General features: G+C 35.2%; 1 pseudogene; it reads left to right on the top strand.

Moving 5' to 3' along the window:
• Positions 1–22460: 22460 nt before the first annotated feature.
• Positions 22461–69959, top strand: LOC124510379 (transmembrane protein 179B-like; annotated as a pseudogene).
• Positions 69960–72089: the final 2130 nt, after the last annotated feature.

Here is a 72089-nt window from a genome sequence, read left to right as displayed (position 1 = left end):
TACCTAAGCTTTTCTTCTAGGCTATGTTCATATCTTCATGATAGAGCCACTTTAATAAGAGTAAGCCCTTTCCCTCTCGGTGAACAAACCCAAGTTCGTGTGCTCCAAGAAAGAAGGGATAGCCACTCATAAGGGAATTTGTTTTCTAGGATATATGCTTGTTGATATGGCTATCACGAAATTTTGTGGCTGATGGAATTTAAAAAAAATATTGGATGGGGCGCCTGGGTGGCGCAGTCGGTTGGGCGTCCGACTTCAGCCAGGTCACGATCTCGCGGTCCGTGATGTTCGAGCCCCGCGTCAGGCTCTGGGCTGATGGCTCAGAGCCTGGAGCCTGTTTCCGATTCTGTGTCTCCCTCTTTCTCTGCCCCTCCCCCGTTCATGCTCTGTCTCTCTCCGTCCCAAAAATAAATAAACGTTGAAAAAAAAAATTAAAAAAAAATAAATAAAAAATAAAAAAAATATTGGCAATCCCAATGTATGGGTTGTGTGATCACTTTGGGGGAAAGAAACAACAACAATTCACATAAATTTAGTATTAATAAATCTCTCATACATAACTACAATATAAATGTGGTTAGTAATGCTTCATTTTTCTCTTGTTATGACTCAGCTGAATAATGAAGGAGTATACACTCTCTTTGTTAAAGACCATTGAACATACATTCCTGATAATTCACAAATTATCCAAGATTTTACTCATTTTGTTGGAAAGGGAAGGGCAATGTCATACCAGATTAAGGAGCAGGATTCTATGTTTGGAATGATAAATCATAAAGGAAATTAAAATCTATATTGCATGGTATCGTCTATCTCTGGCTTACATGTGGCAAAAAATGGTGGTAAAATGCTATCTAGACCACACTACTAATGAAAGGCAAAAGTATTTACTGATAGAAATATTATATGTATTAGGAAATAAGGTGGAAATAACCAAGAGAATGTTTCTACTCAAAACATTCAGTTGTGAGGCAAATTCATTTAAAGGAAACACTGGAATATGGATATAGAATTAAAAAAATGTCAGACCCAAATGTCCTTACTCATTCTTGGTTAAAAGGAAAAGAAACCACAGGTCACAAATTTCTTTTGCATGTGATGGCAAAGTTGGGAGGAAAAAATGTTTACATAATACTGTGAACATAAAAAGTGTCAGAGTAATTATTATGCTTGGTTGCACAAGTAAGAGAGAAGGTTAAAAGGATGATTACATAAGGATAACTTCAAGTGAGATTAATTTTTGGAATTGAATCTATATATGTTCTGTAGTAATGGCCATGAAATTGCCTTTAAGCCATTTATTCCAATAAAAAATAATAATAATAAAGCTTTCATGTTATATTCTGCAGTTAGGTACAAAAAAAATGTGTGGAAAGATTCCATGGAAAGCAGCCATTACCTGTAAGGGTAAAATTAACTTCACTGTTTAATTCCAAATTTCCTGTAGTCACAGTGTTTGCAACGATGCCTGTTAGAGGGAATTTAGTTGAATCAAACATAGAACATCTCTGCTGTTGATTGATGACTTACTAAACATAAACTTACATTGATTACATTGATAACAATTATACATTTTCTTATTCTAAACGCAAAACATTTAGTCACTGGCTTAAGTGTATCTTTAAAATTAAAAGAAAATAAATTGATGCTGACTAGATACACACAGCATCATAGTGAGGAATTTCTCTTCTATAGTTTGCTAAATAACTTATGAGTAGATGATAAATTTTTATTATTAGCATTTTTTGCTTCAACTAAGAGAAGCATATGTTTTATCTCCTTTAATCTGTCAAAATGTTTGTTTTTATATGGAATCCCCCTTTCATGATAAACTTTCCTTGATATTGATGGTCATGTATTCAATGCATTGTTTGTATATTTGACCTAATATTGAAAAGAAAGATATAGAAGGGATTATGTTCATAATTGAGATTGGCCTATGCCTTTCCTTTGCAGTGGTGTTTTGTTCAGTTTGGTAAAAACATCACTTGGGTCTCATATAAGTTGGGTAGACTTCCTACTCTAGACTCTTGGTGAGAAATAAGAAAATATATGTTTCATGAAAGATTGTTAGAACTTGCCTATAAAATTGTTGGATTTAGTGCAATTTGGGTGGATTTTTCCCTCAGGGCATGTGCTGTGGGTTGAATAGTGTGCCCCCAAATTCATGTCCAACCACGACCTCAGAAGGTGTCCTTGTTTGGAAATAGGGTCTTTTACAGATGTAATTTTACAGATGTAATTAATTAAGATGAGGTCATATTGGATAAGTATCGGTCCTAAATCCAATGTCATTGATGTCCTTATAATGAAAAAAACTTCGCAAACATTAGTTTTATAAGCTTCTTAGATAACCCACTGTATCCCAATTTGTTTTCACAAATGCTAAAATGAAATTGTATAGTATTCATAAAAATAAGGTCATTCACATAAATTTAAAATGTGTCTTTTCCTTAAAATGTTATCTTCATATAAGAACACTGATTCTTTATGTTAACATTTGAGACACATGGCTTAGACAAATTTTAAAGCAAACCAAAAACATTGTATTGATAAATTTTATGTGTTTGGTAGACAAGACCTTATAATATGTGGAAGCTATGGGAGAAAATGTTAAAAGTGATTAGTAGTGGAAAAGTTGTGAAACTGGTCAAGAAAGTAAGCTATTCCTAAGTATATTTTTTCATAATTTCTCCCAAAGATTATCATATCAGTACTTTAAATTTTGATGTCTCCTATCCAGTTTCCTGAAACCATGGACTGCACAATTATACCACTACTAAGAACATTAAGAAAATAAAATACAATGGATTAAATTCAGATTTCTCTTGTGTTGAATGACATCTTTACTAGTGGCTTAAATTATTGCAACCCTAAAATGAGTCAAAAAACTTTAAACATATTGGAGACAGACACAATTTCATTAATAGGTTTAATTATTAATTAACTTCATTAACAGGTTTTGATTTATAAAGTTTAGAGCTAAAACAATAAAAGTTACCAAGTAAAAACCAATAATTTTCTTCTAGTCTTTTCAAACATTTTCTAAGAAGTTTTTATAATCTTCTCAGTGGAAAACATCATGTGAAGTCTTTATTATATAAAGTTTTCTTTAACTCAAATTTTAGACTTATCTTGGAATATAGATGAATTTCTGTTAAAAGTTAGATTGGGAAAATCAATCAATTTCGTATATGCTACCAAGCAGTCATTAAATTGAAACCCATCTATCTTCCATTTTATTCTGGTATCTTAAAGTGACATTTCTTTGAACAATTTCTTTTCTTCTAGCAATTTTAGTTAATATTTCCCCCTTGACTACTTTTAGTTTCCGTCTTTGAAACTTTATTATTGTTAGTTTGCAATTCTTCATTCTGTGTTTATTTCAACTAACTTTTAGAATCGTTTTGGACTAATATTCCAAATAATACTTGGAGAAAAAAAAAGAACATAACGCTACAATACAACAAAACAAAAACATATCTCAGTAAAGGTTTCTATGTCCTAGCAATACTATTCATCTTTTCAAAACAACACTCTATTGAGAACTCATTCTCTTGAGGGAGCACTTGTAAAGAATTTTTGCAACTCACAAGCTAAGTTCCAATATTTTACTTTATAGCAAGAAATAAGGTTACGAAAAGTCCAAGTCAACTTGTATCAGCGAGTAAACTACTGTGATGTGTAAAACATGGCAAGCCAGACTTCCTCATCTAAAACTTTTTGTGTAATAAGAAAGTAAAACCAGATCTAAGTATCTGAGTATTTTTATCTAAGCACAGAACCAATTATAGCATTTTGAGGTTATGAGAATCTTTTGCCTCTTTATTTATTTTTTAAAAGAAAAATATTATTTTTAGAGGAAAGCTCAACATTCTTTGTTTTGTACTTTTTAAAATCATTTTAAATTTGATATTTTTCTTCCAAAGGTAGTATTTTTAGTTACATATGGATACATGTAGAGATGTATTATTATAGTGTGAAGGGATCATAGAGATCATAGAATTCACATCAGGCATACATTACATGTGAATGTGAAGCACATTAATCAAGAAAAATATAGTTGTCTAAAGTGTCTCAGGTATCTCTGCCGGTATGTACGTTACTGTCTCTCTGTTCCTCTGCTCATTCAGTATCAAACTCGTGCCCTCTCAACCTTTTATCCAATACATATTATAATACCCAATACATATTATAATAAATTTGCTAGGAGTTCATAATTAAACAAGACAGTCTTACATCATCATGGAGCATCCAACCTAATGAAAAGAAAACATATTAATGTTAAAAAATAAGTAAAATGTAGTATAATGATAAGTAAAATTTTAAAAAAAATTAATAAAACATGGTGATGATTAGGGAGGGGGGTGTGGAGAGATTTAAAGAGATGTTCAGGAAGGATTTTCTGAGAGCTGAAACATGAATGATGACAGGGAACAACCATGCAAAATGTGGGTTAAAGAGAATGAGTAGAGACAGGAAACACAGGTGAGAACTGGTTTACCTTAGGGGTCACGTAGAAGCTAACGTGTTGTATTCAGAATGAGGAAAACAGATGGTGTTAAAGGCAGATTTTGCACTGTAGTGGGGGTTTCTGGGTGGTCTGAGGCAGAAAGGATGAGTCGGTATCAACTTTTTTGCGTTATGTAAAAATGGATCCTATCAGGTCAAATATGTTATCAAGGGGCAGTTCACACACATATTCATGATGAGGTAGCCTTTGACTGGAGTGACAGTTGTGGACATCAAGGGAAGTGATCCAATATAGGCTAGATTTTGGAAGTAGGAAAGAAAGAACTTTCTGTAAGTTTAAATACATCAAGTTAGGAAATAAAGAGCCACAAATTCAACCCCCTTCCTAGATACCTGGGTAGCTTCACCTCCGTCAGGTTGTATAAAGCGCTATGAAGATAGAGGTGCTGATACACAACGTTACTAAGTAGGTGGCTGATCTAATGTTTAGCTCTTGAGCAGTTGGCACCCAAGCTCAGAATGTCCCCATCATATATGGCAGGTCATTAGAATGCTAGCAAAATTCACCATAGTCACATATCTGTTATGAAAAATGTAGAATATCAATGCGACAGGAAGGTTTTATGGGAGAACAGTCCGACTGTGCCCATGTGGTAAGAACCTTCTTTGTGCTTCTGTCCTATTATTCCACTGGAGACCAGATAAAGGAATGAAATGAAAATGTTTCCTGCCTTGATACTGTCCAACTGTCCAAGTGGGTTGATGAACTGAGATGGGGACACTAGGGGGATCGTGATCTTTGTAGGAAGGATTCTATCATTAAGTTTACTTTTTAAAAATTATTTTAAAGCTTGAAATAACTCTACAGATTATCTAGTCACCTCACTCGTGATGAAAGTAAGAAATATGACTCAGAAACATGAAATGACAACTTGTCCAAGGTTGTGTGACAAGTTACGACTGCAGCGGAGACTAGGATGCAGAATAGCCATCCATTCAGCTTCCTTCCACTGACAGCACAATGCATTTCAGTTTACCGCTTATCTGCCAAGAAAATATATTAGTTAATAAGTGCTTAGAATCCAACTTCCTGGAAAACATCATGGTATGCCTTTCTTGTGTACACTTATGTTTAATTCAAATCGCAAAATGCCCTTGGAATGTAAATGAGTGTGTGCTTCTCAGGTTAAGTGGTAACATTGTGACAAAGAATAATTTAAAATGTAAGCAGTTTTATTAGTTATTATGCACAGTGTAGAACAGAGATACCATCTTGTGGGTATAAACGTTTTATCTTTTCTCTAAGTGGAAAAATGCCTTGGCATTCTAGGGACCAGCACAATGAAACATACCTAGAGTTTGGAGACAATTAATTATACCTTGGCTCAGCCTATGAAAACCCACACAATGCCTTCCACTTCACTGAGCCTCAGTTTCCTTTTTGTGAGTTACGAATAGGATAAAAGAGTGTTATTATAAAAATTAAACAAGATAGCTCCTAAGAGAATGTCTAGAGCATAATATGCATTCATTAAATGTTAGATTTAACCAATATTAGAATATAAGGTGGCTTATCACTGTTTTCATTCAAAAACAGTTGCTCCTTGAAGGAATCTTAAAATGCTACCTGTATCTTCCCAGGCATAACTACTCATATGGTCTCTCTTACAGATATCATTGCATGCCTTTTCAGAAATGTGATTATTCACATTTGAATCACTGGGAGGAACTATTAAAAAATGTAAGAGATGCTAGGGAATACTTTTAATGATTGTTCAGCAGAAGTTTTCCTTGGGGAAAGTGTAATCATTAAAACTCCCAGGTATTTTATTATCATCTCATGCAATTCCCTGAATAACCATATCCCTTGTTAATCCACTAATTTATTCTGAGGCTTGTACTACTGACTAATGTCCCCAGATGTCTTTTGACTGAGGAGAAATACTGTCAATTATGGAGTTTCTTTTGACCTTTGACCTTTCTATTTTCTACCTAGTGTTGATTATTAATATTGGGATGATATTTATTATGCAGAAGGTATTTTTATTGGAGTGAACCACTAGATAAAAATTAGTGTGGAAGAAATACTTTCCTACACTCAGTATGTGGTTTCATGAAGGAGTAGTAGTTCTGGACAAATCTAGAATATTATTTTATTAACCTGGAGATGTAACTACAAACACAGAGCTTCCGACTTTATGTCCCCAAGATTCCTATAGAGTTGGCATGGGTAGTGCTCAGGACTAAATATTATTGAGAAATAGGAATTTCTGACAGAAGTTTTATTTTCCAAAATGCAAAGCCACTTCACACTGCATACAAATGTAATGAAAATGCATATGTCTGAATAACATGTAGCAGTAAAACCTTGGATTGTGAGTAACTTGTTCTGTGAGTGTTCCTCAAGAGGAGCAAACGTGTAATAAATTTTAACCTGATAAACGAGTGATGTCTTGCAATACAAGTAGTACGTGATGCTGAATGTCACATGATCACAACTAAGCCAATGCTGCTTCTCTCTCTCTCCCTGTGGGATTGTGGGTGATCATCTCCCATGCTCGGATGCTCAGTCTCAGGCTGCAGTATTTAGCAGAAATCAGTGATTTTCAGAACGTTGGAAGGTGCCCACAACTGGCATCCAACTGTTGCATCATGAGCGACAGCAAGAGGTTATGGAAGAGATCTCATCTGCAGAGGAGGAAGAGAAAAAGGTGCGGAATCCCTCACTTCAAATGATATTATGGAGATGTGTAAAATGTTGGAAACAGCACAAAATTTTGCAGAAAAACACCACCCAGCTAAGGCTGTAGCAGTGCGAGCAATGAATCTGTTTAACCACAATGCAATGTCACATCTCCATGAAATCCTCAAAAGGAGGCAAAAGCAAGTGTGATTGGATAAGTTCCTTGTTAATGTTGCATGAAAAGAAAGAGATTCCATTGATTAATAGAAAGCAGTGATTCTGTTAGTGATCGTGAAAGTTGTCCTGCACAGTAACCCTCCTCTCTCTTGTCTCCCTCACACCAGTCATGAAGTGTTTCAAAGTCAAGTGTAAGTTAGTTTGTTTTTCTTTATAGTTTGTATTTTCTTTATTATTTTGTATTATATTACAAAGTTCTAATCATTTTTACATAATATTTTCAGGTTGTGGAACAAATTATTTGAGTTTCCATTTCTTATGGGGAAATTTGCTTTGATATACAAGTGCTTTGGATTACAAGCATATTTCCAGAAGGAATTATGCTTGCAAACTAACCAAGGTTTTACTGTCTATGTGAATTATAAGAAATTTAGTGACTACATGTACCTTATTTTATTTATCTGTCTCTTCATTTAATATATTTTACAAATATTTATGGACACTTTTCACCTTTCAGGTTATTTCTAGATACTGGGAATAGAATGAAAGAAAAAAGAAAAGACAGTTGCTGATAAAACATAGCATAAGATCTAGTAAGGAATGTATATTAATTAATCAAAGAATCACACAAATAAATAGAAAATTAAAAGTCATTTATAAAGTGCTAAATAGAAAGGCCCTTGGTGTTATGAACTGCATTATGAAGCAAATTATAGTTAGGTCAGCAAAAGATCACCTAATGAAATAATGGAGGTAAGATTTAAGACAGAAGGGGTGCCTGGGTAGCTCAGTTGGCTAAGTGTCCAACTCTTGATTTTGGCTCAGGTCATGATCTCATGGTTCTTGAGCCCACATCAGGCTCTGGGCTGACAGTGTGCAACCTTCTTGGGATTCTCTCTTTCTTTCTCTGCCCCTCCCCCACTCGTGGATTTATTCTCTCTCAAAATAAATAGTTTAAACAATAAAATAAAATTGAAGACAAAACAGAAGTAACATGGCAAATGGAGGAATGAATGAGAAATTGCTAGTCTGAGAGACGAGTGTTTTGGAAAAGCCCTGTGCTAGAATGAACATGAAGTATACAAGGTAATAATAAAATCAATGTAGTATATCTGGGGCACCAAGGTCAAGATGGGAATATTTTTGCATGAAGTTAGGTAGGGAGGATTAGAATACCTAATCTTGTTTTCTATTTTGATACATTTTGCTTTTTATCTAAGGACAAAAGATACTAAGATATTTTAAGCAGAGGGCAGTGTGATCAGATCTGAATTTTGATGAGTGGATTCTATTTGACAGAGGAAATAGCTTAGTTAGGGCCAACCTTGTATATACTGGGATAGACTGATTTATCCCACTACATAGGCACAATATTTCATACCAAGATTTATGGTAGCTGGAAATTGCCAGATAGGAGAGGAAGAAAAGCTAATAGATTCAATGGATATAAATGACCAAGAAATGTTGATAGCTTGAATAAAAATGGAAGAGACAGGGAAATGTTGAATTTGGTTCCTGGGTTCTCAAGTTTAAATATTTATGATGATGCCATGTCTCAAGATAGGGGACCCCCACAAGAGTACAAAAACATGGAAAGAGGAGTTCAAGAGTTTTATTTCAAACTTGTTAGTTTTAAGGTGAATTGAGACTTCAAAGGAAGGTGCCATAGAAAAATAGAGATACAGAGGTATAAAGCTCAGATGACAGAGTTTGCTAGAAGCATTAAAGTAAAATAAATCTGATAAAAGTGATAATTGAATTCACTGACATACTGTTGTTTATTGTGGAAAAAAATGACATAAGGAGATTCATGTTCTACACACAAGATTTGATGGAACCCAAAAAGGATAAGAAAAAAAGAGGGCACTAGAGAGAGGTAGTCAGTGACGTAAGAAAAGAGAGTGAACTCAAAGAATCCAAGAAAGGTGAAGGTTTCAAGAACAGAGTGGCCAGGAGTACAAACCGCTATAGGATTCACTGTCACATAAGTCACCATTGATCTGAGCAAAGTATATTTTGGGGGAGTAGGAGGAGGCAGTCCCAATTATAGTGAAGTAATTAGTGAGTGATAAAAAATAGATACAACTTTCATCAAGGGTTTGAAGAACGTGGCTACATAGTTGAATATAGGGACATATGATTGCTGCCTAAGATGGAAGTTTAAATTATGTTTGCTTGGGTTTTTTCCCCCCTGTGGAAAAAGAAAAATAAATCTTGAGCATCTACTAAAATATAAAAAGAGAAAAAGAAATACATTAATTTGGTTTGAGAAATAGAGGTAGGAAAAAAAACAACCAAAGTGCAGCCTTGCAATAAAAATAGAAGATGTTAATGTTACATGAAAAACAAAATGTCCAGCAAGAAAGAGTCCTAGTAAATGCAGGTAAACCGGGAGAGCTGTTGCAGTAAAATAATGAGTGTGGAAATGATTAGATTACAATAAGAAAATGATAAGAAATAGACATGGGATTTTTTTTCTTTACTATATTTCCTTATTTTCTTTACTATATTTCAGCAAGTTTACAAATTAGAGAGTTACATATTCAGCCTGAAAAAGGGGAAGGGAGACTACTTTGAAGTCCATGCCGCATAGCCAGATTACTTTGTATTTTTCCTTATGTCAGCAAGTTAACCACCTCCAGGTCCTCTTCCCCATAAATACCTGAAGACAATTCAATTGACTTACTCCTCTTTCAAGCCCAATTCTCTCCTCCTGGAGGAGAAAAGGTTTTACTCATCTTATGGTAGTATTTTTAATTGTAATAAACAAGTCTCCCTTATGAAAGAAACACAATTTTAACCTTTAAAATTGTAAAAAAAAAACAAACCAAAACAACAACAACAACAACAAACCTTTCAGATTCTCTGGAAGGTAAAGGTTCAGAAATTATGAATCTATTACTTCTTTACTTGATACAGAAAAGAACTTTCAAAGCATCACAATGTAATTTCATTCCACAAAGTAACTATTTTTTTCTTTAATTTTCTTTTCTTCTTATTCCGCATATTTTTTGCGTTTTTAATTTTCCTAATCTCATTTCCTCTCTGCTCTAACCTGCTTTCTCAAATCATCTTTTAATTTATATAATACTGGTAAACTTTTAGGAACTACTTTTATGAGTTACTGATTATTATAAAAAATAATCATGGGGAGCCTGGGTGGCTTAGTTGGTTAAGCATTGGAGTTTTGATTTCGCCTCAGGTCTGATCTTACGGTTTGTGGGTTCAAGCCCTGCATTGGGCTCTGCGCTGACAGTGCGGAGCCTGCTTGGGATCCTCTCTACCTGCCTTTCTCTCTGCCCCTCACCTACTCATGCTCTCTCACTCTCACTTTCTCAAAATAAATAAGTAAACTTAAAAAGATGTCCTCTTGCTATTAAAAAAACCCTAATTACTATTTTTAAAGTCATGCATGATTAGATGAGTTAAAATCAGGTACTACACAAGATATGAATTGAATATTAAAAAGACTACTTTTCTTCTGTTATGAGATGTAACAAGGTGCTCATTTTACTACTCATGTTCTAGAAAAGTACAATTTACACGTACAAATATATTTATATGTACATTCACATACATATTTTTATATATAAATATATAAGTAGTTTTTACATAAAGTGTTCAATTTACGGGCTTACAATTCACAAACAGTACTGCAGCGGATATTTTATTGAATGCTTTACTGAAGGATTACAGGTATTCTATTATATTTTATTCCTGATAACATTCTTGAAGTGTGCTCTGCCTGAAAGTAGCATAGGCACTGCTACTTCTTTTGATTATCATGAGTAGGGCATACTTTCTTCATGTATTTACTTTTAACCTTTATGTGTTTTTATATTTAAGGTAGGTTCCTTGTAGAAATACATAGAATTGGGTCATGTTTTCTGATTTCATTTTGACAGTCTCTTTTAATTGATATATTAAGACATTGACGCTAAAAGTGAGTATTGATGTGAGTATTGATGGGTTTAATATCAACCACATTTGTTAGGGTTTAATATCAACCACATTTGTTAGGGTTTAATATCAACCATATTTGTTACTGTTTTCTATTTGTTGCCATTATTCTTTCTTCCTAGTTTTTTATTTCACCTTTTTTCTATTTATTGTGCTTTAGAATGAGTGTTTTTATATGATGCTATATTCTTTGCTTTTTCACGATATCAGTTATATATTTTTAAACTTTTCTTTAATGGCTCCCCTAGAATTTTCAACATACATTTACAGCTAATCCAAGTGCACTTTTAAATTGCACTCTATTACTTCACACGGAGTGTACCTTATAATAACAAAACGTTCTAATTCCTTCCTCCCATCACTTTCATTACTTTTGTGATTCATTTCACTTATAAATAAGCATGTGTTTGTATATGTATGTATATATATGTACATACAAATATTTTGTTGGTATTATTTTTAACAATTTAAAATACATGCTGGAAAATATGCAATATATATCTCCAACCCAGATTTCTCTTTTGAGGGCCAAATGTTGCTATATTTTGAACAAACTGCTATTAGATCAATTCAGATAAAGAATATGAAAAGTTTTTATTTTACCTCTACTTAAATTTTTTGATGCTCTTCCTTTCTTCATGTAGATCTTAGTTCCAAACTATTATTTTCCTTCTCTCTAAAGAACTTCTAACATTTTTTGTAAGGCAGGTCCACTGACAAGATTTCCTTCAATTTTTGTTTGTCTAATAGTCTTTTTCTTTACTTTAGATGGATAATTTTACACACTGCAGAATTCTGGGTTGGAGTTCTTTTTCTTTCAGCACATTAAATATTTCACTTCACTCTCTTCTTGCTTTCATGGTTTTGGGGAGAAATAGATACAACTCTTTTTCCTCTGTAAGTAAGGTGCTTTTTACCCCCCTCTAGTTTTCCTTCAGGATTTTTTTTTATCTTTGATATTTTGAAATTTGAAAATGATGCTCCTATGTGTAGTTTTTTTTTTTTCTTTGTTTGTTTTGAATTTATCCTGTTTGGTATTCTCTGAGCTTGGTGGATCTGTGGTTTGGTGTGTGACATTAGTTTGGAGATATTCTCAGTCACTGTTTTTTCCAAAATACTTCTTGTCTTCCTTTTCTCTCTTTCTTCTGTTTTTGGTCTCCCCACTGTACAAATGCTACATTTGTTGTTGCCACACAATCCTTGGATACTGTGTTCAGTTTTTATTTTTCATTATGTTCTCTTTACTTTTTGGTACTTAAGGATTCTATTGATATATTCTCCAGGTCAGAGATTCTTTCCAGAGCTGTGTTCAATCTAGTGAAGAAAAAACAAAAAAACAAAAAACCAAAAAAACCTATCGAAGGCATTCTTTATTTCTGTTATACTGTTTTTGATCTCTAGCATATCTTTGTGCCTTTTTTTTTATTTTTAGCATTTCCATCACTCTGCTTACATTGTCCATCTGTTCTTTCAGTGCTGTCCCTTTTAGAGCCCTTAGCACATAAATCATAGCTGCTTTAAGTAGCCTGTCCGATAACCTAACATCCTGCCATGTTGGTTCTGATGCTCGCTCTGTGTCTTCAAGTCGAATTTTTTGCCTTTTAGTAATATTTGTATTTTTTTCTTGATAACCAGATCTGATGCACCATGTAAAGGGAACTGCTTTAAGTAAGCCTTTGGGAATTTGCAGTGAGGCATGGTGGGAGGGGAAGCATTCTGTAGTCCTGTGATTAGGGCTCACTTTTTCAGTGAGCCTGTGCCTCTGGACTGTGAACTTCATAAGTGTTTTTTAATTTTTCTTCCACCTTAGGTTATACAGGATGGCTAGCATGGGCTGAAGTTAGGTGGTTCCCTTTTATGTGGAAGACCATAGGTGACTAGTGTCAATTATTTCCTTTCTCCAAGGTAAATTAGGCTCTGATAATACCCCAGTAGGTTAGAGTTCTGGTTAACTAGTTTCTCCTGAGAGCAGGCTTCTGTAAGAACAGAGTACTCTGACATACTTCAAAATCCTTAGTAATCAAGAGGCGACATTTCGCCAATATTTTCCCTGGGAATATGGTTGAGCCTTTGGAAATTCATCTCAGAAAAGTGTGTGACCACCTATGACTGGATCCTTCTGGAGTTCTTAACTCTCAGATTTGTCCACCCTGAATCTTTAGCAATTCATTAATTACAGTTAAGGTTTTCCTACTCTGGCACTGCTAAACATGAGTTTATACCACTGTCTGCAACTCTAAATCATCATCCACCAAATGGATCATTCTAGCATCTCTCCTTGCTTATCTGTAAATTCCCAGCATAACAGAGAGAAACTGAGCTCCTAATTATTCAGTTATCAGCATACATGTGTAGTAGTATCAGAAATATTAGCCCCTACTCCATGGGAAGCAACCAGAATGCCATATTGATGGGTAGTTTCTTTTGTCTTTAGTCCTCAAAACTCCATTCATTTCCAAAATTAGTTATATCAGCACCTTTTTCTTTTTCAGACATTTGTCATACAGGTAGATTCACTGGTCAAAGTCTATTTTTCCTCATATCTTTCAAGTTCCTAAATTATTTTTTTAGAAAATTCTTGTCCATTAAGTTTCATTCTTTATGCTGTGTTTGACGTATCCGTAATGCCATATAGGCACCATTAAATAATAATAATAGTTCACCACCATCAAAATCCCCTGTGCTTTCTGTTGAGACCTTCCTTTTTAACCCTCAAACCACTGGCAGCCACTGAACTTTTTACTCTGGCACTAATTTTCCTTTTCCAAATGACATTTAATTGGAAACATACAGTATGTAGCCTTTTAAAACTGGCTTATTTTACTTAGAAGATTTTCCAAGTCTTTCCATGAGTTGATAGCTCATTTCCTCTTACCATTAAAAATATCCAGCTGTATGGATATGCTGTATTTTTATTTATCCATGATATGTTGAAGGACATCTTAGTTGCTTTGAATGAATCTGCTAGAAACATTTATGTGCATTGTTTTTGTAGAAATAAATTTGCAATTCACTTGGGTAAATACCTAGAAGCATAATTGCCGATTGCATTGTAAGACTATTTTCATAAGCAACTGCCGAGTTGTCTTCCAAAATGGCTAAAGATTCTGCAGTTTTGCATTCTCACAGCAATGAGAGAGTGTTCATGCCATTTGATATCTTTGCCAGCATTTGGTGGTGTCAGATTTACTGAGTTTTCTTTTTAGTATTGCAGATATTCTAATAGATATACAACAACATCTCATTGTTTTATTTTGCAATTCCCTACTGATAAATTACTTTGAGTACTGTTTTGTTTGTATATGTTCTTTGTTCGGATCATTTGCCCATTTTTTTTTAATTAGACTTTTATTCTTTTCGCGGTGAGTTTAAAAGTCCTTACATGTTTTGGATACAAATCACTTACCAGATATCTTTTTTTCAAATTTTCTCCTATGTGTGGTTTGCTTTTCATTCTGTTGGTAGTGTTTTTCACAGAGTGAAAGATTTTAAATTACTAAAGTCCAGGGTTTTTTTTGTTTATTTTAAATAAATCATGATGTATCTAAAAACTCACTGGGAAACCTAAGAGCAATTAGGTTTTCTCCTATGTTTTGTTCCAGAAGTTTGGTCAATTTTGCATTTTGCATTTAGGTCTGTGATCCATTTTGAGTTAATCTTTGTGAGATTTGTGAATTCCTTGTCAAGATTAACTGTTTTGCATTTGCATGTCCAGTATTTTTCCTAACAGTTTGATGAATATACTGTTTTTTTTCCATTGAATTGTCTTTGTGCCTTGGCCAAAAACTGGTAGACTGTATCTGTATGAATTTATTTGTAGGTGCTCTAGAAAATGGTTATTTTCCATTCATATAGCTGGTGTTTTGTTTTGTTTTGTTTTTGCCAATACCACAGCATCTTTGTTATTGTTTTGCAGTAAATCTTGATATTAGATAGTGTCAGTCCTCCAAATTTGTTGTTGTTTTTGTCATTGTCATGGTGACTGTTCAGTGTCTTTTGCCTTTCCATACAAACTTTAGAATAAGTTTCTATCATGAACCTCAAAACACATTGAGACTCATTACCTGGTTCTAAATTACTTCAAAATTTTTAAGTATTTCTTACAGCAGCACCTAACTCTCATTACCAAGATCTTTATTAATATTCTAGGTCTGCCATTAACAAAACACCACAATCTGAGTGATGTTAAACAGAAATTTATTTATTCTTTCATAGTTTAGTAACCTAGAAGTCCAAAATAAAGTTGTTGGAAGGTCCCATTCTCTCTCTGAAGGTTGTTATTCTTCCATGCATTTTTCTAGCTTCTTATTGTTAGTAGAAACCATTGGCATTTTTTGGTTTGTAGATGCATCTCTCCAGTGTCTTCCTCCACTGTCACGTGGCATTATCTACAAGTGTGTCTGTGTTCAACTTTTCCTCTTCTTGTAAAGATACCAAGCGTTGGATTAGGATTGACCCACCATAATCTAGTATGACCTCAATTAACGCAATTATACCCACAAAGACCCTATTTACAAAGGAGGTCATACTCAAGTACCACAGTTAGAAATTCAACATATCTTTTTAGCTATACAATTCAACTTATAACATTGCATAATAGGAACAGATGTAAATAAGTCTTTCATGTGAGATTTTATGTCATAGGGTTAACATTGGGCAGTTTTTAAGACTTACTGTAGCATTAAATGGAAGAGGCCTCATGATTCTCAGGTGTTCTTGTTTTTTGTCTTCTCAGGTGTCTCTTGTTTTCCCTAAGCCCACCTTCCCCCGCCCCCTATTTAAAGAGTATTTATTTTTTTTAATTTTTTATTTAAATTCCAGTTTAGTTAACATACAGTAAACATTAGTTTCAGGTGTACTATATATACATGTGTGTGTGTGTGTGTGTGTGTGTGTGTGTGTGTGTGTGTGTGTGTATGTGTGTGTGTTGAGCTTTGTGGCTCTTTCGGCCACAATCCTCTGTTCGCATACTTGAGCCTTGGATGCAGGGGTAAAGAGTTGGAGAGAAAAATGATTTGGTTTCAGCATCTTAGTGAGGCTGTGTTTCCGGACTGCAACCTTTAAAAGTGTTTCCTTATTCTCTCTGTTCCCACAGGTTAAAAAGGAAGGCTAGAAGGAGCTGGAGTCAAGGAAATGCCCTTCCACCAAGTGAAATGTCTTTTTCACTGGAAGTAGGCATTTGCTAAGGAGAACACTCTCAGCATACTTCAGAATGGTTACTTTCCTCTCTTCCTGCCAGAGATACGAGGTGAGGTTTCTTTTTAATATACCTTTATTTTTGAGGAACTAGTGGGGTTCTTAGAGGTAAACCCCACAAAAATAATGGGGTTCTCCTAAGACCAAGAACTCTAGGAGATTCACACTCACTGTGTTTCACACACATTCTCCAGCAATTTGTCAAAATTATCTTTTATATGTTTCTACCAGCTTATGACCCCGGGAACTTCGACTCCAGGTAAGCTTTCTCTGTGATGTTGTGAATTTGCCAGTCTCTCCAGATTTCAAAGTGTCAGTTTGGTCTGTGATCTCTTTTCTCTGATGGATCCAAGAAAATTTATTGATTCTTAGTTTGGAAATCTTTCTTGTGGTAAGGATGGTATTGAAGACTTCCAAGCTTTTTCATGTCAGTGTTGAAACTAGAATCCCGTTGCTTTCAATGTTTGAAAGACAGTTTCATCATTTTTAAGATTCTTGTTTGGTTCTTTACTCACCGTGACCCTGCCTTTTGACCACCATTGTTTCCACTGAACAGTCAGATATCTGGGTTTCTTTTGTATGAGTAGCTTTACTGTGGCTCCTTTTAAAATTTGTTGTCTTTGGTTCTTCACCATCCTTACTATTAATGTATCTGGATGATATGTTGACTTAAGATTTTTCTGCTTCTATCACTGTTACATTGATTGAGTTTTAATATTGTTCTACATAGATATGTTTGGTATGAAAATAATTTGGCTTTGATTTATCTTTTTATATATTATTGGATTTGATTTTCATATATGTTTTACATGTGTGCATCTATGTTCAGGAAATAACATTCCCTTCTTGTATTGTCCTCATTAGGGTTTTGTACTGAGGTTGGTTACCCTGGCCTCGTGAAAGATCAGGAAATGTTTTCTCTATTCCTATTAAGAATTAATGTAAATTTGTTATTCATTAAATGTTTCACATGTTTTGCCAATGAAGCTATAAATTTGTGCAGGTTGTTTTGGGGTTGGGATGATCTTTAACAATAGATTAATTAGTGTGAATCAGACTAAATCTATAATCTTCAGTCTTTAGTTATGCTATTGAGGAATTTGTTTTTTATTTGATCCAATTTTATATGTATTAGGGTAAAGCTCTCCTTACATACCAAGTTATTTTTTAATGCATCTCTGTTCTCTAGAATATAGCATTTTATCCTGCTATGTGACTATATGATTTGTATTTTCTCACTTATTTCTTTATTAATCTTTCCCGGGATGTTATTAAAAAAACATTTTCCTTTGTTGATTTTCTCCATTGTAATGATACCAGTCCATTAATTTTGTGTTGCCTTTTATTATTTTGTTCCTAATACATTTTGTGTTAGTTTGATTTGGCTTTCCCATAAAGTCTCGATGTGAAGAATAAATCATATAACTTCTGACATCACTTTTCTTATATAGAGATTTAACTATCAACTTCCGTCTGAGCTTTTAGGTTCAGGTACATGTTTTGAAATCTATTATTGTCTTTTTTTCTTATTTTATGGATTTTCTTGACTCATGTATTATTAAGAATTCTATGTTTTAGTTACAAGTGGTGTGGAGCAGGTATTTTCAGACTTGGCTCTTTCTAAAATAATGGCCAAAACTCCACAGGTCACAGAACCAGTGTGAGTGTTTTCCCTGCTGCTATTTCTATCTCAATTATGCAGTTCAGTGTGGGAAATAACCATCAGCTGTATGTATGAAATCACCATGTGCTGCACTTGAGCTGTAGTTTCATGATTTCTCCTAGCCTAATTACAGCTAGATTCCATTCAGATGCCACTGCTCCCACATACATCCATGTTCCATGTTGTCCCTCATGAGAAAATATCAATAATTCGCTTATAGTCCAAAGGTTTTATCACTGTACATACTATCAACAATTGAGTCCTTATCGTCACTTTAAGAGAGAGAGAGGGAGAGAGAGAGAGAGAGAGAGAGAGAGAGAGAGAGAGAGAGAGAAGTCCTATTCTAAAATACCATTCTGAAGGTCTTTCTAGGGCCAACCTTGGTACCAGGTGCATTAGTTTTGATTTCTCCAACAACACAGAGCTTGACATAGAACTTGAGTGCATATATTTTTTTTTTAATTTTTAAAAAAAATTTTTTTTTAACGTTTATTTATTTCTGAGACAGAGAGAGACAGAACATGAACGGGGGAGGGTCACAGAGAGAGGGAGACACAGAATCCGAAACAGGCTCCAGGCTCTGAGCTGTCAGCACAGAGCCCGACGCGGGGCTCGAACCCACGGACCGTGAGATCATGACCTGAGCTGAAGTCGGATGCTTAACCGACCGAGCCACCCAGGCGCCCCAAGCGCATATATTTTAATGCAAAAAATTATCTGAGGAAGAAGACAAGTAAACTGGGGAAGAGTAAGAAAATAGAGAAATAAAATAAATAAAAAAGCTATTGACCTCATTTCTTCTTTAGTTAACTGGGGCATGATTCTGCTGAGATCATTTGGGGAGTTGTATGAGAATACCTAAAAAGTATTAACATTACAGATAGAGGGAAGCATATCTCTATTGGTTCATTTTTCTCATTGGTCAGGGGTCCTAGTATGGAGCACAATTTCCTTATAAAGTTGGATTTTTAAATGTTCAAGAACCCAGTGTGTTGCTATAAATTCAGATTCCACAGTGTTACAGAAGGTGTGGCATAGAAATGTAGAATCACATGATGGCATTGAAGCAAGGTTCTGCCAATGTCTATCTGCAAGATTAGTTACCATAGCATCGTTAAGATCAAATGTGGGCTAAGAGAATTTCAGGTGATACACAAGACAGGTCTCATACAATAGTGTATTCTAACTCTTAAAGTTGTAAGTACCCAAAGAATGTTTCAAAAATAGAAAAAAAGAAGTAAGTATGCCAAGTAGATAAATTCTCTTCTCTAGGTTATGTTTAATATTTATTACATTTTCTAGAAAGAAATACTAAAATGTAACAGTTTTGGTCACCTTTTGTGTCACTATAACTAAACTATAGTTTCCAGTTTTTCAATCAAACACAAATATGTGTTTGGTATTATAATGTGTTAAGGTAGTTTGTAGATGTGACTAAATCATATTAGCTGACTTTAAAGGAAACTTAATCCTTGATAATGTGGACCTGATTCAATCAGTTGAAAGGCCTTGTTAGCAGAGCTGAGACTTATCTGAAGAGGCATAACTTCTGCCTCTTGATAGCAGCTTTCGTTCAAACCTAAGAATTCTAGCTAGCCTTTCTATATGCCTTGCCCTAGGGACTTCATACTTGTATAGCTAGGACACATGATTGTGTTAACCAGGTATTTATAGGATTACCTTAATATATATCTTCCGCATATTCTCTTTCTCTGAACATTCTCTGATACTGACTTTGTTACCAAAAGTGGTTCTAGAGAAAAGAATTTTAAGAATGTGATTTTTGGATTGGTTCTGTGTCTTCTAAAATTTGTTCTTTAGTCAGATTACATACAAAGCCACTAAAGACTTTATTTTCAAGAGTGAAGAGAACACTGGTGTTTCACAAAATGATATGGCAATATCCATGAGAAAAATACATCATATATTATTTTTTTAATGTTTATCTATTTATTTATTCTGAGAGAGTGTGTGCTCTTGTGTGCATGAGTGAGGGAAAGGGGCAGAGAGAAAAAGGGAGAAAGAGAATCCCAGTAGTCTCCATACTGTCAGCACTAAGCCTGACATGGGGCTTGATCTCATGGTCAAGACATGGGTGCTTAACCAACTTAGTCACCCAGTATCCCTCATTGTATATTCTTTAAAAATATCCATATAGTTGTTGAGATTCTGTTCACTAAATATATACTTAGAACATTCAAACTAAAAGCTTATGGGATTGGCTAGTTACTCATAACTGAGCTGTAAAAAAAAAAATGAGGAAAGGATGGGACAATCTCACAGCTTCAGATTAGCAGTTTAAGTTCCACATAAATGATCTTAAGTCTTCTATATCTGCTCCCAAATAAAGTCTATGCCCTGGAGACTCAGGGCCAAACTTTCTGAAAGTCATTTTTTGTGAGTGCTTAAATTATAACTCAAATTGAGTTTCCAAATTAGTAAAATTTCTGTTAAAGCTATGACATGTATGGAGGGGGGTGTAAAAATGGCATCCTGAAAATTGGAATGGGAACATATAGATAAATGTTGATAAATCTAGGGACTTTGACACTTAGATTCTACCAACTCTTCTTTGCCTGTAAGCCTGTAGAAATAACTCTTCTAGGGGCATCTGGGTGGTCGGTCGGTCAAGGGTCCAACTTCAGCTCAGGTCACAATCTCACAGTTCGTGGGTTCCAGCACTGCGTGGGGCTCTGCACTGACCGCTCAGAGCCTGGAGTCTGCTTCAGATTCTGTGTCTTTCCCTTTCTCTGCTGTTCGCCCACTTGTGCTCTCTGTCTCTCAAAAATAAATAAACACTTAAAAGAAAAAATAGCTGACTATGAAGTTTAGCACTTCTTTGCCTAAATAAGTGGTCTCCACTGAATTAGTTGCCATGCATGGAACTGCTAATCCTCTTTAGGTCCTACCTCCATTACCTTCTTGTTTCTAGACCAATAACATGCCCCATATGGCCACAAAGGGTAAAAAACAAAGCTTGACCCACAGAGAATTCTTCATTACACCAACAGAATTACATATTTTTCCCTAATTTATCCTAAAAGAAATCTGAGGAATATGTTTGGAAAATGATCAAAAGGGTTTCGGATCATAGTAGAAGGAATATAAACTTGGGTCAAGATGAACTTATTGATTTGTGCCCACTAAACAGATTCCAGATTCAATGTTTTAGCTTGAAGATTTAGAAAAGGCTGTAAGCCGTTTGCGTGGTTTCCTGAAACATGGACCCAAAATAAGTATTGAAATACCAGAAATTTCCTAGCCTATAGAGAAAAATAGCAAAGCTTAGGGAGGTTGGATTATTAGAGTGTAATTACCTTACAAGAATTTTTCATCTACCCCAGTGAGATCCAGAGGACATACCTTTCACCACACTGTGAGGGAAGCCCCACCATACTTGAGGAGCTCTGGGGTTTCACTCTTCTTTGTAGGTCAGAAGTTACAGTAAGAATTGCTACCCTTGAACTAGAATCCCTAAATTCACTGGATGTAATTGGATCCTGGAGCAAAAGGACAAACTGGTGACATTTAATCACCAAAGACAAGGAAGGTGGGTTTACCATAATGGACAACTGAGGCAATGCATTGACTAGTTAATCATAATATCCCCAGAAGAGAAATAGGACAGTCTATCAAATATTTATTTGATCTGTGTAAGCAAAGGAGTTCAGGATTGAATGAGCAGAATTCTTATTTTAATTGCCTAAACAGAGTCATGGCTCTTACATTAGTTCTCAAACTGGAGGCAATTTACAAGATATAGAACCCTTTGAAGGAAAAAGAGTCTGGGTCCCCTTGAACAAGAACCCTGCTAAACTCTCAATTAGTACTGCTAATGTATCTCTGACTTTTCCGTAGGCACTATACAAAGTTAGTGTGACTGTGCAATAGGGAGAGAGAAATAATCATAATCCTCTGAGATTGCTAGACATTGGCTGTGAACTGGTAATAATTCCTAGAAATCAAAACATCTGTTGGAGCCCATGAGTCCCTGTAATGATTTTTGGAAGTTAGGTGATCAATGGAATTTTAACTTAAGTCTGTCTCACAGTGGGCCCAGTGGAACTCTGAACCCATTCTGTCTTTATTTTTCCAGTTCTAAAATGTATAATTGGGGAGAAAAACATATTCAGCAACTATCAAAATATCCACATTGGTACCCTGAACTGTGGAGTGAGGACTTTTATATTACAAAAGACCAAATAGGAGCCACTACAACACCTCAACTGACAGAAATATTAAACCAAAGGCAAGGTGACATTCCTGGAGTGATTGCATAAGTTAGAGGCACCACTGAGGACTTAGAAGATGCAGGGGTTGGGACTCCCTCCGTATGCCATTCAGTTGCCTGTTTGGCTTGTGAAGAAAGTAGATGTGGACAATGACCATACTCCTAAAATTAATTGGTTGGTGACTCCAATTGTAACTGCTATTTCAGATGAAGTTTTATCGCTTTATCACATCAGCAGATACCTTGGTACCTGGTATGCATCTATAATCAGTCAAATGTTTTTGTCAGTGTTACCATTGTTTGTTCATTTCTTTCACTTGGCACGGCCAGTAATCCTCCTTCACTGTACTACCTCACGAGTATATCAACTCCATGGCTTCATGGCATAATTTAGTCTTCAGAGAACTCGATCATCTTTCCCTTCCATAGGATATCATATTGATTCATTATATTGATGAACTTATGCTGATTATACCTCAGGTGCAAGAATAACAACTATACTAGACATACCGATAGGAAATTTGCATGTCAGAGGTTAGATAATCTAAAAACAGAAGAGCCTTATACCTCAGGGGAATTTCTAATGCTCCAGTGGTATGAATATACTTTCTAAGGTAAAATATAAATTGTCACATCTGTCTGCTTCTAGACAAAACAAGGTACAATGTCCAGTGGGATTATTTGAGTTTTAGAGGCAACATATTTCTCATTTTGGTGTTAATTTGGCCCAAGAAGCCCCCAAACTTCTATTTTTAAGTAGGACTCCAAACAAGAGAAGGCTTCACAACAGGTCTAGAATGTTGTGTAAGATACTTTCCCACTTGAGCCTCATGATCCCCCAGATCCAGTGCTATTTAAACTACCAATGAGAGATAGTCATACTGTTCAGAACCCTTGGAAGGTCCCTGTAGATGAATCACTGTGCTGACTCTTAGGAGCGCTAAGAGTGTTTCTCTTTTTGAGAAACAGCTTGGGCTTGCTACTCTACTAACCTATATGGGTAACTACTCTCCTTTTGAAAAACAGTTTGGGCTTGCTACCGGAACTTAGTAAGGGCTGAAGGCTTACCCATGGGCCATTACTCACCAAACTTTAGCTGCTCATTATCAACTGGGTGTCATTTGACTCAACCATAATGTTGAGTGTTCCCAGCAGCACTCCATTATCAAATAAAAGTGATATGAGATCAGCCTCTTGCTTTCATGGTCAGCTTAAGAATAAGATAGGGACACACATTTTTATGGCCCTCAGTCCTACATTACTTTCTCTCTCCTAATCTTTATCTGTGAACTCATGGGGATTCCATTATAACTAGTGGACTGAGAAAGGGAAAGCTTTAGCCTGGTTTATAAATGCTTCTGCAAAACATATAGGCACCACCCAAAGTAGACAACTGGAGCACCATGGCTCCTTTCTAGGATAGCTCTGAAGGACAGAGATAAAATCCTCTCAGTAAGCAAAACCTCAAATGGTAAACCTGGCTGTTCATTTAGCCTGGAAGGATAAGTAGTCGGAAGAAGTGGTCTGTATGGGTTGTGACCAGTGGTTTGGCTGGATGGCCAGGGACTGGGAAGACACATTCGTGGGAGATTGGTATCAAGAAGCTCTGGGGAGGGTGTATTTGGATAGTTCTTTATGAACAGAAATCAATGTGAAGATAAGTGTGTGCCATGTGAATTGTCACCAAAGTGTGACCCTAGCAAGGGAGGGTTTTAACAAGCAAGTGTGTAGGATGACTCATTCTGAACAAGTCCAACCTTGCTCTAGCCACTGCTGAATGACTAATCTACCAGCAGCAAAGAACAACACTAAGACTACAATGTGACCTTCATTCCCAGTATGACCCTCATTCCCAGCTGGTGGTCAACCAGCTACCTGGTGGTTGATTACTTACATTGGAATGTTTTTATCATAGCAGGGGTACCCCTTTGTAGTTCCTGGAATAGTTACTCTGGATATGTATTTTCCTTCTCTGAATGCAAAAACATACACTTGTAGATTTATACAGTGCCTAATCTGCCTTCATGGTATCCCACATAGCATTTCTCCTGATCAAATAAGTCATTTTGCAATAAATGAAGTATGACAGTGGGCTCATGCTCATGGAATTCATCTGTCTTATCATGTTTCCCATGATCCTGAAGCACTTGACTAGATAGAAGAATAGAATGGCCCTTTGAAGACAGTCACAGCAACAACTGGGTGGCAGTGCCTTGTAGGACTGGGAAGTGATTTCCAGGAAGCTGTCTATGCTCCACATCAGTCTCCAGGATATAGTGTTGTTATTCCCATTGCCAAGAATTGCAGGTCCAGGAATCAGTGTGTGGAAATGGAAGAAGCCCCACTTATGATCCACTGGCAAAATATTTACTTGTCATTCCTCCGTTAGGCTCTGTGGGTCTAGAAGTGTCAGAGGGAGAAATGCTTCTTACATGAGAGACAATAATGATTCCACTTAAGTTGAAATTTAACTATCACTCGGCCAATTGGATTTCTCATGCCTCTAACTCAACAGTCAATAAAAAATGTTATTGGGGCACCTGGGTGGCTCTGTTGGTTGCATGTCCGACCTCAGCCCAGGTTATGATCTCGCAGTTCATGAGTTCGAACCCTGCATAGGTCTCCCTGCTCTCAGCACAGAGGCCCCCTTGAGATCCTCTGTCCCTCTTTCTCTCAGCCCCTCCCCCTCCTACGCTCTCTCTGTCAAAAATAAATGAACATTAAAAAATAAGTTCAGACTTACAACCACACAGACCCAGCCTGTTCTTTAAAAAAAAAGGGGGGGGGTGGCGCCAGGGTGGCTCAGTCAGTTATGCGTCCAACTTTAGCTCAGGTCACGATCTCACAGTCCGTGAGTTCGAGCCCCGCGTCAGGCTCTGTGCTGACAGCTCAGAGCCTGGAGCCTGCTTTGGGTTCTGTGTCTCCCTCTCTCTGCCCCTCCCCTGCTCATGCTGTGTCTCTCTCTGTCTCAAAAATCAATAAAAAAATTCTTTTAAAAATTAAAAAAAAGTTATTGTACTAAATGGGATGATTTTTTTTTTCATTGATTATCGAAGGGAAATTGTGTCATTACCATAAAGTGGAGATGAAGAAAGTTATGCCTGGAATACAGAAGAGTCCTTAGGGATCTCTTACCATGTCCTGGGATTAAAGTCCATGACAAACTTCAGCAATCTAATTTATGCAGAACTGCTAAAGATCCATACTCTTCAGCTTAAGGTTTGGTTCACCACCACACCACCACCCCTCCCCACCACCAGTGCAGTGATCCATCAGCCAAAGACTTCGCATCCTTCTCTGAGGAAAGAGCATGTGTTTAGTTGTATGTGGGGTAGTTTGTATCCCATATGTTGTTGGTATGCTTGTTTAGATATTAATTATGGATCAAGGAGATGAGGTGCCAGTGTGAGAAGAGGTGGACTATGATGGTCAATTTCATGTGTCAACTTGGCAAGGCTGGACTCCCCAGTTCTTCAAACACTAATCTAAGTGGTGCTTGGGAAGGTATTTCATAAAGATGATGATGAAGTCGAGGTGAGTTGACTTTAAGTGATATTATTGTAGATAATTTGGATAGGCCTGATTTCACCTTTGAAAGGCCTTAAGAATTGAACAGAGGCTTCTCTGAAAAAGAGAAAAAAATGTGCCTGTTGACTGCAGCTTTACCTGATGCCAGGGACTCCCAGTTTACCATTCCTGACATTACCTACAATGTCAGACATCCATAGTCAGTTCTAACAATCACATAAGGCAATTTTTTCCTTTGCAATAAATCATAGTATATATCGCCTAATGGTTTTGTTCCCCTGGATGACACCCGAATTGATACAGTATCTGAGTAGTATGCAGAAGGAAAGTAATCCAGTTTATTGTTTTAGCACATAGGCTGATTAAAAACACAGACTGACAATTTTAGAGCAGGATTTCCCTTCACACACTGAAATTTAAAGCAACAGGTTAAGGGCTCCTGAGTGGCTCAGTTGGGTGAGAGGCTGACTTCGGCTCAGGTCATGATCTCGCTTGAGTTTGAGCCTCATGTCAGGCTCTGTGCTGACAGCTGGGAGCCTGGAGCCTGCTTCAGATTCTGTGTCTCCTTCTCTGCCCCTCCTCTGCTTGCGCTTTGTCTCACTGTCCCTCTGTCTTTCTGTCTCTCTCTCTCAAAAATAAATACACATTAAAAAAAAATTTTAAACAATGCATTATAGTAGCTTCCTTAAAGACATGACAGGGAACATAACCTACAATTTCTAATAAGCAAAAGGAACGGCAAATGAAATATATTTGATTCTTTTTAATATATTTACTGTCATTAAATGATTCAAGCTGATATTTCTGTTTTCAAAGCAGCTGTTCCCTTTGATGTTCAGGTATGTGTTTAATCCCTTAAATTACCAAAATCTTTATAATAATCAGTTTTCCCTGTATTTTCAAGTAGACTCCATTTTAAAGAAAGTCTTACCTGATTGCACATTAATATTTAAGTGATGTAAAATGTATGAAAGAAATTTAGAAGCAGGCTTTTAGCATGTTAGATATGTTGGAACTGATGGGAAATATTTATAATTAATACATTGTTATGCATTTATTCATGTCATTGTCTTAGTTATATTTAGTCATAGAACTGATAATGATAATGAACAGTAACCTCTGGTAGAAAAATGTTTAAATGTTCAGTTATATGCTATGCTGTTTAATACATCTTTACTTGGTGGGGGAGGAGATTATTTTAATATATGTAATACAGATGTAATCTCCTCCCCCCCCACCAAGTAAAGAAATAAATTTACCAATGTTCTTTTGTAAAGTAAATTCAATGATTAAATATTTAATACAAATATACCTATACCTATATTCACTGTGGCTTTACTTCTAAAAATGAGCTGTTTATCTCTTCTGCTAAAAGATGTTGGGAGATAGGCTTATGTCATTCATTACTAAGGAATATTGTAAAAGGGTATATATGAAAGATAGTTTATAACCTGTCTCTATCACCGTATTTAGATGACCAGTGACATTTTCTGTGTCCCATCTTTTTTTTTTTTTTAATGTTTATTTATTTTGGGGACAGAGAGAGACAGAGCATGAACGGGGGAGGGGCAGAGAGAGAGGGAGACACAGAATCGGAAGCAGGCTCCAGGCTCTGAGCCATCAGCCCAGAGCCTGACGCGGGGCTCGAACTCACGGACCGCGAGATCGTGTCCTGGCTGAAGTCGGACGCTTAACCGACTGCGCCACCCAGGCGCCCCATCATCTTTTAGTTCATATTGAGACTCATCTTTTCTGTAGTGTAATGTGAACCACTCATTCCTTTGATTCACAGAGTAATAAACAAATGATGAACATTTTCTTTTTCCTTTTCCTCTTCCTTTTCCTTTTCCTTTTCATATTGGTTTACAGATTCTTTTCGGTCTGCTCTTTTATACTGTGTTCTCAAATAAATCTTAATGCCAACTCCATTTTGATTCCATTAGTTTGGTCTCAAATTTGCCTAGTAAATATGCTTTTTTTTTTTTAAGACTGCATTTCATTAGAAAGTTGACACATTGACTTCCTAGAATGAAATTGCTCTTGACCATGGAGTTTAGAATCTTTAATATTCGATCAAGTGTCATCTTACCCAACTCAAACTTGTACACATGTTATAGAAGGATCCAGTGGCAAAGGTAAAACAACAGATTTTATCTGTTGATTGAACCTATTAAGTGAAACAAGTAGCTATTTAGTATGTATTGCGATTTCCTCAAGATACATACTCATATATAAAAATGTATATTAAATGCAATTAGCTTTCCTGGAGATTACTTTTAAAACTTTTTTTTTTACCTGACTGGGAATTTAAATTTATATTTTTATGTCAATATGGAGGAAAATTATCTTAATTTTTGAATTACATAATTTTAAGACACTTTCTAGTCAATATCAAAAGTAAAACCTTTTTTAGTTTTATGTATTAGTTCTCTCCTAATCCTCTGCAATATTTATAAAAGTTATACCAGGCTAACCTGACAAATAGAATGTGACAGATAATGGAGTTGAAGTTTAGAGAACATGTTTTACTTTCTTAAGGCCTCAAACCTAATTAATGGTAATAACATAATTTATATATATTTTTTTCTGACACCCTGGAACAAATTCTTATGTATTATTGGACTTTTTCTAAGTATAAACATAAAAAAAATAGTTTACAAACTGATATCTCAAACAACTATAAAAGGTAACTGATGACTGGGAATAAGTAAGGGAAGGAAGGAAGGAAAGAAAGGAAAGAGGGAATGGGTCCTGTTCTCTCTGGCTTCCCCATGTCAGTGGTGTTGGGAAAACTGAATATCCACATGAAAAATAATAGAGTTTGACCCTTACACCGCCCCCCCACACACAAAATCAAAGACTTAAGTATAAGATCTAAACTCTTAGAAGAAAACATATGGGAAAATTCTGATGCCATTGGACTTGACAGTGATTCCTTGAATATGACACCAAAAGCACAGGTAAGAAAAGAACAATAAATATATTGGATTATATGAAAATTAAAACTTTTGTGCCTCAAAGACACTATTAACAGAGTAAAAGGGGAACCCATTAAATGAGAGAGGTTTGCAAGTCTTATATCTGATGAGGGGTTAATATCTAGTACATGCAAAAATACCCCTATGCAACTTAGCAGCAAAAAGTAAAACCTAATTAGAAAAAATGTGCAAAAGACTTGAATAGACATTTTCCAAGGGTGATATGCAAATGGACAGTAGCATATAAAAAGATACTTAACATTAATTACTATACATGCAAATTTCTCCAAATGATAATGATCTGCCACCTCATACTCATTAGGGAAATTGAGGGGTGGGAGGGGGGATTGAATGAATAGTAAAATGGTATTTTCTATCTCCATAGTTTTTCCTTTTCCAGAACATCATTCAGTTGGAATCAGGCAGTATGTAGCCTTTTTAAACTGGGTTATTTTACTTAATAGCATGCATTTAAGATTCTCCCGTGTCTTTTCATGACTTGATTGTTCATTTCTTTTTAGCACTGAATAACATCTCATTGTCTGGATGTAAGACTGTTTATCCATTAACCTACTAAAGGGCATCTTGGTTTCTTCCAGGTTTGGGCAATTATGAATAAAAATGCTATAAATACCTGTGTTTAGGTTTTTTTGTGGACCTTAGTTTGCCGCACATTTTGGCAAATACCAAGGAGGACAATTGCTGGATTGGTATAGTAAGGGTGTGTCTAGTTTTGCAAGAAACTGATTTCTAAAGTGATTGTATCATTTTACATTCCCATTAATGAATGAGGGTTCCAGTTGCTATATATGAGCCATAACCAACATTCAGTTATCTCATTGTTTTATAGCATTGCCTTGAAGAATTGAGGTTATATGTAGAAGCATCAAATCGGTGGCCAAGCTTAGCTCATACTCCCTTCTTTGCATTTTCTAGGGGCAGTGAAAGGGAGTATCTTGTTCCTTCATCTTCTGTATTAATCCATGAAACACTTTCATTAAGAAATGCAAAAAACGGGAAGAATGTTAGGGTATTATTCAGATAAAAGTAAATGAATAGAAACATAAATAAATGTAAATAAAGCACTGAACGTTATAAGATCAGAGTAGTAGATGATCTATTTATCTCTCTCTCTTCTTAACATTAAAAATGGTGACATTATTATTAGTGCCTCTGCAAAGGGCTGTTGTAAGAATACCTGACCAGTGGCCCAATGACCATTTTTCTGTGGTATAAATGTCACAGTTATTATACTCTGTTTTTAAATATAAATTTAATTTTGCAAGATAGATATAGTTATTTCTGTTCATAGATAAAGAATCTGAGGCTTCAAAAGTCAGTGTTCTCCTGAGGTTTCATTACTAGAAAATACCAGAAATTTATTTTTTCCCTGGAGTAAGAAGAGGTATTAAATCATTTTGTGAATTTTCAGAAGTGTTAAAATTTAGGTCTTTATAATACTCTAATATAAAGCTATATTGTTAGATATTAATTATTAACATACTTGTCCTCTACCCCACTAAATTTTGAGCACCTACAGGTTTAAAACAAGACATACTTCAATTACTCTTTAAATCCTAGAGTCCTTAGCATGGAGCTCAATTTATAGTGTTCAATATATATGGGTCCTATTGATGGACTGATTGATTGTTTGAGTCCATGAAGGGGCTTATAAATTCCAATTATTATGGAATAGTAACAAAAGGTGATCTGTTAACTGAATATTATGCATCTAACTTGTTCCATTGGAGAATAGTGTCTGCTTCAGTATATATATTGTCATGATGAACTACATATGTAAATGAACATGTTTTATATGTATATGTATATCATATACCACACGTGTGTATATATAACATATATATGCACATTGTATATGTGATAAATACTTCAATATAAAATGTAGAATGAATATTGTTTTACAGAGACAAGAAAGAAATGTTTGTAGCAATTGTGTCTGTTATAGAGCTTATATCTCACAATCCTGCTGAGTCCCTAGTTCTAAAAGAATGTCTTTCCTGCTGAGAGCAGTGCTTGGTACATGCATGGCTGGGCTTTTTGAATAGTGTTGCATCCTGTAGCAGTGAGTCATGGAGGTGCTGAGAGGCCTCGATTCTCATTGATTTGAGTGGCCACCTGGGAAAATAGCTTCAATTTATTATTTTATCATTATTTATCCAGTCCCAGATTATTTTATGAGTTCATATCACTAAAAACAAATAAAATTTTCTATTATTTTGCTATTAAAAGTAAAAACATTTTACATATACTATAGCTGATAGTTTGTGATTATTCTTAAAAGAAAGAAGCTAACGATGCTTTTTCTTTTTTTTTTTTTTTTAGCCTTTTGCAGATTTTGAGAATCAAGGCAATTCTCATGTGCTTTTTGAGAATCAAGGCAATCCTCATATATTTTATTTTTCCTTGCAGAAATTTTTACGTTGAGATGCAGTAAGATAAATCCATTGCTTAGATTTTTTTTCTTGGAGAAAGAAAAATATGAAGGTGATGATAGATTGATGTTGGGTTTTAGAAGTATTTTTTTTTATGATTGATTTCTCTTTAAGAGAATTGTTACGAGTTTGTCATGCATTTATTGGTTCTTAATAGAGAAGATATTTTTTACTGACAAAAATTATGAACAGAATTTTCAGTTGATTTCTAGGAAAGGTCATTTAGAAATAAATATTGACTTATTTTTCTTTGTTAATATCAATAATTTTGGTAATAAGAATTTAATTATAGAAGGATGAATGGTATGATCATTTACCAAATGTAATTACATGTCTGTTTTTCCCAACTGCCACACTAAGAATTAGTGACTAATAAGATGTATCTGAAAGATTTAGTGGGCATTTGGAGTCTACTTAGTTCCTCCATAGTGAATGTCTTTAAATCTCCAGTGTGCTCTTTCCTTAACACTTGGTAACCTGGCGTCTGTTTTTAACTTATCCTACAGTATCACCTGTACTTAATTCCTCAGTTTTCATCCCCTTTAACTTCAATATTTGATGCTCAGTTTTTATCCCAGCTAATACTATGCCATCTTCTGTATTAATGTATTGTGTAGTTTTTCTAAATCTCACTGTCACACTCTGTGTTTCCTTTAGTTGTATCTTTATTTTGCATTTATTGATACATGAGACATTTCTCTCTTGCATCAAAGTGCTTATGTTTCTTGAATCTTCATTTTAAATTTGACTCCACATTTCTAGCTAATATAACTCATGCCTTCTTGGATACCACCCAACTATCTCAAATGCAATGTATATAAAATTAAATTATTTCACCCCTCCCATCTCTACAACAAGAATAGGTCCTTTTGTATATTTTACCTCTTCTGAAAATCCACAGAATAATTCTCTTTGCTCTGTTTTTCTAGAAGAAAAGGGACTGCGTTTGTGTGTTTTCCTTTCTTTGTGCCTTCTAAATGGGATATATATTAATTTACAGTGTATGAAATAATTTCACATATACTTTTTTCAGCTGATATTCCTACCAAAAGCAACCTGTATTTCATAGCAAGATTAAATGGCTTTACTAAAAAAGTCTGTATATGTATAAATAAGGATCTCATTACCTGTTTATTTAAATCATTACTTTGTGAAAAGACAAAGTACAATTGGATTTAGTTTGGATAAAAAAAATAGTTTGGATTACCAAATATTCCCCACCCATAGAGAAAGTTTAGATAAGTTAAATGATTATATTTTGTTTGAGCTAGAGAGATCAGGAAACTACAAAGCAGAGTTGAGGAGAAAGAAGAAGGGCAGAATGCCTATAAGCTTCAGTGCAGGCAAATAAAAGAGAGGATTGAAAGATAGTTCTCTTCCTTTTTGTCTTGCATTTAGGTAGAAGGGGGCCAGTGTTTCTTCCTTCATCTGGGGGAACTGATGTAAAGACCCCAACAAGTCCAGTAGAGTGCTCTCCTTGTGAGAACTCTTTCTTGGCAGTCTTTGGAAATGTATGTTTTTCTCTGAATCTTATAGTCTGAGGAAAATTGTTTAGGAACATGGGAAATGTAATTCTCTTATGATAATTAGATTTTTGACAATCAACAGAGATACTACTGATTCACAGGTATCTACCGATACCAAATCAAAATCAGGACCCTTGATCATTTCTGAGACTCAGAGCAAGACCAGACGGGAAAGAAGTGGTCATGGTCTAATCAATGAGTCCCGCTTGTAGTTGTCGCCATGTTATGAGTGTTTGTTTGTGGACCCAGCTATTGTACAAAGGTGAATCACTTTTCAAAGAAAATATGTATATTAATATGCCTATATACACGGTACACATTATACAAATCTTACGAGTGATGTTCCAAAGTATAACCTGTTTTGGGAGCAGTTGTGCTCTAACTTCAGCAGTTTACAAGGTAATTGGAAGGTCATGTTTATTTGAATACTACCCAATAACTTTTGCTGGCATTTCTCAGTGCATCAGTGCTCATTATGGGCTCATTATGGGCTGCAGTCCATTGAATATAATAATAAACTTAATATTTCTTATGCTTTAAGTAATGTGTAGTTATCTGTAATTATGAGTAACAAGTATCAAACATATTAGATATAGTTCAAGAATGATTCCTGGTTCTAGAATTTTATTGAATTCCAGAGAATTCTGTTTTCTCAATTCTGAATCCTGAAGATTAATATTTGTTGGTAAATGAGAAATATTCTGAGTAGGTTATAATGTTTGGAGTTCGACATGGAGATTGACTCTGTAAACATGGATTATATTTCTGTAGTTTAGAAAACCTCAACAAAATCTGGAATCAAGCACAGAAAGTTTAATAATTCCAGTCCTAATTCCAGAATTTCTATTTTTCTTTAATGTAGCTATATCATTCTACCCATTCTTCTTTTCAAGTGCTTTAGAATTTTTCCCTTTTACATCTGATGAAGACTTCATCATGCTACCACATAGTATCCTGCCTCACCTTTGCAAGTCTCTACTTTCTCTAGTCAGTGCTAGGCTGTCTTCCTAAATGAACGTTTTCTCTATATCCCCCCGCCTTTTAAATGATAATCTTAGTCTTCTGGTATTAAAAAAATGGAGAGAACCCCCATGGCCTTTGAAAAATGACTATTTCCCTTTTGTCTTTCAAATCTCATAAGATACCTCTTATGGCCCACGATAATTTGAAACAATGCAAAGAAGAGAATGCCAGGAAATGGAGTTCTGGCTTAATTAGGTTTATGCTATTCAAAAACTACCACAGTCAAACATTATCAACTTGGTATCTGTGCATACTGCTTTCAATCAGATTTAATATGTATTGCAAATAAATATATTCGCAAAATCATTCTTCTCCCTAACAAAATATCTGTTCATAGAGCTAAGAACACAGCAACCTTCTCTCCAAGTAGGATGGAGAGCACTTTTGTTTTTTACCCATCTTCAGTGAGTTCCGCCCCCCCCCCACCCCGCACTTCTAGTTGAGTAGAATTTCTTCTTCAATTAGAATTAGAATGTGACAGGAAAGGAGAGAATTAAGATTAATATATAGACAAATTATTTACTTCATAACAAGTAGGAAATACTCATGCCTATTACATTATTGAATTCTAAATTCAGTCACATAATTGTAGCTAGTTGTAAATCTCTATTGAGTGAGCTCATATTAATAAACTCAATGTGATCCAGTATGGGGAAGAATTCTCTGAGCTTACACCAATGGGTTAAGGCTTAGGGCTTAGGGCAGAAAGCCGCCACAGGGTGAAAAAGCCCAGCATAGAACAAAGCATAGAAGAGAAAGCTGCTTCCACAGGACAAAATTGTCCAAGAACAGGTACATGAACAGGTAGAGGCAGAAAGCTGCCACAGCACAGTGAAAGTGCCCACAGCTAATTAGTATTTTGAAAAGCAGTTATTTCAGAGGAAGTTGTCATATATTTTTTTCAGGCAAGGGAAGATTAATCTCATTGAGGGTATAATGAGATGTTTCCACAAGTGAAGGAGGATTAGAAAAATGTAGAATTTAAGTTCCTTGGTTTTATTGAAATTTATCTATAGATGCATTCTGATTTTCGAAGTCCTGTTCCTACAAAAAGTGACACTCGAAATTCTGGAATTTCTTTTGTCTTATAATTCAGTCATAAGCAGGATTAGATCTGGGGCTTTGTTTTCAGAATTCTTAACCTTGCAGCTAGGAGTTTCTTTTAGAGCATTTATAAGCAAGACCTCAGTAAAGTCATGAGCTCATCTTTTTACTCTGAGTTCTCTTGTATATTTGGAAGCAGTTGTCTAACTCAATTATATTCTTTATTTCCACTGTATTATTTATGGCAGCAAATAATTTATCACCTAATAATCTTCATAGACACTTGATTATAGGTATCTACAAGTGACACATCATTGTTTTGGCACTTTCCATGTTTTTTCATATATCGCGAACTAGTAGCACTGTCTTTATCACTGGAAATACTGTCAATGCCTTGAAATATAGTCCTATAAGAGAAATCATTGCAGATGAAGTGTACCAAATGATCTCTTTCTAAGGTTTTGTTCTACTGGAAACACTCCCTGTACAAAATTGTGTATCAGAAAGTTAGAGAAGAACTCACTAGAGAGAGAGTATGGATAAAAGCATTTATTATAGACAGCAGAGGGGATATTTAAAAAGATTGAGATGGCTGCTCCCATATCTGGAACTAGATTCTAAAGTTTGTAGGGCCTTCAGTAAGGAAAGATAAACAGGAAGTAGGAAAAGCAAGAAAAGGGGTAAACCAGGTGGGTATGCTCGTACACACAAGAAGACCTGGAACCGTCCTCAGTCTCTAAATACCTGGATGTCTTCACCTTCAATGACAGGGTTCCACAGGAGAGGATAATGCCATTTATCATGAAGCAAATCGTACATCTGATGATTGTCCAGGAGTTGGACACCTGTAAGGAAGAAATCTATCAGGAACTAGGGATGTTTTGGGTCTGCTTGCTGCCTCATATCAACAGCGAGTGCCCAATTATGCAATAAATAATTTCTGCACTAACTCTTTGACTATAAAAAGAATGAGTCTGCTGCTTCACGTCCATCTTCAATATCACAAAGAAAATATCTGCGTTTCACAATAACGGCATACTAAGCAGGAAAGAGAAATCTGGGAAATTTAGTCCCAACCTAGATGAGTTGTCCCAATAAAAATCCACAATACCACACAAAATATTTAAAACCAGTGTACTAGTGTTGGGTATTCACTGTAGATAAAAATCATAGTGTTGAAATAGTGTCCCAGATACTACCTGTTTTTATCTGGATTTGAGCCTTTAATTATGGGGAGTTTGGGGCCCTGAGGCATGGAAGAACACTCATGGGAGGGTTGGGACAGTGGCTATTAAATAACCTGTGAATGAGTATTTCAGATTTTAATCACTTTTAACTGTTGTAACAGTTCAACAAATACTTGAAGGATGAATGAACATTCATATGGTCTTGATGTTTAGTAGAAGTGTCCTTGTATCTTCCAACTTCCTTCCTCTTTTTAAACTCTTAGTTTAATGGACTGGTTCTAATAACACTTAACATTTATTTTAAATAAATTTACATCTGGTTATGGTGAATATATATTTCAAAGATTCTCCAGGTTACAGATTTAATGAGAATTATTTGAACATATTTTTAGTTTACTTAATATATTTCAAATACAGGCATAGATTTAACCTATCAGGAAGATGATCCAAGGATCTGAAAATATATAGTGTCTTAATTTTTGTGTGTGTGCATATGGAATAAGCTAATATGTTAAAATTTTTGTTTTTCATTTTATGCAAATTACTATTTGCATAGTTATTTTGTGAAAGCTTAAAAAAATCAGTATTCCTTGTTACATGTCAGAATAAATTCTACATTTGCAAATTTTATATGAAGATTAAAATTGTAATTTCATCACTTATATATGAATACTTTTACATTTATAATCTCACAAAATAATTATATAAACTCAATTATTTCCCTTATTCAAAAATATTCTAATCCAATGTTTCTTTTAATTTAATTTTTTATAATAGTAGCTTAAAAATAGTTTTTTTCTAAATTCTAAGTTTTATATTTACACTATATGAAATTGAAAGATATAAAACTTTCTCAAGAGGAAACTAAAGACTATTTGACCCTTAAATCTCATTTTCTTCCTAAAACTCTAGAGAACCCAGTTCATTATTTCTTCAATTCTAATACTAATAGTATTTTTCTGAGTGTATAAAATCTCCATTAATACGTAAACTTGATTTCCATTTTTATAATATATTTTGGCTTTAGCCCATCTGCTTTTAATATATGCAGTAAACCTAAATGACAGGAAAAAACTTTAAATGTGATCCATTACATTAGTTATAATTAGTATTCTCTGATCATTATAGTATATTTTAAATAATTCAATATTAAAAAATAAAATTGATTTATTTGTAAATACTTTTAGGCAATACAAAAAGGTGTGTGTGTGTTGGGTGAGGGCTGTGTATGGAAAGCCATCTAGGAACCCAATCACTCTGTCACTTGAAGTGAGAAAAATTGGGATTGATATGTTTGGTTTTTTTCCTAATACATGTTGCCTTTCCATGTTCACTGATAATGTTGATGTAACAGAAGTAATAGAGTACTTAATATTTCCCAATTTCTATGGATTTTGCATACTTGCATACTTATTAATTTTTATTGTAGGTCTTTTGTACTTTCATGACAGTATGTCATCTGTTCATTCATTGAATACTGGCTGCGTGGTGGTGAATAATCTTCCAGGCAAGATAGCTGTTATTTAGAGTTATTTATTCTTGAAAAGGGAGAAATTCTGCAGTTACGTGCCATCGGCATCCAGTACTTGCAACAGTTCTCGGACAGGTGCCTCAGCCTTGTCAAGGGATCTGGACATGACCACTCAGGCATTTACCCTTGGTGTTGTTGCTCATATTCATTTACTCTTCACATTAACTACTCCATTTGGGCAGAGCTTCACCCAGGTTATTTTAAGTCACCACTTGCAGAAGAAACTTATGAGAGATGAGTTAGGGAGACAATCTGGTATGCTCTGCCACAGTGGAATTTGGGATCAAAATTATATATTACTTCTGTATCATTCATTCAAGTTCACCCCACCTGCCCCCTCAGGTATATTTCTCTGGTTGAAGAGGCTTTCTTGGAGGGGTGATCCAGGACCTTCTCCTGATGGTCTTATGGCTATTTATTTTAAATACTGTAAATAGAAGTACCAAGAGATACACAAGTGTATCCAGTGGAATCCCAAATCTATTTATGACTGTCTCTATTAATTTACAACTACTCCCCTTTCTCATGATAATCAGATTCAGTTACTCTTGCTAATAGGGGAATGCTTTTCTTTGCCTTTGCTGGACTCACATTAGAAATCAACTTGACAAGGCAAAGCAACACCATTAAATTTAGTTAAACTCTTAAAATGTATCTTCGTGGAAATAAGCCTTTCTGGAACCCAGACTCTTGTAAGAAGTCTACATTTGTAGGAATTAGGAATCAGACATTTTCAAATGTGTCATTGGCAGTAATGGAGAATAGGGCTTGCTTCCACCCCTCCGTTCCTAGAGTCATGTATTTAACCTACCAAAGCCAGAACACATATACTGACTCTTGGTTAAAAGTATATTCTCCATTGTGACGTATGTTATGTCAGTGGTGTCAACATCAAAATGTCACCTAATTCTATCTCAAGAATTTCAGTGTTCTAATAGGCCAGAAGTTTCTGCAGAGGGAGTGAGTGTTACAATCCCTGCATCTTCTGATTGTGTTTATTGCTATATTATTGTAAGAGGTGGGTCTGTTACAAGGTACGCTACCTGGGATTAGATACTCTATGATCCCTTCGGAAGTACCACTGGCTGAAGTATTCTCTGCAGAAAAGGCAAACCAATATCTGTAATATGGGTCTCTTCTGATCAGAATGAAGCATTGACTGACGTTATCACCTTGTAAGTAAGTGGCTATCTTCTCAAGGGATGATCCTATTCTTGTATCTCTAAAATTATTTGATCCACCATTTTTTTCCTGAAAAATGGTTTGGTTTTTTGATTTATTACTTTGGTGGAGAGGAACTGGTTTTCAATTCTTCAATTTGGACTTTCCTACCATGATAAATATTTACAGATCAAAGAATCAGTGTAATGTTTCTGCCAACTTCTAAGCATGTACATTTCATTTATAGATTTAGATATTGAGAGAATAACTCATTGAGCTGAGGAATGTCACCCAAACCAAGGAATTGCCCACTTCTCAGGTCAACTCACATGTGGTGATGGAATGATACAGGGTTAAAACAGTTGTTAGGGACAGAATTATGTACCCTCAAATTTCATGTTAAAGCCCTAATCCCCAATGTAACTATTTGGAGATAAAGCTTATAAAAGGGTAATGAAGGTTAAATGAGATCATTAGGATGGGGCCCTAATCCAACAGAACTGGTGTTTTTATGAGAGCAATATCAGGGATGTGCATGCACGGAGAAAGGGCCATGTGAGGATACAGGTGGGGCCCTCTGCAACAAAGAGAGGCCTCAAGAAAAAACAAACCTTCCAACATCTTGATTTAAGTTAAGCCTCCAGAAATTTGAGGAAACAAATCTGTGTTGTTAAACTGTTCAGTCTGTGGTTTTTTTTTATGGCAGCCCTCACTGACAAATACAGCTTCTCAGTACTCTATCTATCTATCTATCTATCTATCTATCTATCTATCTATCTATCTATAGATATATCTAGATATATCTAGATATCTATCTATCTATCTATCTATCTATCTATCTATCTATATAGATATTTAATGTTTATTGTTGAGAGAGAGACAGAACATGAATGGAGGAGGGAAAGAGAGAGAAGGGGAGACACAGAATCCAAAGCAGGCTCCAGGCTCTGAGCTATCAGCACAGAACCAGATTCAGGGCTCAAACTCATGAGCCCTGAGATCATGACCTGAGCAGAAGCCAGACCCTTAACCGACTACGCCCCCCAAGGGGCCCTGGAGCTCAGTACTCTTGCTCCAACTTTGGGTCACTGTGAAGGGTCAGCACAGCTTCAGAGATCCCCACAGGATCAGTTGAGGCCTGTGACTGCATTATTGTTTACATCCTTCCGTGCTAGGTAAATAGCTAGTAGGGCAATTGCTAGATGGTAAGGTAGTTCTGTTTTAAACTTTCTTGAACATAAGGAACATAAATTCTGTATTTTGGATACTAACCTTTATATCAGATATGTCATCCGCAAATAATCTTCTCCTATTCCATAGGTTGCCTTTTAGTTTTGTTAATTATTTCCTTCACTGTACAGAGATTTTTATTTTGATGGGAAGCCCCAATAGTTTATTTTTGCTTTTGTTTCCCTTGCCTCAGGAGACTCATCTAGAAAGAAGTTGCTATGTCCGGTGTCAAAGAGGTTACTGCCTGTGTTCTCCTCCAGGATTTTAATGGTTACCTGTCTTGCATTTGGGTCTTCCCTTCAGTTTGAATTTCTTTTTATGGTATAAGAAAATGGTCCAGTTTCATTCTTCCGCATGTTGCTGTCCAGTTTTCCCAACTTTCTTGCTTTGTCTCAGATTAGTGTACCATACAGTTGTGGGTTCGTTTCTGGATTTTCTATTCTATTCTATTGATCTATGTGTCTGTGTTTGTGCCAGTATATACTGTCTTGATTACTGCAGTTTTGTAGTATAACTTGAAGTCTAGAATTGGGATGCCTCCAGCTTTGCTTTTCTTATTGAAATTTGCTTTGGCTATTCAGGGTCTTTTGTTGTTCCATACAAATTTTAGGATTGTTTGTTCTAGATCTGTGAAAAATGCTGGAGATTTGCATTAAATGTATAGATTGCTTTGGGTAGTATAGACAAACAATGTTTGTTCTTCCAATCCATGAATATGGAATGCTTTTCCTTTTCTTTGTGTGCTCTTCAATTTCTTCCATAAGTGTTCTACAGTTTTCAGAGTACAGATCTTTCACCTCTTTGGTTAGGTTCATTCCTCAGTATCTTATGTTTTTTGGTACAATTGTAAATGGGATTTATTCCTTGATTTCTCTTTCCATAACTTCATTATTGGTGTATAAAAATGCAACAGATTTCTGTATGTTGATTTTGTATACTGTGCCTTTCCTGAATTTGTGTATCAGTTCTAGCAATGTTTTTTGGTGGAGTCTCTTGGGTTTCCTTATAGAGTATCCTGTACCTACAAATAGTGAGAGTTTGAGTTCTTCCTTGTTGATTTGGATACTTTTTATATCTTTTTGTTGTCCGATTGCTGTAGCTCAGACTTCCAATTCTATGGTGAGAGTGGACATCCCTGTCTTGTTCTTGGCTATAGAGCTAAAGCTCTGTTTTTCCCCATTGAGGGTGATATTAGCTGTGGGTTTAATGTATATGGCCTTTAATTATGTTGAGGTATGTTCCCTCTAACCCTGCTTTGTTGAGTTACCATAAATGGATGTTCTACTTTGTCAGATGCTTTTTCTACATCTATTGAATTGATCATATAATTCTTATTTTTATTAATGTGGTATATCATGTTGATTAATTTGTGAATATTGAGCTACCCTGGGAACCCAGGAATAAATCCCACTTGATCATGGTGAACAATTCTTTTAATGTATTGTTGGATTCGGTTTGTTCGTATTTTGTTGAGAAGTTTTGCATCCATGTTCATTGGGGATGTTGCCCCATAGCTTTCTTTTTTAGTGTAGTATTTATCTGGTTTCAGTATCAGTGTAATGCTGGATTCATAGAATTCATTTAGAAGTTTTCCCTCCTTTTCTGTTTTTTGAATAGTTTGAAAAGCATATGTGTTGACTCTTCTTTAAATATTTGGTAGAATTCCCCTTCGAAGCCACTGAGTCCTGGACTTAATTTTTGATTACTATTTTAGTTTCTTTGCTGGTTGTCAGTCTGTTCAAAATTTCTATCTCTTCCTGTTTCAGGTTTGGTGGTTTATATGTTTTTCAGAATTTATCCATTTCTTCCAGGTTGTCCCATTTGTTGGTATATGGTTTTTCATAATATTCTCTCGATTTCTTGTATTTCTGTGGTGTTGGTTGTTATTTCTGCTCTCTCATTTGTGATTTTATTTGGGTCCTTTCTCTTTTCTTTTGGTAAATCTGACTTTTTATCAACTTCATTAATTTTTTTCAAAGAATCAGCTCCTGGTTCATTGATCTGTTCTATTATTTTTTGTATTTTAGTTTCTATATCATTTGTGTGTTCTAATCACTATTATTTCCTTCCTTCAGCTGGCTTTAGGCTTCATTTTTTTTTTCTAGGCTCCCTTAGGTATAAGGTTAGATTTTTTATTTGAGATTTTTCTTGCTTCTTGAGGTTGACTTATATCGCTATATACTTCCCTGTTACAACTGCTTTTGCTGTATTCCAAAGGTTTTAGACTATTATGTTTTCATATTTATTTATTTATTTATTTATTTATTTATTTTACTTTCTTCTTTGATTTCATAGTTGACCCATTCATTGCCTAGTAGCATTTAATCTCCATGTATTTGTGATCTTTCCAATTTTTTTCTTGTGCTTGACTTCAAGTTTCATAGTGTTGTGGTCAGATGAGTGGTATGATCTCAATCTTTTTGTAATTGTTGAAGCCTGATTTGTTTCCTAGTGTGTGATATACTCTGGAGAATATACCGTGAGCACAGAAATAATTCTTAATTAAAAAAATAAATGATTTTGTGCTATTTGCTACATTATTCACTGGGTGTACACACACAGACGCACACACACACACACACACACACACACACACACACACACTCAAGAAATCTTCCTCTTTACAGTAAGCAATGTCAAATGCCCATCTGAGCACCCAAACTTTAATGACACCTTTTTGCCTGACAGTTTTTTCCAGGGTGATCTTGACACCCTAACTTCTCTTCCATTTCTCCTTTACTGTGACCAGGAGGTCGAACTCCCTAAAGATATTTTCATTTTCTAACTGTATATAATGTTATTAAATGTTGTCTTTAAGATTATATGCTTGGATCCCTTTGCGCAGGCTCTCTGACTGCAAGAGAGAATATATTTCTCTCCTATATGTGGTCTCATAGAACTCTAAACATAAGTCTGTTGCAGCCCTTACTCTTTTTTAAAAGTTTTTTAAAGGTTTTATTTATTTTTGAGAAAGAGAGGGAGAGTGGAGGGGCAGAGAGAAGAGAGAGGGAGAATTACAAGCAGGCTCCATACTGTCAGCGCAGAGCCTAATGCGGGATTCAGTCACACAGAACCATGAGATCATGACCTGAGCTGAAATCAAGAGTCAGATGCTTAAAAAATTGAGCCACCCAGGCACCCCACTACTTTTATCATAATTATTTCTATGTCCTTTCTTACTCCTAGGCATATCACTTACTGTATCACTACCTGAAGTATCTCCCTGTTTGCTTCTTCTCATCCCAGTCCTTCATTTTCAGTATCACACCATAGAGAGTAACTGGAATCACTGAATGTCTTGACAGATGTGAGTGGAAATATGAATTTAGCAGCTATGTAAATGTGAGACTCAACATAAAGCTCGGATGCAGGAACTCTGTATTCATATCCTAGAACCCATGGTATGACAGAAATGATGATGGAGGGGGTTTCCTAAAATTCTCTGATACAAAGTGGTCCTATTTACCTTTAAATTATCTCCAGATTCTCATATCCAAAAGGTTGCCACTACCGCAGAGTGGGGAGTGGCACAGGTTATAAAATACATCATGTTTATTTATTTATTTATTTTTATTTCCAGAATTGTACAGTCTATCTTTTTGAAGTTATACCTATCTTTATTATTTAGGCTATACTGGGGTTAGAATGAACTGTGTGAAACTATTTAGAAGTTTCAACTTAAAGTAACATCTCCTTGTCTGTAGTGTGATGAATGCTGTAGCACATTCTAAATTTTTTTTCAAATTGATATAAATCTGTATAACTGGATTTCTTAGTGTAAAATATGTACCATCTTTGTCTCCTCTCTACATTAACTGTTTCTAGTTAAGAGGACATATAAGCTTTTTATTTCTTAGCAACAAAGAGTCCTATTAATATAATTAAAATGATAATTTAATGTTGTAAATCTTGACTAAGCCAATTTAATGACCTATTTTACAGTTTCTAAAGGAAATCAGTCCCTTTGACTAATCAAATGTTAGCAGATCCAAGTGTTTGTTGTATCAACTATGTGTAACCAGTTACCTAAAACTGCTAAGTAAGCACTTTCAAGAATATCCAAGTACATCATCTCAAGAAACTCCTGTATCCAACCCTTTCACAAATGACAGCACACAAGTCCTGTACTGTATGCTAATTCCAAAAGATGCAGATGAAAGGAAAGAGTCACTATACTAACGAACTATTCATTCTTTCATAGCCCCATTGTGGCAATCTCTCCTCTTACTTTATTGGATGCATTATATTCTTCAAAAGAAATATTGATAACATCTACTCAGTGGTAACTCAGACCATGAATCCTAGGGAATTTTCCACATCAAGCAGCATAAAAATTAATATCTTCTGAAGTTACCTATGTAGTTTTATCAAAAGAAAAGGTGAACTTTATAGGTACATACTAGATGCTATGGACACACTAATTTGAGGGGTAATTACTTCTTTAGGACACAGTTGTGAACTTATTTTCTGTTGGGAATATTTAGAAGTAGATGTAGAAAATTTACTCTTAAATAATATAAAAATTTAAAATCTGTTCAGGAATTAAGTATTCACCTGTTTTTTCCCCAATAGCTATGCTATATTGTATTTATATATTAACACAGTACAATATTATATATTAAACTGTAGGGATGCACTAAAATGTGAGCCAAAAAAACCAAAACAGCAACAACAACAAAAAAAAAACAGTACTACCTCAGGCATCTTGAATCATTTGAAGCCATGTTTTTAGAAGTTGGAGTTCTGAGAAATTATCTAATGGTAAGATTCTTCCCAAGTTATTCTTTTCAGAAAATATTTGAGAACATTAGGAAAAGAACATAAAAATCGTATCATTGATGTAGATTTTTTAATAGAAATTTTTCAAGTGTACAAAGTAAATGTATTCACACAAAGACATTGTGATGATATAGTTTACCAAGATCAGAAATAAAGGTGCTGTAAATACTTTATCATTATTTGTGGGTACATGGAAAACCCAAAAATGGAGATGAGTCCAATGATGAATAATGAAGGTAGGTATGTTAAGAAGGGAAATATTAGGCCATCAATTTTATTCTTTTAAATAATGTCAGTGTTCTAAAATACATGTTTGCCCTTATTTATTAATATCAATTTTAGGAAATGATTTTATTTTTATAACTGCATTTATTTCTTGTATCTTTTTGACAAACAGAAATTGTAACTTAGAACCAAGTGCCTCAGCTAAACTCCCACGGAGAGGAGATTACAGGTTGCCATCCTCTTTGATATTCATATTCTAAGACGCTCAAGAAAGATAAGCTCTGGAATGTAAAACTGGCAAGAGCCTCATTTATATATATTTAAAAAAATAAACACATCTCTCAAAGATATAGAGAAATGATTTGCAAACACAAGTGTTTTCTCTTTCTGTGCTTTTCTTTCTCTTTGCTTTTTTTTGTTTGTTTGTTTTTTGGAGTGGGGAGGCTAAAAGAAAAGATAGTTTGTCTTTCTCTTTTGGGATTGGGGGAATCTGAAATTTATTATTTTTAGATTAGTATTTACCTTTCTGATGTGTCTGCCATTTGTTTCTATTTGATAGTAACACTACAATTCTTGTCATTATCATCATTACTAGTTCTTGTTTTCTCTGGGTAATTAAAGAAAAAATCTGACTATATAAATAGCTAGTAAGTCTCCAATAGAGTGCAAAGCAAAACAATTATTGGAATTACAACAGGATGAATTTTAATGTATTTTTTTTAATTTTGTAATGCTTATTTTATTTTTGAGAGAGAGAGACTGAGCATGAGCAAGGAAGGGGCAGGGAGAGAGGGAGACACAGAATCTGAAGCAGGTTCCAGGCTCTGAGCTGTCAGCACAGAATCCGATGTGGGGCTTGAACTCACGAACCACAAGATCATGACCTGAGCTGAAGTCGGACGCTCAACCGACTTGAGTCACCCAGTCGCCCCCAAAATTTTTAAAATTAAGTACCGGGCATCTGGGTAGCTCAGTCAGTTAAGTATCTGACTGCTAGTTTTGGCTCAGGTCATGATCTCACAGTTCCCCATGTTGGGCTCTGCACTGATAGCGTGGAACCTGCTGGGGATTCTCTGTCTCCCCTTCTCTCTGCCCCTCCTATGCTCATGCCATCTCTGTCTCTCTCAAAATAAATAAATAAAATTAAAAAATGAAAAATAAAAATTAAGTACAATATTTGCCTTGGGGGAATTACCCTTAAATATATTGATAATGAATGGTTAAAGCAGATTGTTGATTAGCAGTGCAATAAAATTTTTCTTTATCATACATTAATTACACAAACTGTCATGATGTCTTTATGCTTGACCCTGGAGCTTGATAATCTAAATTTTTATCTAAGCGTTTTTCTTATAAAGCTCACTGCATTTCTCTTGAGTTTTTGTTAATCACATAAGTTACTTTATATTTACACACTAATCTAGGTGCATCAGTAAGTACTCAGTTTTCCCCAAATAATTTTTCTCAGATGTGAAACACAATGACACTCATTGCCATTATTCAGTTTCAAAGTCTTATTATGAGGCACTCACCGAATATCGATTGTAATTCCAGTGTTTAATTTACATAGCTTTAATTGTTCTAAGTCATTAAGACAAATACAACATATGGGCCAATTTTCACATTGGTCAAAATGTATAGCTATATTGATGTCAGTTAGGTCTCTGTGAATAGTAGACATCTACCTTTGTTTATCTACTTGTACTCTTCCTGGAGAGAACCTCCTCATTGTTAACTGACATTGGATCTGTCCTTTGCAGCTTCTGTCCATCAATGCTAAATTGTTTGTCTTCTAATGAGAAATTTTTCTTTTCTTCAACATCTTTCTGTATTTCTTGATATGGTCGTAGGCTCAGCACCCTAGTTGTTCCCTTTTCTATGCATAGGAATCATTACTGGGACTATGGGGGAAAATAGTGCAATAGGTTTAATGTTTATCTTCTAGTAAAAAATCCTTAAAGTAATTGAAGAAGCCATCACTGAAGTAGGAAAGCAAAGTAAAATATGAGAATAGTAGCAAGTTCTCTGGAATACCTCCTTTCGTTTGAGTTCAATACCAGTATCAGTTACTGGGGAAGACTTAGTTTTCAAGTGCTTGTGGAGGCCACAGTTCAGTCCTCCTTCTATGCTGGAGTCTCATGGGATGCATTATTCTTGCTGGATATTCATGTCACTTTATAGCTTTCTGACTGGTCAGCAGCACCTGAAAGGCTCCCTCTCAGCATGGGGAGAGCCCATCTTTCCTCTGGAATACTGTTACGTAGATGAAATCCCCTGATAGATAAAGGTGACAGATTTCTCCATGTGGGTCCATCCAGGTCCTTTTGACTTTGCCTCTGGTTTCTTAGGAAGAGAGATACAGTTTTTAAATATGAAAATGATTATAAGAAGATTCAATTAAATTTAGCACAGGACAGATTCTCAGACCCAAATTTATAGGCCTGTCAAACATAAGCCCAAAAGAAGAGGTACCATCCCTGCAAGCAGGATTACTGTAGTTCTTAATAAAACTAATAGTAAATCTCTAGGCCATTTTGTTAAATTGGGTTTTTTGTACTTGTAGTTGTTTTTGAGTTTGCTTCATCCATTCCAGTTGTCCAAAGAACTGAAGATCAGGAAATATGAAAATAATAATAGGAATCAGTAAAACTTTCCTAAATTTCTAGATTACAGTAGGAATAATCCTCCAATTTGATTCAGTATGCTCTGATACCCCAAAGTAGGAGTTTTGTGTATTCCATAATTAAGCCACATTTCCTCCTTTGTACAGGCAGTGATTCTGTGAAATGCAGCTACCACCAGGTAACTTCTAAAGTTGATGGGCAACTTCCTGAAAATACCTTAGGAGTGGACTATAAAAAATTCTGACATATAGAATGTTTCTTAATATGTTTTGAATACTTTTATCTTTTTGGTAGGTACACTAAGAGCCTAGGTACTCAGATGCTTGTATAGGCAACACAACAGTTTTAACCAAGCAAATAAAGACTGTGGTGTAGAAATTATTTCATCAGATAATTCCTATTACTCATTGAATTATTTATATCCTCTTTCTGTAAGTCCATTTGTTCATTTCCTTTTGTGACTTTTTTTTTACATAAATGAAAATTTTTATTGTGTTAAAAGTGGGGCTTCTAAGTTTGGAGTCTGCCATATTTTGAAGTTTTTCTGTTTTTTAAGTTTGTCAGCAAAATTATTGCCTTAAGAAATGTTTTTCTGCCCTATGTGAGCTCTACATTGCATTACTGATATCTAAGCAGGCAGTTATAAAGCCTCTCACAAATCAGTGATGAATTTTCTGTGCGACATTTTAGTTCTCATCAAAGTCAAGAATCCCCTATTTTTTCTAAATGTTCCCTGTTGCATGACAGACACCAAACACTCCCAAACACACACAAACTCACTGTATATGTCCGTATAATAATCTTTAAATCGTAAACCAACAATTTTAGTTCCTATAACTGCCATAAATTCAGCTACTTGTACCTACTTAATTTCAGACAAAATACAAGCTTTCAGTACTTCAAGGGAAATAACCACAGCATTGGATAACTTAAGTTGGCAATTGTTGTCCCAAGGATGTGACTCATAAGTAAATACTGCCATATTCCTGTTCCAAATACAGATACATCAGATAGATCCAGTGAGGGACTAGTGCCTTCTATTAGCTTGGTACAGTCATGATCCTCTATTTGATCAGCATCTGGTTAAAACACCAAACAAAACAACAACAATGAAAAATGCAGCAAGCTTTAGGGAACTGTGTCTCCCAAGTAGATATCAGTATTAGAAAATAATGCTCGGGGCAAATGGGTATCTTATTCGGTGAAGCCACTGACTTTTGATCTTGGCTCAGGTCATGATCTCACATTTCATGAAATGGAGCCCCATGTTGGCATCAGACTCTGTGCTGACAGCACGGAGCCTGCTTGGGATTCTCTCCTCTTTTCTCCCTCCCATACATGCACACGTGCTCTCTCAGTCTCTCTCTCTCAAAAATAAACATTAAAAAAAAAAGAGAAAATAATGCTCATTCATAGCTAGTCTGATAGTCCACTGACAAATGCTGGGTCCTGTGCACTTGTAAGGTAGCAGCTTTCCAATAACCCATGGGTAGGGCTAGAGCTCTTTACAAGTGTGGCTTGTTGGACTGCTTGGGGCATCCAGGCATTCCCAGTGTCACCTCTTTCAGAAGAAGGAAGAAATATACCATTGATCTCTAGTCCACATCCAAATTTCAGTTAAAATTTCACTAGCAGCACCTTTATTTTCATGACAAAAAAAAAAAAAGGTTTTTCAGAATCTTGAATTTCTAAGCTAAGAGAAAGACAATGGCAAGTTTAAGTTGTTCAAAATCTCTGCAGTTCCTAGGAACTATCCTAGGATCTGGAGAATTACCTTGCAGTTACTGTGTCAGTGGTTTTGCTGCTTCTGCAAAAGCTGGGATCCACTGTCTATGATATCCTACTAGTCCCCAAATTGTCTATTTGGGTTTTTGTTTAATTGCTTTTTTTTTTTAAATTAGGCTATCACATTTGCAAGCTCGTAGATTATAACATTGACTGTGTTAATTAGCTAACTCCTGGATTGTAATACTTCCTGCCTTTAACAGATGTCGTAAATATTTTACTTCACTTTGGCAATATTGTAATGTCTAGTGAGGCCTTATGCCCCTGTGAAGCAAGAAATTGTAGCCAAATTTGAAGTGTATGTTTTGCATTATTATTTCATTTCTCAGGGTATCAGCAGATCATCTACATAGTAAATAAGTCATGGATCCCTCTTGTGGGACAAATTTCTATAAGTCTCCTTATAAAGGACTAGATAAAATAAGAAGAGTACTGAAATCTTGTGGCATACTGTGCCATAAATACTGAACTCCTTCCTAAACAAAAGCCAGTAAGACTTTGAATCATCCACACACTGGACCAGATGGATTTGTTAAATACTTGCAGAACATTTCATCCTAAAGCAGCAGAATACACATTTTTCTCAAGTGCACACGGAACATTGTCCAGAATAGATCACATACTGGTTCACAAATCAGACCTCAACAAGTACAAAAAGATAAATATCATACCATGCATATGAAACTTGAAATCAACCATATGAAAAAATTTGGAAAGGCCACAAATACTTGGAGATTAAAGAATATCCTACACAATAACGAATGGGTTAACCAGGAAATTAAAGAGAGATTAAAAAAGTACATGGAATCCAATGAAAATGAAAACACGAAAGTCTAAACCTTTGGGATGTAGCAAAGGGGTCATAAGAGGAAAGTATATAGCAATCCAGACCTTCTTAAAGAAGGAAGAAATGTCTCAAATACACAACCTAATCTTACACTTAAGGGAGCTGTAAACAGAATACCAAATAAAGCCCAAGACCAGCAGAAGAAGGGAAATAATAAAGAAACCAATGATCTGAAAATCAAAAAAACAAACAAAAAAAAACCAGAACAGATCAATAAAAGTAGGAGCTGATTCTTCGAAAAAATTAATAAAATTGATAAACCCCTAACCAGATTTATCAAAAAGAAAAAGGACTCAAATAAAATCACCAGTGAAAGAGGAGAGATCATAACCACCACCACAAAAATGCAAACAATAATAAGAGAATATTATAAGCAATTATATACCAACACATTGGAAATCTGGAAGAAATGGATAAATTCCTAGAAACACACAAGCTACCAAAACTGAACAGGAAGAAATAGAAAATTGAAAAGACTCATAACCAGTAAAGAAATTGAATCAGTAATCAAAATTTCCCAACAATCAAGAGTACAGAACCAGGTACCTTTCCAGGGGGAATTCTACCAAACATTTAAAGAAGAGTTAATACCTATTCTTTTGAAGCTGTTACAAAAAAAAAAAAAAAAAAGGAAGGAAGACTTCCAAACTCCTTCTACAAGGCCAGCATTACCTTGATTCCAAAACCAGGCAAAGACCCCTATAAAAAGGAGAATTACAGACCAATCTCTCTGATGAACATGGATGTAAAAATTCTCAACAAGATACTAGCAAACTGGATCCAACAATGCATTAAAAGAATTATTTGTTACAATAAAGTGGGATTCAGTCCTGGGGTGCAGGGCTGGTTCAATATCTGCAAATCAATCAATGTGATACATCATATTAATAAAAGAAATGATAAGAACCACATGATCCTCTCAATAGATGCATAGAAAACATTTGACAAAATACTGTATTCTTTCTTGATAAAAACCTTCAAGAAAGTAGGGATAGAAGGAATATACCTCAATATCATAAAGGCCATATACAAAAACCCATGGATAATTCATCTTCAATGGGAAAAAAATGAAAGCATTCCCCCTAAGGTCACAAACACGACTGGGATGTCCAGTCTCACCACTGCTGTTCAGCATAGTACTGGAAATCCTTACCTCATCAATCACACAACTAAAAGAAATAAAAGGCATTCAAATTGGCAAGGAAGAAGTCAAACTTTTACTCTTTGCAGACAGCATGATCCTATGTAGAAAATCTGAAAGACTCCACCAAAAAGCTGCTAGAACTGAGATAGGAATCCAGCAAATTCTCACGATATAAAATCAATATACAATCAGCTGCACTTCTATACACTAAAAATGAAGCAGTGGAAAGAGAAATCAAGGAATCAATCCCATTTACAATTGTACCAAAACCCATAAAATACATAGTAATAACTATAACTGAAGAGGTAAAAGATCTCTATGCTGCAAACCATAGAAAGCTTATGAACGAAATTGAAGAAGACACAGAGAAATGGAAAAATATTCCATGCTCCTGGATTCGAAGAGAAGATATTGTTAAAATGTCAATATTATTCGAAGCAATCTATACATTCAGGGCAATCCCTATCAAAATAACACCAGCATTCTTCATAGAGCTAGAACACACAATTCTAAAATTTTTATGGAGCTAGAAAAGACCCTAAATAGCTAAAATAATGTCGAAAAAGAAAATTAAAAGTGGAGACATCACAATTCCAGACTTTAACCTATATTACAAATCTGTAATCATCAAGACAGTATGGTTCTGGCACAAAGGCAGACACATAGATCAGCGGAACAGAATAGAAAACCAAGAAATGGACCCACAAACATATGGGCAACTAATCTTTGACAAAGCAGGAAAGAATATCCAATGAAAAAAGACAGTCTATTCAGAAAATGGTGTTGGGGCATCTGGAAGCTACATGCAAAAGAATGAATGTAGATCACTTTCTTACACCATACACAAAAATAAACTCAAAATGGGTGAAAGACCTAAATGTAAGACAGGAAACCATCAAAATCCTAGAGGAGAACACAGGCAGCAACCTCATTGACTTCCACTGTAGAAACTTCTTACTAGGAATGTCTCTGGAGGCAAGGGAAACAAAAGCAAAAATGAACTGGGACCTCATCAAGATAAAAAGGTTCAGCACAGGAGAACCTGGGTGGCTCAGTTGGTTAAGTGTCCAACTCTTGCTTTTAGCTCAGGTCATGATCTTATGATTTGTGGGTTCGAGCCCCACATCAGGCCCTGTGCTTGAGTGTGGAACATGCTTGGGGTTCTCTCTCTCCCTCTCTCTCTGCCTTCTCCATGCTCAGTGTCTCTCTCTCAAAATAGCTACACTTAAAAAACTAAACATTCTTATAAAAATAAAAGGTTCAATACAGCTAAGGAAACAATCAACAAAATGAAAAGTCAACCGACAGAAAGGGAGAAGATATTTGCAAATGACATATCTAATGAAGGGTTAGTATCCAAAAATCTGTAAGGAATTTATTAAACTCAACACCCCAAAAACAAATAATCCAGTGAAGAAATGGGCAGAAGATATGAACAGACACTTTCCAAAGAAGACCACCAGATGGCTAACAGGCACATGAAAAGATGCCTAAATACACTCATTATCAGGGAACTACAAATCAAAACCACAATGAGATACCACCTCAAACCTGTCAGAATGGCTAAAATTAACAACTCAAGAAACAGCAGATGTTGGTGAGGAGATGGAAAAAGAGGAACTCTTTTGCACTGTTGCTGTGAATGCAAGCTGGTATAGCTACTCTGGAGAACAGTATGGAGGCTCCTCAAAAAATTTTAAAATAGAGCTACCCTATGACTCAGCAATTGCACTACTGGTATTTATTCAAAAGATACAAAAATGCTGTTTCAAAGGGGCACATGCACCCCAATGTTTACAGCAACGTTATCAACAATAACCAAATAATGGAAAGAGCCCAAATGTCCATCGATTGATGAGTGGATAAAGAAGATGTGGTATATATACACAATGGAATATTGGTGATCAAAAATAAAAAAAAAATCTTGCCATTTGTAACAACATGGATGGAACTAGAGTGTATTATGCTAAGTGAAATAAGTCAGAGAAAGACAAATGTAAGATTTCACTCATGTGGAATTTAAGAAACAAAACAGATGAACATAGGGGAAGAGATGGAATAATAAGATAAAAAGAGGGAGACAAACCATAAGAGAGTCTTAAATACAGAGAACAAACTGAGGGGTATTGGTTGGGGGTTGGGCTAAATGGGTAATAGGCAATAAGGAGGGCACTTGTTGGGATAGGCACTGGGTATTAAATATAAGTAATATGAATCACTAAATTCTACTCCTGAAACCGTTATTACACTATTTGTTAACTAACTTTAAAAAACAAAACAAAACAAAAAAACATGGTGAGACATCCACTAGAGGAATAGGGAAAAATAGAAAGCTGAATATAGATCAACTACAGAGAAAAAGTTTATAGATGATGGTACCAAAATCAGAATAGTTACAAGGTTAGGAACTACAGTAGTTACTAGAACGACACATTTATTTACTAAGATCTTGAAAAAATCCATATAGTAGTGAAATGGTGACAATCTTAATCAAATTTACCTCCCTTCTTCACTGGAAGTGTGAGAGAATTACAGAGTAACTTCCATTTTTACTTCTTGTTTTCTAGTTATTTTATAACTATTTTGCTGTTTCTAATTGAACACTTGAGAAAGGATATTATTTTATACATGGCCATGGCTAATCATTTTACTTAGCTATTTTTAATAATTTTATATATCAAATTAAACCAATATCATTATGCTTCAGGGCCCAAAGTAATATTGATTTTAATTCATTCAGGACATTTTTCCCAACATAGTGTGACACTATATACCATACCATGTTTGTTTATACCACTCTATACCATACGATGTTTCTTTCAGAAAGGACAAAATAACCACGTTAGATGCCTTCCTCCCTAAGCCCCAGGGAACTCCTTAGGCATTCCATCTGGAGTACAGAATATGGATGGAGGTCTTTGTATAGCAAATATCTCCCCAATTGGTTTATGGATGAATCAGGAGAAAGAATGCATGTTCCTCTGTTAGAGGAAACTATTTCTATGAAAACTACAGAAAAAAAAAAAAAAAGGAAAAGTAACAAAGGAAAAAAAAAGTAGAAACCTGATTCAAAATACCAACTAATTTTGATTTATCATCATGCCAAAGGCAAAAAATTTTTATGAAACAAATAACCCCAATACTTACCAGAAAAGGCAAGGATAGGGTAGCATAAAAAATATTGAAACATATTTCACCATTTCCTACCCCTGAGATTCCCTCAATCCATCAACCTAAGCCATTTGACAATTATTTTCTGGCTGAGAGTTTTATCCTTCTGGGATTTCCTGAATATTTGTTCTTGCCATTTCTGCATTTGCCAGAGTCTCTTTCTACTATCCATCTTCCAGTGTCCTGGCCTCTTGCAATAATGATATACGGTGTTTGTTTCTTCTTTTTCTGCCTTCAGAGGATATCAGACTAAGGATTATATTGAATAAATAGTTCTAACTCAGCAGTTAATGCTGTGTTTTTGTTTTTATTTCTACTTGTCTCTGTTGTCCTTAAACTGAGTAGCTGCTGCTAATATTTGAGTAATAGTCTGTCTTTGCTACCCTACCACCTTTTCACTAACTTGAGTGTGAATAGTTGTCATGAGAGCACAGGGGAAGAAGAAAAAAAAAAAACTTTAGTAATATTATCAGGTGAATAAAGCAGGTGAATTACCTAGGAGGCCTGGGAAGCCTCTCAATGGCATCAGCTCCATTGGCAATTGGAATAGGAAGGGCTGATTTCCTTCCTATTAAGGTGAAAACAATGTAGAATTTATGGTGTTGAGTTTTTCTCGGTGTTAGTATTTTTCTACCTAATAGTTCTGTTTACCTTTTTCCAAGTGTCTAGTGTAACTACTGTCCAACTGATCGCCTTCATGTAGGGGCACAGTATTTTATCCAAGTTCTCAATTATTATCTGATCGCATCTCTTTTATTTCTGCTTCATCGATATGTGATGCATTGATGTTGCAAAGGATTTTTGTAGATGAAATTGGGCTAATATATGAAATGAACTCAGAGCTAGGGCATGAGATTCATAAATTTATGTCCCCAACTAAGCAAGTAATTCATTACCAGGTAAAGATATTGTGCACCCATCCCCCTTTGCAGAGAGCTCCAGAAATGAAAAAAAAAAACAAAAACAAAACAAAACAGAACAAAAACAAAAAACAAAAAAACAAGAACACATTCATCTAAAAGGTCATTCTTCCTTCTTCTTAGAAGTTGATCTGAGGAATGTACAGAAGTAACAGATGCAGCAGGATGAAAGAGAGTGAGGGCAGTAGGAAAAGGAGGAGAGTTCTGTAAAGAAAAAAATAATTTTAATTCTCACCTTTCTATTTTTCTCAAGATTTTCTCCTGGCTATTTAATTTTTAACTTTGCTATAGGAGTGATATACATCACACAGATACCTGCAGTCTATTTATTTTAGACAAATTCCATCTACGGACTCCAATAAATACCTTATTTCATCCAAATCAGAGGCACCATCCTCTGGTTGCTGCAAAACTAGATTCATGTATGTTTACCTATTCCAAATGTGACAGAAATATATTCCCATTTTTGAGAAAGAGGCATTTCTGGCTTAATATGTTTTTCTACCATCAAAACTAATGGCAGTCTTGACTGGTTTTAAGAACCTATATTACCAATACTTACTTGACCATAAAATCTTGATTTTGGAGAGTGTGTTCTGTCTGGTTCCTATTTCAAAAAGCACAGAGCCAAAAGGGAGACTTTTTATAAGTCTCTTGCCTGATTTGTTATAATGCCAAAAGACCCTCAGCTGGCCCGCCCAAGTTGGGAAACTGTCAGACCAGTTCCATCCTCATTGGCGAATTGTTGAAGAAATATAATTAAAAATAAAATACCCTGCCAACCCAATAAACCTACCCCAAAATAAAAGAACAAAATAATCTTTATCACTGAATAAGCATTAAGCCAGACTGTAATGTGCAGCACAGGTAATTTGCTGAAGAGATTATGAAGACCAAAAGAAATCTCACCCTATTAGATAGCCAGACAGACACAATCAATTACATACATGCCATTTTTTATTCAAAGGAACTATAATACTCCATATGTCTTTGCAACAAGCAGAAGTTACTACTTGGAATCAAGTGCCTAGGCTAACCTTCCATTGGAGTGCCACTCTACTTGATGTTCACATTTAGAATAGAGTTCTCGAAGATCCCCAAGAAAGACACCCGTAGAATTCATAAGTGGGAAAAGACTCTTTTGGCTTTTAAAAATATTTAAATATATCTCAGAGATACAGTTTAAAAATACTGTTTCTCTAAGAAAATGCTGAAAGAAAAGTATACGGAGGCAATCTTTCTCTTTGGGCACTAGGAAAAATTGAAGATTTTTGGTTTGTGTTTAACACTGCAATATACATATTTGACATAGCTACAGCTAGTGAAACTTTTTTATGCATAAATATGTGCAATATATGATTAGGTTAGTGATTTCAGTAATGGAAAAAAATTATCTGATTTCTGATGATTTTATGGCTATGTTCTTGTAAGTTTAAAATAGTATATCATCTTAGTTAAGTTTATTATATATAAAAATTAAAATAGTGGTTAATAAAACTACTTGTCAAATTCTGATACATATTTATGATTTCATTTACTCCTACATTAGTCCTATCATCTTCTAAAGTTTATAGATAAGGAAATTGGGATTGCTGAAATTAAATAGTGAATACATTAAAACATTCTTTCAGGGGTAGATAATTGATATTACAGGTAAGAGTGACAAATATGCAATTATAATTCCTTAATGTCCATAGATATCCTCCACTCCCTAGTCTTTACTGTCATGATTTATTACTGAGAGTAGTTGGATTGTTTAAAAAAAAAGAACTGAGTCACTATCATTTTGTGGTTAATCTTGAATAGATAGATGGTAAATCAGTTCCAATTATTTTCCTGGCTCTCCTATGCTATTACTTTAGAAAATTTATTTAAATTACCTTAGATTGACTAATTTTGGCTACAAATAGGTTAAACAATGTCTGCATCTCAGAATACACTTGATATATATTAAAATATGTTAATGTTCCTGAAACATTTTAAATGCTCAATAAATGTCGGTTTCCTCCCACTTAATATTTAATCAATACCACCTACCCCCATACCCGACCAGTCTCATTTCAAGGTAGTCATCAGATTAGATTTTCAAGTCAGGTAACCTTCTATTCATAAGGTTATCTTTCTTTTATTCAACAAAATTTAAGTTTATTTATTTATTTTGAGGCAGAGAGAGAAAGAAGGTGGGGAAGGGGCAGTGAAAGAGGGAGAGAGAGTGAATCCCAAGCAGGCTCCACACTGACAGTGCAGAGCCCAATGCAGGGCTCAAACTCACGAACTACTAGATCATGACCTGAGCTAAAATCAAGAAAGAGTCAGGTGCTTAACCGACTGAGCCACCCAGGCACCCCTCTCTTCTATTCAAAATATAGCAGTAATACTACCTATTTGGGGGCCTGAAGGTGTTTTTTCCATATAAGAAGGCAGGTCAAATAACATATTCTCATTTGATTCGTCCAGAAGCACAAAATCTTTGATATTTTTGTAAAGTATAAAGAATACACATTTAAGGTTTTTTTTTTTTCTTTACTCTTTGAGGGCAGAGTTATCTAAGTTATTTTCTGTGTTATTATAGTTGAACAATCCTATGTGAACGAATAAACTAGGAATTTCTTTAGTTGTCTGAGGAAAAAGCTGAATTAACCATGGCCCCTCTTTTTCCTGCAACACCTTTTTGTTGATCAGTTCATCACTGACGTGATGCTTTATGTTTCATGATATTCTCATGGTCCTCATGGTGAAGGAATCAAACTTCTTCCACTAAATGCTTCACCATGGATGTATAGACTCTCAACTTTATGGTACAACATGACAGTTAAAATTTAATTTCAGCCATTTCTTCTTTTTGGCAAAAAAAAAATGTTGGAAGGGACAAAGACGTGTCAAAGGGCACAAGCTGGTTATCTATAAGGAGGTTTTCTGGCATCAGCTGCATGCCACTTCTAGTTACACATATATTTGGTACAAATTTAGACACATATGCATGCCTCAGGAAAAAAGGAAATGAGGTGTAAATCTTACTCAGAGAAAAAATATACCATAAGGAGTTCTATGAAGACAGACAGAACCGATATCTGGCGACAAGTTGGCATATCTGCCTCAAAAATGATATTAATTTGTTCTTGAAATGACGTTCTATCCAGTACTTTATATGACCACTTCTTTATTATTCATCTTAGTATACTTATGGCTTTGTTAGAAAACTCCTCATGTCAAACCATTTACCTTTATCATTCACCTCTTTTTTTTAAAGTTTATTCACTTATTTTGAGAGAGACAGAGCAAGCAAACAGGAGCAGAGAGAAAGGGAGAGAGAGAATCCCAAGGAGGCTCCCGCTTCTCAGGGCAGAGCCTGATGTGGGGCTCCATCTTACCAACCCTGAGATCATGACCTGAGCTGCAGTTGAGTCAGAAGCTCCACCGACTGAACCACCCAGGTGCCCCTGTCATTCATCTCTTACCCTATCTTAATTATTTGCAGAATATGAATAACAGACTCATATTTTCCAAATGGTTATTCAATGATTCATTCATTTTGTTTGTTTTTTGTCCCTTCTCAGAAGAATGCAGGCTTTCTGGGGAGAGAATACTGTCTGTCTTGTTCAGAGATGCATTTCAAGATCTTCAAATAGTGCTTGGCATATAATAGGCATCAAATAAACACAAGTAGTTGGGATACATGCGTATAAAGTCAATTATTTCTAAGTATTTTTAAACACCTCAGACTCCATAAAAACGAACTCCTACCTATTTTATCCCTTAACCACCTCAAGTATTTTGGGAATACATTCCATTAGAAATTATAAATATATTTCTATTATATGATGAGAAATTTAATGGTTTTGCACACTCCTACCTTTGAAATAAGTGGAAACAATACAGACAAAAGAAACCATGAAAAATTATATAATTGACGTGAAAACAATTTTATTGTCAGAATATTAATTCACACACAAGAGAAAATGATACTTTGAGGATACATAATGCATTTTTTCATCAAGCTCAGAAACTGCTCCATTTCAGCATAAAGACAACATAAGCTTAAATTTAGTTGTAGCTAATAGAGCATTTTGCACAACATTAAGGCTGCAAATGCTTTTAAGAATTTTGATGCTGTAGTACTTTTAAGCAACTGTGATGCAATTAATTTCTACTGGGCATGGGCAGTAGGCACCATTCAGGCACTTACACAGAAAATATAGAAATTGTTAACAAAGTAAATTAGAATTGAAAGAAACCTGTAGTAAAGGAAAGTCATTTTGGTTTGCATGATTCCACAGCACAACTTCTCTTGATTCATTTCCAAACTGATAAAAGTAGAGAGAAAACCTTACACAAGACCTACAAACCAGGTTTTTTTAATCAAATTCCAATGGTTGTAACTAACCCAGCATCCTATCTGTAGACATTATTTTCTTGAAATCTGGTGATTTCATGATTCTGTGGCCAACTTTAGAGATTATTATACTGTGTAAATTACCTCCTTGATGTAAACTATTTTCTTTCTTTAAGCCTGCATTTTTCTTATTTTAGTTGGTGTACATCATTTTTTTTAGATTCAAGATGAGAGGGATAATGTCCCTGCCCCTGTTTCTTCAACTTTGGTAATTCCTTTATAGATTATTGACATACTACCCAATTTCCATCAGTGTCTCACTTGTCTTTTAAAGTAATGCTATCCTCTGGTCCATATAGCCTATTTTTTAACTTTTGAATCTTCATATGAAATACGTGTTGCCATACTGTTTGATTTTTATTTTTCCTAATTAGAGTTGGAGGTCTTGAAACATTCAAGGGTATATTTAAAATATTTCAGAATAAACTGCTTCAGGTTTTAAAGGGTTCAGTACTTGAGAAAAATGTGAATTTACTAGTTCAGTTGTCAGCACCTTTTTCCATTACATAATTTTTAAAAATACGATATATAATAGTAACTCTGTCCGAATTAGGGATTCTTTGTGCCATTTTAAAGTGGGTGGTTTCTTAAAAATGACAAAGCCTAGTGGGAAACATTTCAAACTATGGAAAGCAGCTTCTCTGGTATGTTTTGTTACAGGGCACTTCGGATCATTTGCCTGGCTCTATCTCTTTGGTCACTTCCTCTAAACAAATTGGATTTCCTCGAGGAGCTTGGCCTGTGTGCAGCTGATAAGTAGTGCGGCCGGCTGTACTCGTATTGGTATTCCTCCTAGAACTTTGACTTGTTTCTTTTCATCCAATTTTCTGGTTGTTATAGTTTGCACTGATGTTTTTCCTCTTCTGCCTCTCCTTTCCCTTTCACTCAAACACAATTTCTTGTCCTTTTCTGTGCTTAAATAATAAGTTGCTTTGTCAAGCAGTACTAATATGCTGTCTCTAGTCACATTCCTTGGAGTGACTCATCCTGTACAAAGGCATTTTGTGTTGCTTGCCTCCAAAAATATAGGTAAATAACTATAAAATCTGCAGGAACGTGGATTAGAGTTTAACATAGATGCAATGAAAAAAAGCCACATTAACTCCATAAGATTTTTTTGCATTTCTGCATTCAGTAAATTAAACTTGTATTTGAGGTTACAAAAATCATAAGAGATTAATGTTCTCCAGTTCTTGGATCTATAAATTAGGAGGAACCGTGTGTGATTGTAATAAACAACAACCAAAAAGCTCTCCAAAGAAAAGTGCATAAAAATGAGCATGCTGGCAAGTCTTATCTATGGCTTGTCCTTTATATTAATGAAGTCCCTAGGATGAAGAAGGTAGAATGTTTGGAATTGGCAATTCTGGTTATTATTTGACATATTTATTTGAATTAATAAGCATAGAAACAATTTCCATCAAAGGATTTAAAATAGTAATTATAAACATTGCGTTATTCAGCATAATGCTGGGATTGATGAGGGTAAGTAAAGGTTACATGTAAACCTTTCATAATGTTTAGAATCAACTCCATAGGTCAAATAAATTTGCATTAAAATGTGTAATAAATAATTTAATACCAAAATACAGTCAAAACAGTAAAAAGGCCAAAGCTTCTCCTTTGTATATGTGAATCAATCTACTGCAAGAGTGTGATAGTGACTGAGTCAGTTCTATGCAAAGTACTTTCAATCCAGAATAGAATTAGCTTAAAAACCACAATATTGTGCATTTCAAATAATGAAAATATACACAGCAATGAATCACAGGATAAAAATATATTGTTTGTTTTATGTGTTTATTTTAGATTATCTAAAGACAAGCCACATATACTAGCAGAGATTGTTTAAATAGTTTAATCAACCAGAACCAAAATATCTTACTTTTAAACTAGGCAATTTTCCAAAGACTATAATGCCAGTGAAATATTGGTGTGTCAACTCTACTTTTTCCTACAGGGTAACGTTTTCGTAAGCCTGATAAATTGTATCATTAAAGAAATTGACCTAGATAATTATTTTCTGGCTCTTTTTTATGCTACTTTCTCTGCTATGGTACATAGATGGCAAAATTTAAAATTTAGTTAACCTCATAATATTTAAAAAGCAAATACAGATTTAATTCAATTTGTTCCTTCTAAGCAATTTTCATTACATACTCACTGTAATTCTTTGCACTAATATTAGAAAGAGCAATCTAGAATAAAACATACTGATGCTTGTCCAAATGCTTTTCAGGCTTTGAGAATTGTAGTTTATCATTTTGAGTGTTAAAACGCTAAGAGATTATAAAAAGGAAAAATAAAAACAAAAGACTAAACAAATAAGCAACAATAAAGGAAACGCTGATTTTTTAAAAAATGAGATATATTGGGGCACGTGGGTTGGTCAGTTGGTTAAGTGTCTGACATCAGCTCAGGTCCTCATCTCACAGTTCGTGGTTTCGAGCCCCATGTTGGACTCTGTGGTGACAGCTCATACATAGCCTGGCACCTGCTTTGGATTCTGTCTCTCCTCTCTCTGTCCCTCCCACTCAGGCTCTGTCTTGATCAAAAATAAATCAACATTAAAAAATATTTAAAAATTGAGATATAATTGACACATACCATTATATAAATTTAAGGTATACGTCATGTTGATTTTTTTAAAAAGCTTTTTTGAGAGACAGAGCATGTGCACACATGTGCACAGGGGGTGGAGGAATGGGGCAGAGAGACAGCGTAAGAGAGAATTCCAAGCAGACTCTGTGTTGTCATCAGGGATCCCAGTGTGGGGCTCAATGCCAGGAATCCTGAGATCATGACCTGAGCCAAAATCAAGAGTCAGAGGCTTAACTGACTGAGCCACCCAGGTGCCCCCATGTTGATTTCTGTGGTGGGAACAATTAAGATCTAGTCTGTTAGCAACTTTGAAGTTTATAATATAGTATTATTATCTATAATCACTATGCTTTGCATTAGATCCTCAGGACTTCATTATCTATTGTTTGCAAGTTCGTATCCTTAAACGACAGCCTCCCAATTCCTCCACTCCCCAGCCCCTAATGACCACCATTCTACCCTGTTTCTATGAGTTCTGCTCTGCTTGAGTTAGAGTCCACGTAGCAGTGAGAACATACAGTAATTGTCTTTCTCTGTCTCACTTATCTCACTTAACATAATGCCCCTGGTCCATCCACATTGTCACAAATGGCAAGATTCTTTATTTTTTCCCTCATGGATGAATAATATTGCATTGTGTGTGTGTGTGTGTGTGTGTGTGTGTGTGTGTGTGTGTGTACAGCACATCTTTATCCACTAACCCACTGATAGATACTTGAAGTTGTTTCTGTATCTTGGCAATTGTGAATAATACTACATTAAACACAGGAGTGCATGGGTCTTTCGATATCATGAGAGAACTCTGATTTTTAAACAAGTTCTTTTATTTTTTTAAAAAGTGTATTTATTTGGGGTGGGAGGGGGAGAGAGAGAAGAAGAGAAAATCCCCGGCAGGCTCTGCACTTTTAGCACAGAGCCCAACGTGGGGCTCAAACTCACACACGAACTGTGAGATCATGACCTGAGCCAAAATCCAGATTTGGAGCCTCAACTAACTGAGCCACCCAGGTGTGCCTAAACAAGTTCTTTTAAATGATTAGGTAGTTGGAAAATGCCGTATTCTTAAGGGAGCAAATAAACTAAATGTCTGCTTATACTACATCAAAGATTAAACTATTTGTGTACAATCTGCCTATATAAATGTTGTATTAGCTTTTACTTTTTGAGCCTACCAATTTAAATTTTTACCCCAAATCTATAACACAACTATATATAACAGATCACTGAGACTACTTGAAATTTATTTTCAGTCATCAAAATGTATTAAGTACCTACTTTATGTCACATGATATGCCAGCCTTTAGTGATAAAGCAGTGTGTAAGATTTTTTTCCCTAACTCATTTAATTTTCTGTTCAGTGCTGGGGACACAATATTTCTGTTTTCCAAAAATGAAGTTAAAACTACAGTAAATAAAATGATAACCTATGGAAGCACCAAAAAAGTGGAACTAGGCTCATTTGAAATAACAAGTGATACTAAATCTGAGGCTGTGAGGTGCAGGAGAAGGATTGAATGATCATTCACAATATAGAGAGAGGATGTGCAAAGTCCCTGCAGCAACAAAGACCATCAGAAAAAGGGATCAAAGAAAGCAGCTAGAGATTAATGAATGAGGCAGAGTTCCATGAAATTAAGTTGAGATGAAGCAAGAGACTTTCTGCTAGGCATGTTGAAATTCATTCTACATTTAATAGGAATAGAGTGGTATTAAGCGAGAGAGCAACAAGAACAAATTTGCTTTTTAAAAATATCACTCTTGCTGTCATTTGGAGAAGGGAGCAGAGGTGACAAGTTTAATGGCAATGAGGAGATCATTTAGGAGTGTATTTAAAGGGTCCAGATGAGAGATGATGGTATTGTGTTAGAAAGCAGAAAATACCTACCCAGATGGGCAGCTTAAATATTGTTATATTGTAAAATTTATGCAATCCACATATTACACTTTAGTCATGTCTTTTTAAAACAGTATATACTATTGTTTTCTTTATACTAAAAATAAATATACTTTGCACAAATAGATTGTTATGACAATCTTTAATGTAAACATATTTTGAAAATTGAATTATATTTTATGTAAGCCAGAAGATCTAGTATATGAAGAATATATATTTAAGGATATATGTGTGTGTGTATATATGCACATATATATACATATATACTTAAAATGTACATATTAGTCTTAGTCTATCAGTGTAAGTCTTACATATATATTCTCTTTTATATATATTTTACATAATTTATGTAACATGCATTTTAATAAGTTTTTTAAATTTTTTTTTTAATTTTTTTTTTGAGAGAGAGAGAGTGTGAGCAGGGGAGGGGCAGAGAGAGAGACACACACAGCATTCGATGCAGGCTCCAGGCTTAAAAATATTATTATATTTATAAAGATGTAATGGAATTATATAAAGTTAAATTAATGATAGATATGATTCATACAGTAAATTCCAGATTTTAATTTCTTAATTTTACCTTTTCCATACAAGTATTATGTATAATAACTTACAATATTAAAGTATTTGATTATTCATCTGTCAATGTTTAAAACAAATTTGGCCATTTATCTTTTTACCTGGTGTTAGAGTCTCCTTTTTCAATGATATAGTTCAATTTTTTAACTTCAGAAAATTTTGTTTTGAATCAAGTTTTGATTCTTTGTTTTCTCCAAATGTTTCTGTGTGGGTGCAGATGTTTTTGGGATAGGAAATATTAAATTCTCTTTCCTTTCACAGAAAGTTTGAATTCTTCATAGATGCTTAAGCCTAAAGTTTTATGGCAGGTGAAAATTTAAATATAGTTCAGGTTTAATAATGTCACATAACCTCCTTCCTCTTCTCTAATACTGAATCACTATGAAAGGGCTCTAATTTGACCAAGTCATCACGAAATCTCCAGGAAGGACAATAGTGTGGCATTTGGGGGTTTTGATTATACTTCATTAATTTTACCCAGTTATTACCATATGGTAGTAAGAGGATCTTTTCAGTGCAGTAATACAAAATGTGATGCTAAGAGGTCTATAACACAAATAAAGAATATTCTATTTTCTAAGTAGTTCACTCTCAAAAATTTAAGAATTTACTGTGGAATTTCCATGATTGGATGCTGCTTTACTGCCATCTGGCTTCATATACAATTAGCAGTGGAAAATTTGAAGGAGCAACCATACCTTTTTGAGTATGCATTGGACCATTTTGAATAATGCAAGCCAAATTTCCTCTGTAAGACCCTCTAAATATTTGAAGAAGGGTATCGATGTTTTTAACTTTCATGTGCCTTCACTGAGTCATTGGATGTGAATATTGTTAGTCTCTCTCTAAGAAATATTTTATATTCCTTTATATTTAGTATTCATTTGTAATTTAAGCTTATCCTTTTAAAAATATGATATATAAAATTGTCTACAACACTCCAGAATCAATCAGCATACGACACAATATAGCGTGTTCATTAATATTTATCTTCGGAACTCTACTGAGCAATCTAAAACTTGTTAATAATTGTATCACTTACATTTAAAAATTGGCTTATAATTAGTATGGAAAGATAAGTAAAATGATTCTTCTTTAAAATGTATTTAAATATTAATGTTTTTACATAATCAATACGTATAATCATTTTAAAAATTTGTTTCTCAAAGCTCACTCTCTCTTCTCTTTGTTTCTCTCTCTTCCTGTGTGTGTCACTCTCCCTCTCTGTCCCTGTACACACACTCAAATACATGAATTTTTAATTACCAAAAGGATTGTCTTACAGTAGTATAACCAAATTATCAAGAACTGAGTCTTGACAATACATTATCAGTCAATAAACCTAACTTTTCTTGATAATGAATTGGAATTCTTTTATTTAAAAAAATGGTTTAAATTATATTTTTATTTGGCACTATTTAAATGATGCAAATATAAGCTTGTTCACAATTAAATTTCCCCTTGGTAAATATAAACATGGGGATTTAAGTGAGTAGAACTGTAAGGAATATGAAAATTAATTAATCCTGGAAAAAGGAACAAAACTTTGCTATTCTGTATGTTCATGAGCAGAATAGGTGTAATTCTTACTTTATATTATCAACTAAATTTTTACCTTAAAAATAAGTTGAAGTACCACAACCTTATATAAAGTCCATTTTTCCCCCAAGACAATATGATTAATATGACAAATATTGTATATGACTTGTCTTATTTTTCATTCTTCTTCTTTCTTTGGTTAGCTCTACTATAGCTGTCTTTCTCAACATGCCAGTGAAAGAGTTCTTACTAAGGGCACCAGCACTGAAATCTTACACAACATTAATCCCATGTTTTCATCCTAATTTGCCGCTTAGCAGGATTTGACTGCATTCCATCCTCAATTTCTTGAAAAACTTCCAATCCCAGGCATCAATGACAATAGAATATCTTGATTATTTGCTTTATTCCCCAACTACAGCTGAGGCTTTCCTTCTAGGCCTCAAAATACTAGACTGCTTTAGGGCATCAGCTGGGCTTTTTTTTTTTTTTTCTATAATGCCATCCATCCTTAAGGCTTTGAAATATCCTATATTCTGGTGATTTGCAGATTGAGAGCAACAATCTTGATATCTCCTAGGAGTTACATACTTATATGTCCATATTTCCAGGTTACTTAGAATCTTCTTTTGGAAATGTAATAGTTACCTGTATTTTACATGCATGAAATAGGATACTTGAACTTCTCTCTTCCGCTTCCTTTCTGATGAAATGGATCTGTTGATCGATTTTCGTGTTATAGAATCAGCATTCTGTTACAGCATAAAAATTACCCTGGATGTATCTGTTCATGTACTGCCTTCAGAAAATTCATTTTCTTGGTTCTATCTCCAAAATATTTCCCAAATGAGCTTAGTCCCCTCTGTCTCCACTAATCCTATTTATTATACATCCATTTTCTCCTACTTAGATTAATACAAGAGCCTAACAATTAGTTGGATTTGGATTGCTGTTTTAAATAGATTCAATCATGTCAACCACCTGATTAAAATTACCCAAAGGGTTTCTACTGGAATTTGAACAAATCCAACCTTCCTGTCATGGTTTAAAAATCTGATACCTGCCTCCTCCTACAGTAACATCTCTGTAACCTTCCTTACCGTGTTGTAGCTACATTAGCATTCTTCTTCCTTCTGGTTATGTCTGCTTTCTTCCCATCTCTCGGTCTTTGTTTCTGCTGTTTCCTCTGAATGGGAATGTATTTCCCTAGCATGTGTATGTGACTGGTTCTTTCTCATCATTAAGCCCTAAGTTCAGATGTTACCTCATTACCCTGATCATTCTATTTAAGGTAACTTCCCAGTCACCAGTTTTCTCATGCTAATTTATCACCATATTGATCACTCTCTGAAGTATCACATTTATTTTGTGTGTAATTCATTTTCTGTATCCCTGACTTTCAGACTCATACTGGAAAAAGAAGCTCCATGGTAGGCAAAGCCTTCTTTGTCTTGCTCAGTTATATATCTCCAGTGCTTACTACGTTGATTGACACAATCGAAAATTATGGGTAAATATTTTCGCTAGTAAATATTGGTGAAATGTCAGCCAGTTAGGCCGAATAACAGATGAACAACTTAATTTCTCAGAAATAAGAATAAATTGCAACTTTATAAAATGGTATTATATTACTTAAACTTTTTAAAAATTATGTACTTATTGGGGCACCTGGGTGGCTCAGTTTGTTAGGCGTCCAGCTTCGGCTCAGGTCATGATCTCAGGGCTTGTGAGTTCAAGCCTGGTGATGGGCTCTGTGCTGACAGCTCAGAGCCTGGAGCCTGCTACAGATTCTGTGTCTCCCTCTCTCTCTGCCCCTTCCTTACTCATGCTCTGTCTCTCTGTCTCTTTCTCTCAAAAAATAAACATTAAATTTTTTTTAAAAAAATGTGCTTATTAGCTTAATGACTTTCTTGTGCCAGACATTAGTGATACGGTTTACCTCAGTTGACCCCATGACATTGACTTTGTGAGGAAGATGATACTGTCTTTATTTAATGTCTCAGGGAGTAGTTACAGAGAATTTAACTCATTTGTGGATATACTCCTATTAAGTTATGCATCAGTTATGGACTGAACTTTGTCCTTTGATATAGAATGTTCACTAATAAAAAAACTCACAAGGCTTTCAAAATGCTATTTTGTGTCAATGTCATCATTAACTATAGTCACTGTTTAATTTTTGGGGAAGTCTTCTGTGGTGGCAGGCTTATGGCTTTTCCACATTGTAAAAATATGACACATTATAAGGAAAACAAAATACATTTTTAAAATAATGAAATGTGAAATAGCCTTCATCTGTGTCTTTATTTTTATAACAGTCACTACTCAAGAAGCTATTATAGATGGTATCAAGCTCATACTTCATTTTGACATGTTAACATTATAAGTATTGATATAGAAATAAATATGTCATGAAAACAATAAGCCACATTCTAAAGAACTATACATTTAACCTATTTAACTAAAAACAGAAGAAACTTATCATAAAATAGCCAGTTACTATTCAGGTTGAGAAGGGATCATATCCCTTACAAAATCGTTACCATTAAAACTTAAAAAAATACATTTTGAGCATTGATATTAACATTATTAACAGCAAAAATATCTAATTCTGTTAATTATTCAATTTTAAGTTAATTACTTAACAAATCTAAGTTAAACAATTTAAGAATTTTAAAATATAAATATAACTTTGTTTTGAGTCAAAATTTTTATGATATCCATCATATTCTAGAAAAAATACTCTGCTCACCATTACGCTTTGCATTATGCAGCGTTTCAAGTTCTTACTCTTCAAAGCCTCCTTCCTGCGTGGGGCCATGGCAGCCACGATGCTGACCTGGACCCAAGGTTCCTTCAGTGGCTGCTGTCCCCTGTATGGCACGGTCACCCTGAATGGCTCCTCCCTGGCCTTATTGTAATCCTCGGCCCCATTCCTCTGCTACTTTGCAGCTGGGGTCTCTGGCCTCCTGCTCCCACCCCCCCCCCCCACTGTCTCCTGCTTCTGCTCTTCTGTGTCTACAGCAACTGCATCGAAGACTCCCTCAGAAGCCCCTTAGGACTCCGCATTGCACTGGCCATCCTAGCTATAGCCATCTTCCTGGCCTTAGTGCCTGTATCCTTCCATTTGGCACTCATTCTCTGCAAATCTGTCATGTCCCTGAACATTACGATTAGGTACTCTGAAGCCCAGAAATCCACGGACGTCCCCTGAAACTGCTCTGCAGTTTTGCTCCAATCCACACAATGTTGATACCTCTTCTTAGGTGAATCTTGTATTGTGGTGCATGGTTTGGTGCTGCAGGTGGTGCACTGGAAGTCTGAAGCCACCCCTTACCAGCCTGTAGAGCGGGGGACCCTGAATGGAGCTCTGAGACAGATGCTTTCCTTGGGCTACTTCTTTCCTGTTCTTGAGAGTAACCAAAGAATGCTTCCTGCAGCCAAAGACTCTGCCCAAGTGCCTGCAATCCTCTTGCCCCCACATGGCCCTGTTTATTCTAGGCACCGTTTTCCCCTCCGTGAGGGAAACATGATGGTAGGCCCCTTCCACCTCTTCCTGTAGCTGTTTTTGTAAAAAATACTACATTACTTTCTTCAACAAACAAACAAACAAAACATCCCCCAAAACATATTTGAGATTAAAATTACAAATAAATAATTATAAGAGAAATAAATGCAAAACATAAGCAGGCATGATGTTCTAAGGAAATAAATTTGCATGCAAGCTTGTGCCCGTGAACATGACGATAGAAATGTACATTTAAAATATTTATTTAAGGAATTTAAATATTGTTATAACACTGTGGTTCCCAAATGCATTAAAGTTACTTTTTATCAGCCCCTCCCCCCAAGCCTCAGTGAACTTAAAAGGTGCCCAGGGTATTCTAAATTTTCCAAGGGTATAGAGACATGTGTCAAACATCTAAGCTAATAAATTAAGTCGTTCAGGTTTAACTGCTTATTAAATTAAATAAACCATGTCCTTAATACAAAACAGAGCATGTTAAGTTTTGTGTTTCTTTTAATACTAAAGATGGTCTGAAAATCTTACCCACTAAAAGGCATGAACTTAAAATATTTAAGAAACTCTAACTTGCTTGTCATTAGAGATAGTTTTCAAAATCTGTTAATATAGCATAAAATTATATAAGTAATAATATAGTCTCATTTTCAGGAATTCAAATAATATCAAAACATAAAAGAAGTAAAGCATGCCACCATGCTTTCCTTCACATTTCCCAACACATTCCTTTACAGAAAGTTAAGTACTGTGTATATATTAGCCCATGACTCATTAACCAGCAACAAGTATTTATCTAAGGCTTAACAAGGCACTGTTGCTAGAAAAGAAAGCATATAAAATAGATACAGCAGCAGCTATTATGAAGCCTGTATTTTGGTTCATCAGGTGGAATTTTGATGTTTATCTTCCCATTCTTTTTCTTTAAATTTTTTAAAATGTTTATTTATCTTTGAGAGAGAGAGAGCGAGCGAGCGAGAGAGAGCAGGGAAGGAGCAGAGAGAGAGGGAGACACAGAATCTGAAACAGGCTCCAGGCTCCGAGCTGTCAGGACAGAGTCCAATGTGGGGCACAAACTCACAAACTGTGAGATCATGACCTGGGCCAAAGTTGGACGACCAACCAACTGAGCCACCCAGGCACCCCTCTTTTTCTTTTTAAAACATTTGTGTAAGTGTATAGCTACAGGCATTTTTTTCCCATATAAATAGGATTTTTTTTTCTCTTTAAGTGTCTCCTCTTTTCTCGTTCTTTCTTTCTTTCTTTCCTTCCTTTTCTTTCTTTCTTTCTTTCTTTCTTTCTTTCTTTCTTTCTTTCTTTCTTTCCTCCTTTCTTTTCTTCTCTTTTCTTTCTTTTCTTTCTTTCTTTCTTTCTTTCTTTCTTTCTTTCTTTCTTTCTTTCTTTCTTTCTTTCTTTCTCCCTCCTCCCCCCCCCCCCCCGGGAGATAATCTCTTAATGTGAATAACACAGGCTGGAGGCTGCCTTGATTGGTTTTCAGGTTAACCGTTCACTAGTTCTGCAACCTTAAGCAAGACCCGGAAAGATGTCTCAGTGACTTAGTTTTCTCATCTGTAAAAGAAGGGTTATAATTTTATCTACACTGCATAGTCATTGTGATGATGTACGTGTAATACACTTGGGGTGGATATAATAATCCTCCATATGGAGAAAGAACCCAATAAAATTAGCTGTGATAGTATTGTTACCAAGTACTTAGCCCTATGCCTTTGTGAGTCTTCCTTGCCAGGGATATTTCCACATAAAGTTACTTTATATGCAACTTTCTTTAACAACTTGGTAGTAAATGAGTAATGACTCATTATTTTATTCTTTTTTAAAGTTGTTTGTGACTGCTGGGGTGGAATAATCTTATCCTCTCAAAGGTCCTTCTAGCTGGACTAAGAATCAAATTGACATGAGGCAGTTGAACAGCAGAGAATCACATCCCATAGCATATTCACTGGGGAATCCACACAGACTTAGAAATTCCAAAGACAGGCAAAATGAGATATATATGCCTTCCT

The sequence above is a fragment of the Lynx rufus genome, unplaced genomic scaffold (assembly GCF_022079265.1).
Source record: "Lynx rufus isolate CCGP_SWC_20201006 ecotype Redwood Valley unplaced genomic scaffold, mLynRuf1.p SCAF_1, whole genome shotgun sequence".
Taxonomy (NCBI): Eukaryota; Metazoa; Chordata; class Mammalia; order Carnivora; family Felidae; genus Lynx; species Lynx rufus.
Note: the sequence above shows the minus strand (reverse complement) of the source record. Positions and strands in the feature narration are given on the sequence as shown.